The sequence below is a fragment of the Miscanthus floridulus genome, chromosome 10, assembly GCF_019320115.1.
Source record: "Miscanthus floridulus cultivar M001 chromosome 10, ASM1932011v1, whole genome shotgun sequence".
In the NCBI taxonomy this organism is placed as follows: Eukaryota; Viridiplantae; Streptophyta; class Magnoliopsida; order Poales; family Poaceae; genus Miscanthus; species Miscanthus floridulus.
This window is the reverse complement of record NC_089589.1, coordinates 14,127,186-14,199,274: the sequence shown is the minus strand read 5'-3', so window position 1 is coordinate 14,199,274 and position 72,089 is coordinate 14,127,186. Positions and strand designations below refer to the sequence as shown.

General features: G+C 44.3%; 2 protein-coding genes and 2 long non-coding RNA genes across 9 annotated transcripts; 3 read left to right on the top strand and 1 right to left on the bottom strand.

The window, feature by feature from the left end:
- Positions 1-2,780: 2,780 nt before the first annotated feature.
- Positions 2,781-8,853, top strand: LOC136487704 (uncharacterized). Of its 5 annotated transcripts, XR_010767330.1 has the most exons (8): positions 2,781-3,135; positions 3,216-3,351; positions 3,888-3,981; positions 4,146-4,185; positions 4,787-4,892; positions 4,970-5,128; positions 6,213-6,274; positions 6,349-7,189. It is a non-coding gene; the product is annotated as an uncharacterized lncRNA (long non-coding RNA). The 5 variants fall into 5 exon arrangements; XR_010767326.1 differs by having other exon boundaries at positions 2,781-3,351; XR_010767329.1 differs by lacking the exons at positions 6,213-6,274; positions 6,349-7,189 and adding an exon at positions 8,350-8,853 and having other exon boundaries at positions 2,781-3,351.
- Positions 8,854-31,092: 22,239 nt separating this feature from the next.
- Positions 31,093-33,999, bottom strand: LOC136487844 (AT-hook motif nuclear-localized protein 7-like). The gene is made up of 5 exons (XM_066484955.1): positions 33,569-33,999; positions 32,993-33,060; positions 32,727-32,858; positions 31,967-32,122; positions 31,093-31,815 (listed from the first exon to the last, which is right to left on the bottom strand). The coding sequence occupies exons 1-5, from the start codon at positions 33,939-33,941 to the stop codon at positions 31,489-31,491; spliced, it is 1,056 nt and encodes a 351-aa protein (XP_066341052.1). The 5' UTR covers positions 33,942-33,999; the 3' UTR covers positions 31,093-31,488.
- Positions 34,000-38,847: 4,848 nt separating this feature from the next.
- Positions 38,848-43,946, top strand: LOC136488042 (uncharacterized). Its single transcript, XM_066485095.1, has 7 exons — positions 38,848-40,728; positions 40,990-41,127; positions 41,236-41,298; positions 41,566-41,800; positions 42,299-42,592; positions 42,692-43,801; positions 43,918-43,946. Exons 1-7 carry the CDS (start codon positions 38,848-38,850, stop codon positions 43,944-43,946), a joined length of 3,750 nt encoding a protein of 1,249 aa, XP_066341192.1.
- A 2,077-nt stretch (positions 43,947-46,023) lies between these two features.
- LOC136485607 (uncharacterized) lies at positions 46,024-71,222 on the top strand. 2 transcript variants are annotated; one of them, XR_010766498.1, is made up of 3 exons: positions 46,024-46,173; positions 69,874-70,014; positions 71,088-71,222. It is a non-coding gene; the product is annotated as an uncharacterized lncRNA (long non-coding RNA). The 2 variants fall into 2 exon arrangements; XR_010766497.1 differs by lacking the exon at positions 46,024-46,173 and adding an exon at positions 69,412-69,743.
- The last annotated feature ends 867 nt before the right edge of the window (positions 71,223-72,089 follow it).

Below are 72,089 nucleotides of genomic sequence, written 5' to 3'. Positions count from 1 at the left end.
GCTCAATGAGCACCTTCTGGTCATCAGGCAGGTCTTCAAGGTCGACCTCGAGGATCATCTGATTATCCATGTCGACTATTGTGGTCCCACCGGACGTGCCAAGATCGTGTGGACGGTGAAAAGTGACGGATCGTTCTCCACCGTCGGCACACAAAACAAGCCGAGAGAAACCACGTGGAGCAGATCCCGAGCTCTCTCCGGGCTTAAGGTGGACACTGGACCAGATGGTCATGACCGAGGGCATGCCAATCAATTTGACCCTGCAATTAACAAGGAGAGAAAATTGATCAGTAATTTAAGGTGGAACATGCCGGTGCGTTTGTCCAGACAATTCCAAATATGCGGCTAAGTAGCCGATGAGATAAGGCTATCGACTAGAGAGTCGATATCCGGCATGTTCATGATGTAATGTAAGCAAAACAAGCATATCGGCAATAGTCAGTTATTCAAATATATAGATCTTAACTAGCCGATGATCATGAAAACATACGAAAGATGTAAGGATAGGCCTGTAGGCATACATATGAGAAACATACTAGCTTTATCTGAGATGAAAACAGATAAAAGTTTGTAAGTAGCCAGTGCATCCTCAACAAAATAGGCCATCGGCTAAAATAGTCAATTCTAGTGATCTTGTCGTATAGCATACAATCACTCATCTGTTGGATATAAATAAATTAACAAACAACTAGGCTCAATCTATTGTACCATCAACAGGTCGAGTCGTCTCATGCAGCATTGACAGTAGGACCCTAGATTAGAGACCAGCAGTCGATAGATCTACTTACATCGCAAAGAAATCTTGAAAGCATGTTATACGCGTGAAAGCTCAAGCCATCAGCAATTTAGCCAATGGAGACATAGCGGGTGGTTGATGCCATGTTCTTCTTAATAGATAGATCTATTAACCGACAATGTCCAATCTGGCACGCTGTCAACAGGTCAAGTCGGCTGATGAAGCATTGATAGCGGAGTCATACAGGATACTGGCGATCGATGAATCTATCTCTTAATAGAACACGACTTTAAACACCCGCCATGTACGATCAAGATCGAGATAGATTAGTCATCAAACAAGATCTAACGTCAAGAATTGAATTCAACTGTGATAATAACAAGCAGACGATGGTTTAGAATAATAAGACCAATAAATCTCAAACTAGATCGGGCAATTGGTGATATTATATTAAACAGTAAACTATTTAACACAATATCGATAACTTTGATTAATACCAACGTTTATAAGAGATCAGCCATCTGTTGCAGCCTTGTAAAGGTTGATATGAATCGATAACTAATCTATACCGTGATTTATAAGAGATCAGTCGTCTGTTGCAGCCTTACAAAAAACAATATAGATCCATAACTAACTTATACCGCGACTTGCAAGAGATCAGTCGTCTGTTGCAGCCTTGCAAGTAACAATACAAGTCATGACGGATACTGACAAACAAGCCGGAGGTCTGGTCGTACGATGCAGCCCTGCTTGCCCAAAGAACTCGTCGAAATCTACTCTACTCCTATTCCTAAGGGGTAGCGTAAGCCAAAAAGTAAAGGTACTTGTTTGGTTGATCGATGAGAGATATCTACTACAATAGCCGGGGTTTAATATTTATACCCGAGGCTTGACTACGAGTAATGGTCGAATAAGGCTGGTTACAAACTTGGAAAAGAAAATAAAAACTTCCTAATTTAAGATAACTTGGACTCGAATCTTTCCCTTCTATGGAGCCTGACACATCTTCTTGCTTTATGCCATGCTGATTCTGCCGATAGGGCCCATTCTCTCGAGGTGATGATGTCACCTTGTTAGTTGATTCCGTTGATAACTCGGTTAGCCGATTTGGTTGAATATTTCGGCTTTCCTCGACGAATCTTGACTTCAGGGAACTTCCATCCTGAACCAAATTTCGATGTCAACAATTTCACGCATAGTCAAATTAAATAATTCTTACGTCCTTTTCACTGAGTTCGTTTTCGTCATGGCTCGGCTTGGGGCACGTATGATACTCCTTCTAGGGTTCCACCTTTCTCAACTTCACAATAGATGCATGCAGTAGCCATCTTCTTGCGTTCAGTCAACCTCTAGTCAATTTCTTCATACAGGACTGCACCTTTGTTGCTCCTAACATTTATCATGGCATGGGATTTATTTCGATTTAATTGAATAAATAATGGGCCAAGTATTATTAAATCTAACGGTCTTCATTGAATTCTAAGGCAGAGAAGAAACACTCACAATTCTACTGTGGTTTTATATATCAGTATTTCTATCGAGACAATTAAATTGAACATCTAACAAGAACAGAGATTTACACTCGTCTGCAATTGAACAATGAGTTATGATTGAATTGACAATTCGGTATTTAATACCGTGTTTTTAAGTGGCGACTTCCATGACCTTTGATTTAATAAAACTTACCTTACACTTGAGTACTGTTTACTTTAATCATGACCAATATGACTAAACAATTTGGTCGCACAGCTTAGTGATATGTTTAAATTCTTATTAGTGTGCCAGTCTTCCTTTGTTTTAATCTACTACCCCTATAATACACCAGTTAGAATAAATCTACAGCCACACAATAAATGTCTGCTCCACAGTCATGACCTATGCTACATCCACACCAATGAATACACCTAGAAAATATAACACCATCAAAATAAATACACCAAATTATCTCTTAGCCATTCTCTCTCATTACTAATCCAAATCCGACAGCTCATGTTTAGTGTGTCTGCCCTCCATCGCCTACTCATCACGCAGAACCTCCACCCCGCGTGCGACTCCCTCCCTGTCCCCCGACGCCTCCTCTCCCACTCACGGACTCCTCTCCTCTCCCCCACGGGACGAACCTCAGGGCAGGGCACCGCCGGCCGGCCGGCCGACCGGCAGTCTAGGCTCGACTTCTCTCCCCCACGGGCGACTCCCACTCCTCCTCTCACCTCCCTTCCCACGCACGCCTCCCCAGGCTCAAAACCCTAGCTCCGGCCGTCGGCAGTGCGGCGGCGATGCCTGCTGCTATGGCGCTCTGGAGGGCTCGGGCTCCAGGCCACGGGAGCAAGCAGCGGCGGCGGCACGCGCGACTCTGACTCCGACTCCGACTCTCCCCTCCCTGATCCATCGCGTCGCACGTGCCGCTCCTGCCCCTCGCGCCTCCCCAGGCTGCTGCTGCGGCGCTCTGGTCGAGGACTGATGTGCGGTTCTGTTACAGGCTCTGAACCCCTCCGGTCTGGTGCGCAGCGGATTTGGCTCCAATGGGGAAGTCTTCGGTGAAGTGGATCAAGTCCGTGCTCTTCGGGAAGAAGTCATCTTCGCGGTCCGGCTCCACCAATGCCAAGGATTTATCGGTGCGTTCTACTTCTTCGGTAGTATCAGAATGCTGTTACGATTTCGATTTTCTGAGTGTGCCTCAAGTCCAGCTAAGGAGTAGGGATCTGGTCTAGCAATTGATGTGAGTAACAAAGGGTATGGTGCTGCCGGGAAGGAGCCCGCGTTCTCCAGGAGCTCTCCGGTGAAATAGTGGGCTGTGTATCGAAGACATTTGCAACCAGCTTACATGCCATACAACTTCTCCACTTTCTGACTGAATTCTATGACAATAGATATGAACTGGAACCTGAAACCATTGTTTCTGGTTTTTCTATTTGTGATAAAATATATAGAAGGAAAACAAATTTCTAATTTAAATGCAGATGCATACTAATGAAAATGACAACGCAAGCTATTTTTCTTACTAACAACTTACTTGTACATTGAATTCGGAAATGAGCATACAGGAAGAACCAAAAATCTAAATTATATTCACTCACCAAAAACTTATTTCGACCTATCATGTTTCTGCATTTGTATAAAAAATTCTGACTAATTTTGGATGTCTAATCAGGTGGATAATGCAGGTGGATATCAGGCATGAGCAACATACAAATGGAGGACATACTTGAAACTTTAGATCCTGATGAAGAGCTGTTTGGGAACAGGTATATCTGTACAGGTTGACCCTGCAATAGATTATTATTTCCTTTTGTATTCATGCTAAAAAGATCAATGCTCTAATATACAGTGAAAATAAACCCTGCTTATGTTTTTAGTTTTATTGTGGCAAGGATTAAATCCTGATTTAGTTCAGTTTCTTTTATCTTAGGATTCTTGTGGAGCTATAACGATCTGATGGAGATTAATCGGTACGTATGACCATAGCAGCTCATATAATTCCTGAGACTGACCAAAACATTATTAAATCTTATTGCAGTTAGACAAAACCGACTTCTGCTGAAAAAAGCTATGTGCTGATTAAAATAAGCAATCATTCTATTTCTTTATTGAACTCTACTGTGAAGATTCCAAAAAAACTAAGCTTTACAGTGACAAAAAATACTTAAAGTATAAATCAAGTGAGGTATTTCTTCCTCATTATGTTTCAATAAGACATTATCTCCTGCTGTCTTGCTTAATTGCACTACATCTTAAGCAACCTCAATTTTTTTTTAATTTTTAATTTTCATTATTTTGACTCCTCTTATGGTTGATTAACTTGTAGTGCAGTGGCATTACTGTTCCAATATCACTACTTGTCACAAGTTGTCCTTAAACATTCGTGATATGTCATCTTGTCAGGCTCTTTTAAATCTACAAAAGAGGCAATTGACAAGATCTTGGCTTCGGAAGGAACTATTATATTGGCTCTTTTAAACATTGTGTTTTCATTTTGTTTGCAGACATATCTTGTTCATGTCAATACTTTTTCTGAAGAAAGTCTTTATGCTCACACATTTTCTTGTGCAGTTAACCATAGCTTCCATACTGCAAGTACAAGCTCCACGTGATACCCCTTGAAACAGGAAAGGAACAGTCCTTTGTATTTCTTGTTAACAAGAGGAAGATCTATCAGGTAGTTATATCGAGCTTGTGTTTGATTTCAATTTGTTTTTCTTGTTTTTTTTCATCTGGACTCACTTGCCTATTCAGGTTAAGCAAATTAGGCATGGCACAGAGGTAAAGATCGACTTGACAGTGATGGAAAGTCTTCTCTTTGGCCACAATATTTCACGAGTTTATGACCTCAAAGGCACTTGTTTTTTCACGATGCGTCACTGCCCTGGTCCAGTGATTAAGAAGCAAATCATGGTGAGTTGGCCTCTTTTCTTTGTTGAGTTGAGTGCATATATGAAAATTTTCTTTGTTGAATTATATTTGTGACAATTATGTTTGTCTGTGTGAAGTGTCGCATGAGTTTCAGGTTGCCTGTTAATAGACTTTTGGTTGTTTGATTTGCATTGCCTAATTAAACCGTAGCGTTAGCACGGGCATTATACTAGTATTTTATAATGTCTCACATTTTTGTAGAATGTACCATGTGAATAGTTCTAGTATGCCAATGCTATTTCTTCAACTATATATGTGTAGCGAGATCCACGAAGGATATATGAATACAATACAATCACAAGGCTAAAGGATTCTATAAAAACAACAGTAGCTCTATAGGTAAATCTCCCGATCATGATGTTCTCACTGTTTCTTACACACCAAAAGGAGAAAAAAGAGAGAGAGAATTGCATATCCAGAGCGTTGTAAGCAAAGAAGAAACTATAGGACAAATCTTAGTACCACTAAATTTCTTCAACGCTGTTTCATTTACAAAAGTTCATATAATGATCACATCAATATACATGAATTTTATTTATTTTCCAATGTAGTTACGGTTACACAATGCATGAATTTTGTTTTCTTTTCCACCTGAAAATCTTTGTGTCCTCAAATCACGTACAAATAGTCATGTAAGGAATATTGGTTCTTATACAATGTTCCCAAGTTTCATATATATACTACACGTTAATGTTATTTCCTATTCAAGGAAATCATCCATACATTTATCTTTATTTTTCCTACCATGTATTCATCTAATGAAAATTTGTTCTTGTAAGACTTGAGCAAGTTTCAATTATAAACTGTTATACATACTTTCTAAATTTGCATTTTTTTTAAATAATATTCTAAAGATTCCAAAGCAACGCACGGGTACCACCTTGTTATATAAAGTCTCTTGGATAATCCATGTTCAATTACTGGAAAAAGGTTGGAAAAACTTTTTTAAAAAAAGAAAAAGATTGGAAAATAATAAAATGTGTAGGCACATCTTGTAGTGTGTATGAATTTGATCTCAATAATTTGTTGAGATTGCTAACCACACATTCAACGTGGTCTTTTGCAGTAACCACACATTGGTATATGAACGCTGTTAATCTGATTTTACCAGCCGATGTGGTAAAAATGGTAAAGAAAAAACTACCTGTAGTTCTAGAGTACTATTTGTAGGCTTTTTCACCAACTCAAACTACTGGGCCTAGGTTATTTTTCTTCGGCTCCAAGCCCACTACGGAGTCCTTATACAAAAAGTTCACGAGCCGTGCAATCGTGCTTTTGGACGCTGCTGCTGCGTCAGACGGAAATTCAGAGCTCAAGAAAGTACAAAACCATATCGCAAGATTCAAGATTTTTATGGAACAGAGCGTTTTCTGGAGAATTGGCATCACAGTGATCAAACTGGTGACCGAAAACAATTGAAATAGCAGGAGATGCAAAGTTAATCGGTAATGCTCAGGGGCGAGCGTCCGATCGGGCGCCGCCTCACAACAGGCCCAACAAGCCTACCTCCTTCTCTCTATGTCTCCCCTATCTCCAGCACACTCTCATCCTGCGCTGCTCGCTCCTCACTCCTGCCCGTCGTGCGCCCCACCCACACCTCTCACTCTTTGCTCCCACGGTCCCACCCGCCGCGTGCCCACCCACGCCATCGGGCCCGCCGCCCGCCTCTGCTGGTGCTTGTGGTGCCGTTGCGCGCCACAGGTTCGTCTCCGCCGAGCCAATGGCACCCACAAGCGCGGCCCGTGCTGGTGGTGCTCGCACACTGCCACTCGGCGCCGGCTCCCACCCCGAGGCCGGAATCAACCGGCCTTGGCCTCTCCCTCCCTTATGTTACAAATGTATGTTTTAAGTGTTTCGTATGTATGTTGTAAAAGTAGATTGAGATGTTGCATATGTTGCAAGTGCTTCAGAGGCATGTTGTAAGCGTTTGTTCAAAATGTTTTTGATTTGTTTTCAAACGTATGTTTCAAGCGTTTTTATCTGGATGTTGCATATATTTCACACATATAAGTTGCAAGAGTATGGTTCAAAATGTTTCAGTTGTTTCAGTCTTATGTTGTAATAAGTGTTTTCATGTTGCAAGTAGTTATTTGGATATTGCATATGTTTCACATATATATTGCAAATGTATGTTTCAAATGTTTCATCAACTTCAGACCTATGTTGGATCCAAGTGTTTCATGTTTTACAGGTAAGAGTCGGGGGGGGGGGGGGGGGGGGGCGGGGCCCGTGGCGTCGGGGGATGGGGTGCGCTGGGGGCTGGTGGTCGGGACGCGTAGCGCACCTAGGGTGTTGCGGACGGGGCGTGCTCGTCCTCATGCTAGTCCGGGCCCCGCCAGTGTGGAGAGAGAGGAGGGGGTTAGGGGAGTGCGCAGGAGCGGTGGGCGCCGCATTTCCTGCAAGCGCGAGCATCCAGACTCGTGGAGAGAAAGGAGGGGCTAGGGAGAAGGAGCGGCAGGAGCAGTGTTTTTCTGCGAACACACATAACGGAGGTGGCGCGGGCGTGCGGACACACGTTTCTGTCCAGACGTTCGTGCGCTAGTATCTCCCAAAGTTAATTAGACTTTCTTTCACACTGCATTACTGGTTTATAGAGCAAAACGGAGTCCAGCATTCACGCTTCACTGATGCAACCGTCACAAAGATGCAATCAGAACAAACAAAGTGAACTCTTTGAATGATTGAGTGCTCCTGTTTTTTTCTAAAAAAAAGAACAGAAGATTAAGAAAACTGGCTCCTGTCTTGCTGCAGCAGCGGCAGCGATGTCCTCGGCGAGACATCAGTACAGCTTCGTTTCCTTAGGCAAAAAAAAAAGAACTTTGGGAGTTACGGTTACACAATGCATGAATTTTGTTTTCTTTTCTACCTGAAAATCTATGTATCTTCAAACCATGTAGATATAGTCATGTAAAGAATATTGGTTCTTATACAATGTGCCCAAGTTTCACATATACTACCCGTTTATGTTATTTCCTACTCAAGATAACCATCCATACATTTGTCTTTATTTTTCCTACCATGTATTCATCTAATGAAAATTTGTTCTTATATGACTTGAGCAAGTTTCAATTATATTGTTACTAGCAAAGATGCCCGTACGTTACAACGGGAGAAAAAACAATAGTATACATCTAAGCCAATAGACTTTCAACTGAGATGATCACCTCACCTTGTTCCGCACCTTACCTTCCACCGTTGATTAGCGAAGCAACCTGAGAGGAGACGAGAGAGAAGGCATGGCGGGCTCGGGAAACTTGCTCACCTCCGTGCGGGCTTGCCCATGCAGTCTGCTTGGATAGCGAAGTGCGGCGGTCGACGAGCTCACCTCGGCAGCGACGGTGAAATCGGGTCTTTGGCGCACGGGGATGCGATGCGATTCCGTACGGGAAGAAGGATGATGCCGACTTGCGGTCAGAGGGTGCACTGTGGACGATGTTGGATTCGAGGCCCTTGGTTCGCATGGTTGAAGTTCCAGTCGGAGACGGCAACGACGTGGATTGAGCTAAGCGGCGTCATTGGGTCGGGGAGGACTCACCGATGGTGTGTGGCAGGAAGATCGTGTGCCACTGGGCGAGCTCTTTGCCCTGCTCCTAGCCGCCGCCGTGGGCACGAGCAACTCTGCTCCTCGCTGCACCGTCCCGAGATCCATGCGCTGCGCCGCCGCTGCCCCGAGCCGCTCCTAGCTGCGTCGCGCCGCCGCTGCCGTTCCTCCCAAACTGGAACGCGGCCGAGGAGAACGTGTTCCTCGAATCCGTTTTTTTTTTTTTTTTTTGCCGTGGTGATTTGGTTTGTAGATTGTTTTCTTCCTCGAATTCATGAATACAAGGGTGATGGTTTGATTTGTACATGTCGAACATAAGTTCTGAGACTCCGTGTCGGTCTCCAACTTGTTCTCCGACTCTGTTTTAACTTTAACTCCAACACATCGACCTGTAAGAAATCTCGAGGACGCGCTTTCAGATCGTAAAAGAGTAGGAAAGTGAGGGCTGCACAAAAAAAAATTAGTGCTAGAAATTTTGCTTCTTTGGTATCAGGGTGGGATAGATAGATAGATACTTTCTAAATTTACTTTTTTGAAATAATATTCTAAAGATTCTACAGCAACGCACGGGGTAGTACCACCTCGTTATATAAGTATATTGGATTAATCGAAGTTCGATTACTGGAAAAAGGTTGGAAAAAACTTTCCTTTTTTAAAAAAAAGAAAAAGGTTGGAAAAATAATAGAATGCGCAGGTACATCATGTAGTGTGCATGAAATTGATTTCTCAATAATTTATTTGAGATTGCTAACCACACATTCCACGTGGTTATGAACGCTGTTAATCTGGTTTTAGCAGCCGATGTGGTAAAAGGGCTAAAGAAAAAACTACCTGTAGTTCTAGAGTACGATTTGTAGGCTTTCACCAACTCAAACCGCAGTAGCTCTCAAAACAGGGTTCCTACTTTTTATTTAGGTGCTCCTCTTTATTTTTTGGTGTTTAAAATTTTGCTTACACTCCAACAGCACCACCCAAATTTGAGCCCTCAAATTCATTCAACAGACACTGACAAACAGGACCCGCTCGTCATTCGCTCCATCTTCTTCCTCCTGCTGGACAACGCTAGGCAGATCCTGTCGGTGCTGGGAGGGGATCCGGCCACGGCGCGCGAGGTCCTAGCAGCCGCACGCCGTCGCGACCACCGAGAGAAGAAGAGGAGCGCTCGCATCTCGGCGAAGGGAGGGGAGGAGCCGCCGGAGGGAGGGGAGGAGTTCGTCGCTCGCAACATGGCTCCCGTCTCTGCCGGGCGTGCGCGTGCTCAACTCCGCCCGTGCCTCCTCTCCCGGGTTGGCGAGCGTGTGCTTGGCCGTGTGCGGGACCTTGAGCCATGGCAGAGGCAGCGACCCACGGCGGAGCAGGAGCATAGGCCACTGGAGAGGGAGCGGATTCGGCGACGCAGTGGAGGCCAGAGCGGAGGCGGGCTCGTGCTCATGTGGTGGAGGCGCTCACGCAGTGGAGGCGGGCGGCTCGCCGGAGCGCAGGCGTTCCCGCACTCGCGCGGTGGAGGGAGGCGGAGGCGCTCCTAGCGGTTTCGAACGGCGGCGAGTCACGGACGGGCAGACGAGCGCGCAGGAAAGAAACGGCCAGATGGGCCCAGGAGTGAGCCCCCATTTTCCGAATAGGGTCTGGAGTGTGGATTTGGGTGTCCATCTTAAATTGTAGGTTTTAGTAGGACTATCGTTGGAGTTGTGTTTTTATCTAAACATCTATATTTAGTTATGAGGTTCAAGTAAGACCTCTGACGGAGTTGCTCAGCCCTGGCCCACTATGGAGGCCTTATATAAAAAAAAAAATCACAAGCCCGTGCAATCGTGCTTTTGGACGCTGCTGCCTGATCAAACGGAAATTCATTCAGAGCTCAAGAAAGTATACAAAACCGTATCACAACATTCAACATTTTTATGTGACAGCCTGTTACATAAAAACAGAGTCCAGCATGTTACACCAGAATCTAAATGTTGAATCTAACAGCGTTTTCTGGAGAGTTGGCGTCACAGTGATCAAACTGGTGACAGAAAAACGATTGAAATAGCAGGAGATGCAAAGTTAACTAGACTTTCTTTCACACTGCATTACTGGTTTGTACACCAAAACAGAGTCCAGCATTCACGCTTCACTGATCCAACCGTCACGAAGATGCAATCAGAACAACAAAGTTCTTTTGTCAAAAAAAAAAAATGAACAGAAGATTAAGAAAACTGGCTCCTGGTTCTCTTGCTGCAGCAATGGCAACGCGATGTCTTGGAAACAAAAAGCTATACACATCACGTAGTGTGCTTGGATTCAAGAATTGCTTTGATTGAGTTTGAGATTGCTAACCACGCTTCCCATGAAGTCTGATAATGGCAACAGGACATAGGCATATGAACATTGGCAAACTGATTTTAGGTGCCGAGGTGGTACAAAGGGTAAAGAATAAAATAGAATACGTATATTTCCAGGCAACGTGCTTGGAGCCCAACAAGTTTAGGAATTAGGAGCCTGCTAAGTGCTGAGTTTAATTTATTCCGCTCCATGGGCATCTACTGACTTTATTCCAACCAAAATACTTCTGGCCCGATGAGTTTTGCAGGGCCCGAAGTCCAATATCAAACTTCTGTTGTCCATCAGAGGTTTTTTCTATATTCTGTTGTCCAATTTTAAACACCGTTACAGCCTCAAACTAATGAACAAGAAAACAAACGAATTTCGTTTAGGGCTAAATAGGGAAGTTCAAAAAAAAAGGACCAAGAAAAAAAACACAACTTTTTTTTAGGATCAAGGAAATAATTTTCTTACACCGATTCTATATCCTACTATGCGTCCGTGCGCAACAAATTCGAATATCCGCATCCGTATGAATATCAAAAAAACTCTTCTTCTTATCCTCTGCATTGCTGTGCAAACGAATTTGAATTATCCGCAGCTGCATAGATATCAAAATCTCTTCTTCATATCCTCCAAATCTCGAATAAGTTGGGATTGGAGAATTATCCCTGCCACTTAGCAGGGTGTGCATAACAAAGTGGTGTGGTGGGTATTTAAGAACAACGATAATGATTTGGCCGAGCGTCCGAAATACGCGTGTTGTCTGAGCGTCGCTATCGCCACCCCACCTGTCCTCTGCGTCGCCACGCCCCACCCCGCCCTTTGCACGCCTCCGCCCCGATCTGTCCTCTGCGTCGTCGCACCCACCCCACCCTGCCATCTGCACGCGGTCGTTCATCTCTGTGCGGCTCATGTGGCGTCGCCTTTTGCGCGCCCCCGAGCTCCGCGTTGCCGATGAGCACCACGCTGCCAAGATCCGTGCCACCGACATCCATGCCAGCCCACCAGCAAGCTCCACGTACCGTCGTTGAGCTCTACGTGCTGATGAGACTCCATTCTCCCAAGCAGAAGGAGATGTTGCTCTGAAAAGCGTATGTTTTGAATGTTTCAGGTGTTTCGAGCGCATGTTGTAGGTGCCTCAGGCGCATGTTGCAAGTGTTGTGTTGCAAGGAGATGTTGCTCTAAAAACCTATGTTCTGCCTATGTTTCAAGTGTTTCGAGAGCATGTTGTAGGTGCTTCAAGCACAAGTTGAAGGTGTTGTGTTTACGGATGCTGCAACAACGATATTATACATGTTTCGACAGTAATCTGGGCATGTTTCAGTAGTATATCACCGATGTTGCAGCAATGATATTGTACATGTTTCAATAGTAATCCATGCATGTATCATTAGTATATCGCCGATGTTGCAGCGATGGGCCCCAAGGGCATCCGTGCGGAAGCCAACATCTACGCGCCGCCACCGCCGACCCCACCCGTCCTCTGCGTCGTCGCCGCGCACCCACCGTACCTCACCATCTGTGTGTCGCTGCCACCCTCCCCCTCCCCCTCTCGTTCTCTACGCCGTCGCCGTGTCCCAATGCATCATCACCCAGCTCCAGGCGGCGGCGGCCCTTTTGCGCATTGCAGAACTCCACGGCACCGGCGAGCTCCACTTTGCCACCGAGATCCGCGCCCGGACGCTCCATCTCGAAACGTCCGTGCTCCTGTCCGCTGCACACTTCTGCCGCGTCCCCACCCATCCTCTGCGTCGTTGCCGGCTCCAATGGGAAACAGAACAGCCGCGGGGCGTCCGGATGCGGGCATCCGTCCGGACGTCCGGGCGCTATTCATTCCATAAGAATAAAAAGCAAAAAGGTTAAAAAATAATAAAATGCTAATGTATGCACATCATGTAGTGCATGATGATGATGACGATGAAGATGATGAATTTGTTCTTAATGATTCGTTGAGTTTGAGATTGCTAACCACATGTTCCACGAGGGTACATGTTCCACGTTGTTAATTTGATTTTAGCAGGCGATGTGGTAAAAAGGGTAAACAAAAAACTACCCTATAGTTCTGGAGTACGATTTGTAGGCTTTCCACCAATTCGAACTACTGGGCCTAGGTTATTTCTCTACGGCCCTTCACAAAAACTTAATAAGCGTGTGCAATCGTGCTCTCCGAACGTTGCTGGAACAAACAGAAATTCAGACCTCAAGAAAGTACAGTAATAAGAAAACCATACCACAAGATTCGACATTTTATGAACAGTGTTTTCTAAAGAATTGACGTAACAGTGATCACACTGGCAACAAAAAATGATTTAAATAGCAAAAGATGCAAAATTAATTTAGGTGGGCGGTGGCATTTGGTTTAGAAGATGAGATGGGATGGGATAGGGTGATCTCACTTTTAGTGATGTTTCGCCTAGACTTTGGGGAAGACTCATCCCTCGAATTCAAGGGACAAGCTCGTCCCTCTCTCACACTACTGTCATCTCTGTTTCCGCACCCACTCACGCTACCCACCACAACGCAGTCTCGCTCGCTACACGTCACCGTACAGTCTCGCTTGCAGTCTCCGCCTTGCGCCTCCTCGCCGCTTCCTTCTCCCCGCTACGTAAAAAATAATTTTTTAAGTAACAGTTCAAAAAAAATTTAGAGGCGGTGGGTGATGGAGCCACCCCTACAGTGACGTGTTCGGGTGCCCAGACATCAGCCGCTCCTACAAATGGAACAGCAGGGGCGACAGGTGATATGAGCCGCCCCAACAAATGGGGTCTGATTTGTAGGGGCGGCTCAATCACCAGCCGCCCCTGGAGTTGCTATTTGTAGAGGCGGCTGGTGATTGAGTCACTCCTACAAATGCCCCCGTATATATAGCTCCGATTTGTAGGGGCGGCTTAATCACCAGCCGCCTCTACAAATGACTCACATATAAACAGCACATTATTTATCCTCGGGTCACTCACACCAACTCATAAAAGAAAGGTGGGGAGGCCTTGGGCACCTCCTAAAAATTGCTCTACTAAGGGGGAAAGGTTTTGGTCTCAAATCCTTTGGTGGAGAGGTTCTAGAAGGTAAAAAATGATATTCCACACTTTTTTTTAAAGTTTTAATGGTTGGTTAGTGAGTAATTAGAGTTTTGTTTTTCTCTCTCTTCTATGGTGCTTGAGCTACTTATGAAGCAAATTAGACCCAAGTTTTAAATGTACTAGGGTAAATTAGGGAGGGAAACAAGATCATATCCTTATTTGGTCCATGTTTTTTTATTTTAGTGAACAATTAGTTAGTTTTATGGATGTTTCATGTGCATGTGGATCTAGATCTAGGGTTTGGTTTTTTTATTAATTTCGTTTTTGTAAATTTATGTTTGATGAAATTGGACTAGGGTTTGTATGAAAGATATTGGGTAAAGTATAATTGTTGCTAATTATTGTCTTTGAAATTGTTTATTGTAATTAATAAATATGTATTTAATTATTTATGGATAAATGAGCCATTAATTAATTTTCCTCTACCATGGTGTGTTTGTATGCTTCATGTAATTATATTAGATTTATATTCATATATATCTGAAGTATATACAATTATTCTTAAGTAATTATTAATTTATTTCATTTTATATATATTTGAATAAGTAGTCTTTTAATATTTGTTTTGTTGTTGTTGTAAAAGATGGAGTACAGGAACTCTTGGATGTATGGTTCGTTAAGGTTCAAGGCAGGTTTCCGTGAAGAGGTGGATAAATTTATTGAAGCCGCAAAGAAGCATGCAACGACATTGAAAGAGAATAAGGATACAATTATTTGCTCATGTAAAAATTGCAAGAACCGTATGGCATGGACAGATGTGACTATCATCAGATCATATTTGATTATGCGAGGATTTGTTGAGGACACAGTGTGGATTCATCATGGTGAAACGGTTATTGTTAACGACGAGGATGAGGACGACTACGACGACGAAACCATAGAATCCATGTCCCAATATTCAGCAGAGCTTGATGCACGAATAGATTTCGAGTTTGGCAATGAACAAGGTGGTGATGCTGGTGGTTGGGATGGTAACGACGAAGTTGGTGCCAATAATGATGGTGGAGCACATGTTAGGGATAAAGATGATTTGAAGGACATGATTCGAGCCCTTGGACCAGAGATTTTACTAAATAGCCCGAAAGGTCTAGAAAATTTGAAAAGGATGACAAAAGCATCGAAGGAGACTGTGTATGGTGTTGAAAAGGGCTGTCCGACACATTGGACATTGCTACGTTTTGTGCTTGAGCTGCTCATCCTGAAGGCTAAGTACGGCTGGTCAGACTGTAGTTTCAATGATCTATTGCATCTCCTGTCATGGGTGCTGCCACAACTAAACTCAGTTCCCGCCAACACATACCAAGCGAAGAAGGTCATAAGTCCATTGACAATGGGGGTTAAAAAAATCCATGCTTGCTCTAACCACTGTATACTTTTTCGTGGCCAAACGTTCAAGTCACTGGATAAATGTCCCCGATGTGGGGCCAGTCGATACAAAAACAATAAACTTTACGGTGGGAACGAAGCCTCCACGGAGAAAAAGAGGAATAAGAAGGGTACAAAAAAGGTGATACAAGAATCTCAGCCCCCAGAGGACACTCCATTAGGCAACGATGCAAAGCAGAGAAGAATTTCTATCTTGGTAATGTGGTACCTGCCAGTGACCGACCGTTTGAGACGTATCTTCATAAACCCTAAAGAAGCCGCACTCATGACATGGTGGGATGATGAGCACAAGGTGGATGATGATAAGATTGTACACCCTGCTGATTGTAGTCAGTGGCAAAGGTTTGATGAGAAGCACAAAGAATTCAGCGATGACCCAAGGAATGTACGGTTTGGCTTGATCACCGATGGAATGAATCCCTTCAATGAGAGGATGAGCGACCACAGCACATGACTAGTGATCTTGACCATGTACAACATCCCAACATGGTTGTATCAGAAGAGAAAGTACCTTCTCCTCACTATTCTTATTTCTGGCCCTAAACAACCAGGCATTGATATAGACGTGTTCCTCGAGCCTTTGATGCAAGAAATAGAGATGCTATGGAGGCATGGGGAGCAGATGTATGATGCGTTCCGAAAGGAGGACTTTATATGTAGAGCAATAATATTTGTTACTACCAATGATTACCCCACGCTATTTGTGTTGTCTGGACAGATCAAAGGAAAGACGGGATGCTTGGTTTGCTTGGATGGTACTACATGGGTGTACCTAGATGCATCCAAGAAGATAGTTTACCTAAGAAACTGATGCTTCTTAAAGACAAGTCACAAGTACTGTAGCAAATTGTTCTTTAGATTTTATGACAACGCCCCGGAGATTGAACCCCCTCCAGAGAGACGTCATAATGGAGAACACGTGTACAGAATGGTGAAAAACATACGCGTTGTCTATGGAAAGAAGAATCCAGATGGAACGAACAGAGATAGAAGCACACCTCCTGTCGAAGATGTACCTTTCAAGAAACAATCGATCTTCTTTCAGTATCTATTTTATTGGCCAGACTTGGAGGTCCCCCATGTCATTGATGTTATGCATGTGCAGAAGAATGTCTTTGAGAGTCTCATTGCTACCTGGATGGACGCAGGCACGTCAAAGGATGGTCTGAAAGCACGGAAAGACATGGTGCAGCTAAACGTGATGTCACAGCTTCACCCGGTACCTGAGGCTAATGGAAAATACACTCTGCCCGCGGCGTGCTTCAACCTAACACCAGATGAGAAGAGAGCTATATGCACTTTCCTTAGGGGGATCAAAGTCCCGACTGGGTTTTTAGCAAATGTGAAGAAGCTAGTGTCTATGAAGGACTTGTCAATAACACACTGCAAGGCTCATGATTGCCATGTGATGCTGGCAGTGTTTCTACCTATTGCAATCAGGGCTATAAAGCCACAGTTCTTGAAAATGGCCATCACTCGCATGTGCTACTTCTTTTCGAAGATCTCACAGAAGACGATTGGCAAGCAAGAGCTGAGTGACCTACATGAATTTGTGGTGGAGACACAACCTCCTGCTTTTTTGATATAATGCCACATCTCATGATTCACATGGTTCATCAGATACAGACGCTGGGCCCTTGCTACTTACATGAAATGTGGCCCTATGAGCGGTTTATGTCAGTTCTAAGTCGATACATGCATAATCGAGCATACTCAGAGGGCTCCATGATAGAGGGTTACAGTACTGAAGAAGTCGTCGAGTGCTGTCAAGAGTACCTAAAAGTATAGAAAGGGATTGGTAAACCCGATTCTCGTCATAAGGGTAGTGAAAGCTCTAGTTTGGTTTTGGTGAATTGATGAAACCCTAAGTGCTAACCTAGTTCATCAAGTGATCATGAGATAGGTAGCACACTTCAAGTAGAGAAGCAAATGAAGATCATAACATGACAATGGTGATAGCATGGAGATGATCAAGGGCTTACACTTGAAGAGAAGAAAGAGAAAAATAAAAAGCTCAAGGCAAAGGTATAACTTGTAGGAGCTATTTTGTTTTGGTGATCAAGACACTTAGAGAGTGTGATCACATTTAGGTTTGATAGCCGTACTATTAAGAGGGGTGAAACTCGTATCGGAATGTGGTTATCAAAGTGCCACTAGATGCTCTAACTCATTGCATATGCATTTAGGATCTAGTGGAGTGCTAACACCCTTGATAATATTTGTGAAGATATGCTAACACATGTGCACAAGGTGTTTGCAGGGTTGAGATGGGTTTGGGTCCCTCTCACCCTCCCGCCGAGCTTGCGAGGCGGGATTCGGCGTTTTTGGGAAAATGAAATGTCTATTTTCTATTGCGCCGGATGCAAAATTCTTGGTGGTTGGCACACTTGAGCAAGGGTGAAGAAGTAAGAGTTGAAATGGAGTTGGTCGAAATGATGCTGGCGTCGGTCTACTGACCGGACGCTAGGTCACTCAGCGACCGGACGCTGAAAGGCTGCGTCCGGTCGAGCTGTCAGACGGCACAGTGGATAGGGTTGAGCACCGGACGCTGGCTGCGTCCGGTCAAGGTGGACCGGACGCGTCCGGTCGAAAAAACATGCCTCGGGGAGCTTACTGGAAACGACCGGACGCTGAGGGTCCAGCGTCCGGTCAGTTTTATCGGACGTGTCCGGTCATGCTCGGGAGCTTACTGTAAACGACCGGACGCAGGGGCTTCAGCGTCCGGTCAGTTCGAAGGAGCAGTGTCCGGTCGAGGCTGATGACCGTTGAGTCTGGACACGTGGCTGACATCGAGCGACCGAACGCTGAGAGCCAGCGTCCGGTCAGTCTGACCGGAGCGTCCGGTCAGAACGCGTTTTGCCCAGTGAAGGGGTATAACGGCTCTATTTGATTGGGGCTCTATATATAGCCCCATGGCCGGCTCAAGCTGAGACTCTTGGCCATTTCTATTGACATAGCATACTTGTGAGCTTAGCCAAAGCCCTCCCACTCATCTACATCATTGATTCATCATCATAGTGAGATTGGGAGTGAATCCAAGTGCATTGCTTGAGTGATTGCATCTAGAGGCACTTGGTGATTGTGTTTCGCTGCGGATTTCTCTTGTTACTCTTGGTGGTTGCCGCCACCTAGACGGCTTGGAGCAGCAAGGATCGTTGAGTGGAGGAGGTGATTGTCTCCGACTCCGATCGTGGTGATTGTGAGGGGTTCTTGACCTTTCCCCGGTGGAGCGCCAAAAGGTACTCTAGTAAATTGCTTGTGGCTTGTGTGATCCTCATCTTGTGTTGGTTGTGCGGCACCCTATTGAGGGTTTGGCGAGTGATGCCAATCAGCGCGTGAACCTCCAAGTGAGTGAATCGCCACAACGAGGACTAGCTTGCCGGCAAGCAAGTGAACCTCGGTAAAAATCATTGTGTTCATCATTTGATTCCGAGGTGATTGGTCATCATTGTTATTCATCTTCGTGATTGATTGGTTCTTCATCTACACGGCGGTATAACTATCCTAACCACTCTCTTTACTTTACCGCAAACTAGTTGACAAGCTCTTTAGTGTAGCTAGTTGTGAGAGCTTGCTTGCTTGGTTGGTGTGGCTCTTTAGTTAGTCTTTGAGAGCACACTAACATAGGATAGTGTCTTTGCTATTGTGTGAATAGACACTATCTAAACTAGAATTGTGGTAGGTGGCTTGCATTTTAAGTAGGCTAGTGCAACACTCGCTTCGCCTCATAATTGTCTAACCATTTGGTTAAGTGTTGTTGTAGAAATTTTTATTAGGCTATTCACCCCCCTCTAGCCATTAGGACCTTTCAGGTAGGCTGGCTGGGAAGGGCACCAGTGGTAGAAAAGTGTTCATCGACCATGATTACAAATAGGTAAGTCAGGCGCATTACAGTGTCTTGTAGAGTACACAACTGATGCAACCGTACATTGATGAACACTTGGCTATCATTATGGCGGAGAGAAATGGCCGTTCGGATGATTGGGTCATGAAACAACACAAGCAATGACTAACTACATGGTTGAAGGACCAAAATATACCACCTAGAGAAACCACAGACTCTATTACCATCAGTAGGTTGGTAGAGAGGCCATTGAGACAGGTGACATCTTGGAATGCTTATGACATCAATGGGTATACATACTATACCCACGCAAAGGATAGTAAATATGTGAACCAAAACAACGACGTTTGAATAGAGGCTCTCGATGGATTGGGGCGAAAGATCCAATACTTTGGCATCATTGAAGATATATGAGAATTTGACTATGGAAGGGATATAACGGTGGCCCTGTTTCGATGCCGCTGGATCAAACAACACCAACTGAACGAGATCGGATTGAGAGTTCTGGACCTCGAGAATCTAGGCTACCAAGATGACCCTTGGGTGCTCGCTTCACATGTCGCACAAGTTTCTATATGTCTAACCCACAAAGTAACCTCCCCCCGAAGAAGAAGACAAAGCACGTGGTTGCCTCCGGGAAACAGCACATTATTGGAGTTGATGGCGTGGACGATGTTGAAGCTTACAATAACTACGATGAGATGCCGCTATTCACAAACTTTTCTAAGAAGATCAGTGTTGTGGAAAAAAACCTCCCCAAAGACATATTGCCATGGGAACGAAAAGGTGTCAAGGGAAAAGTCGTTACATCGGGCTAGCTAGTTGTTGAACGTGGAGTGTTTGTGTAAGTGTGTGTTTGTAAGACTTCATTTATGCATATGTGTGAGACTATATATTTATGTACGTGTGTAAGACTACATGTTTTTGTATGTGTGTGAGACTACATTTATGTATGTGTGTGAGACTACCCTTTGCAACATCCAGATGACTCTATTTGAACATCAACTCTATTACTACTAAAACTTTATAAAATCACTTAACACTTTATGAAATAAAGAAATTTTCAAATTTAAAAAAATAACAAGTTCGAACGAGATTTTCAACCATTAAATGATTTCAGCTGAAAAAGTGATGAATACCAAAGTTGTCATTTATTGAAAGTTGCCATTTATTGAAATTCAAAATTTTAACTGTTCAAATTTGGTCAAATGAAAATATGATCAAAATAAAAGTTGTATATATTGATGAGTTCTACAACTTTGGTATTCATGAGTTTTTCATCTGAAATCATTTACTCTTTAAAAATATTGTTTTAAGTTGAAATTGTTTGAATTTCAAAATTTGAATCGTTCAAACAAAGTCACATGACAAGATGACCAAAATAAAAGTTGTACATGTTGATGAGTTATACAACTTTTATGTTTACAACATTTTCATTTTATTTCATTTAATGTCATAAAATTACAGTCGAAGTTTTAAAATTCAAATTTTTATTTTTTATTTTTTTTTTGTTTTCTATATTGTTTTGACTACAATTGTTTATATATATATTTCTTCATATATAGAATAATACAAAATATTATATTTGTGCATATACACAATTGTTTTTATATTACTTTTATTTTGGTCACAATTGTTTTATATATACACAATTGTTTTTATAATACAGAATTAATAATTTAAAAAAATAAAAAATATTTGTAGGGGCGGTTGGATCAGGAACCGCCCCTAAAAATGCATTTGTAGGGGCGGCTGGATCAGGAACCTCCCCTAAAAATGCATTTGTAGGGGCGGCTGCATCAGGAACCGCCCCTACAAATAATCCCGACTATAAAACCGAGGGCGCACAGGTGTTGTCTGCTATTGGGCGCTCTCTTCTCCTCCGACGCCGTCAGGCTGCCCCGCCGATGCCGGCCCGTGCCCCTTCCCCGCCGATGCCGGCCCGCGCCCCTTCCCCGCACCCGCGCGCCCCATCCCCGCACCCGCACCCCCTCCCCGCACCCGCGCGCCTGCTCCTCCCCACCCTAGGGTTTCCGACCGGCTGGCGGCGCGCCTCCCTAGGGTTTCCACCGGCATATATAAAAGTTCATCCGCTGCTCATCGAGGTACCCATCGCTGCTGTCCCTGTCGCAAGCTCGTCCGGGTTGCCGTCCGCACTTTAGTCGCCGCCGCCGTCCCTGCGGCGCGGTCGTCTGGATCACCATCCTCGATGTGCGCTCGTCGGAGTTAGGGTTCCAAGGACGAGGACTTCGTGAAGACCATCGACTGTGCCGAGTGCTCGAGATCAGGTTAGGGTTCTTTTCCCCAGTTCTCTTGTGAAGTGCGTCGTTCATTCGCGGTCGATCTGCGACCGACGACTCGAGTTCTGTCTATTTATTTTGGTATCTTAAGAAATTAACTAGCGAGGAAGAAATTAACTAGATTTGTTGCTTTTAGAGGTTGAAAGAAAAAAAAAATGTGTTGCTCGATAGGTCACAGAATACATGTTCTTTATCGATTGTTATCTTTTTCTTATTTCTAAAAGCCAATTCTCCCAACAGTCCATCATATTCTTGAATAGACAAGCATCTCTTGAAATCTGGATGTGTTCTTAGTTGGTATGTACTCTAGATTATTAGTTTCAGTGGTGACAAATTCGTGTTTGGGACCAACCGATACAGTTGCTTCACAAGCACACAAATTGTGTACACCAGGGACATCTGGATGTGTTCTTGTTGCCATGCATATTATGCAAAAAGTGTGAGGTAGTTACAGAGCAGTGACCAATATCATAGAATCTGTAGTGTCAAAGTCTTGATCTGGCAGTCCGATCATGATCCTACCAACTACCATCAGTTTTGTGTTAACTTGAAATTAGTCTTTATTCATTCAAGAATTTTTTTTATTATCCAGAAAACTGTCACAAGGATTGTAGCCAGGATGCTGATGCTGATAACCCTGCCCAATATGTCATCTGTACCATCTGCTAGTCACCGTACTAACATACTAGCAATCACACACAGTGCTCCAGGACCTATTCTCCACCTACCTTTCTGGCTGGGGTAGCCTGCCACGGATACTTGTTGCCACCCTGCCCTAGTTCACCTTTCACTCTTTTCATTCATGTTCCATGGCCATTGGATCCACCATGTGCTGGATCCTTAGCCAGCACCGGTCCTTGCAACTCCTATCTGCTGCCATCCTTGCTATCTATGGGATTGTGGCCATGTTGGTCGCCTTCTCCTCTTTGCAGTCCAGCAGTCCTTCCTCCGCCTCCCTGCCACTAGCTCCACATCTGTGGAGATCAAGCTCATGATCCCTTGTGCCTCTTTGCTGTCTCTCCATCACTTCCTTCTCCATGCTCTACCCCTGGTGGTGGTGGTGATGGAGGAAGAGGAGCCTGTGATGATGGTTAACAGGCAATGCAGACAGTGGATAAAAGGAGGTAACATAGCGAAGATTGTTGTATAATTCTTGGCTTCACCTGTAGACTAAGCGCTCTAATCAATGCCCAAGGTAGATCATCATCCTATCATCAGGCATCTCCTGTTTAGAAGAAGCTCTGATCAAACCATCGCACAAAAACGTTTGGTTGAATTCATCTTAATTGGTTCCCTTCTAACTAGATAACTTGTAAACTTGGAAATAGACAACTGACTAGTACTCTCTAACCTTACCTAATAATAACCGACTAGATAACTCACACAGATTAACTTGTATCTTTCCATAACATGGCTGAGTCAGGTATTAACTTGAAAATATTTCGGTACCTATATAATAAGTCATATATAAATGTAGTGAAAACTAGTTCCTGTTGCACACTGTAGTTCTAGTGTTTTTCCTAAGCTTTTCAAAATGGTAAAGTACATAATTTTCCATTGCCTAGAACTCCAGCTATGATTTATTTCTTTGACTGAATTGCTGTTGTTTCTAAGTTTCAGTTTAGCTCTGCCATCTGTATACTAAACCTGCTTAGTTTTGTTATGCTTCTTGATATTCTTCCACACCTAGCTGTCTACTTGAGCAATGGTTCTTATCCTTCCACACTTAGTTTGGGACTTGTATTGTCATGTCTTGCTGTTAGAAGTTACTAGCATTAGAAAGGTTGAGTTATCAGTCATTTTTTCAGTTAAGTTATCATGTCTTACTGTTTTTCTACTGCTTAAGTGCTTGAACTCATTTCCTGTCATTTGCAACAGCTGCTGCTTCTACTACTCTCCTATATGGCAATAGCTACGCTGCTACTTTTTTTGGCAGCAGCTGCTGCTCCTTTGCTAAGTTAAATGATATGCAGACCTCTCTTCTCTCTTCTCCTCTCTTCTATTTTCTCCTCTCTTCTCTCATGTTTGGCAGCAGCAGTTGCTCCTATTCTGATTTAAATAATGTGCAGACCTCTATTCTCTCTTCTCTCACCTCTCTTCTCCTCTCTTCTCTCTTGTTTGGTAGTAGCAGCTGCTCCTTTGCTGATTTAAACTGTCAACAAATTGGCTTTATTTCCTATCACATTGTCAACATGGTACTACTGATGCTTGTATTCTATCACATGTGGCAGCAGTCATGTGGCAGCAGTCAACTGTTTTTTGGCTATTTTTCCTATCCTCTATGTTTGGGAAGCAGCAGCTGCTTGTTTTTAGACCTTTTTATCTCTATGTTTGTTAAGCAGTTGTTGCTTTTTTTTGCCAAATCTCCCCTCTCCTCTCCTCTCCTTTGTTTTGCCGATGATGAAATTGTCTAAGTCCATACATTATATGGAATATGAGCTGATGATCAAGAACTTGTGAGGAACTTGGCATCATTAGCAGCCGCCCCTACATTACCTTCTCCTCTCTTCTCTGTTATGATGCCTTGATGCTTCAAGTTCAAGATCAGATGATGATTGACATGTTTCTGAGGCCTCTACTACTGCTACTTCTCGTTTTTTTGACATATTATTGTTTTATAGGACTACTTTGTTTTATAGACCTTTTTTATTTCTTATACCTTCTCGCGTACCTAAAGCACACTTTCTTGCATCTATTAGAACAAAGCGCGAAATAATATCGCGGACACCAGACAGTGCAGCCCGATGCCCCGAGCATGATGAGCAGCCAACCCTTGAGGAGCAAGCACTAGAGGACTAGCTTACTTAGGAACAGTTCGATAACGAGGTAGAAAATGATCTAGAAGTGATGCTTACTCAGGAGCAGTGTGACGAGGAGGAAGGCCCCGAAGGAGAGGCTGTTGAAGGCGAAGAAGAAGAGGATGATGATGACTCAGAAGAGGGATATGAAAGTCCCGAGGATCCTTTCCCACGTGAAGCCAGAAGGAGGCCAACGGAGGAAGATTTGGATAAGGATTTTGACCCGAACGAGGAGGTAGGGAAAAAGCCTTAGCTTGTAAATTTTGCTAAAGCTTTGGCTGTGTTACCTCTGCTAACACTTTGACCTGTCGTATATACAGGTCCCTCCTAAAACTCGGAAAATACGACGTCGACGTCCGCAACATCTCGCTGGACAAGACGGAGTAGAGGAAAGGAGAGCAGAGGCAACAGCCACAGAGACGGATCACGATGCCTCTGCTCTACAGCCTCAAGACACAACCACGACTACCAAGCCTAAGAGAAAACGAGGGGATAGAAAAGGAAATCTATATCCAGATAAGGCATGCTATGTGATAACGGAGGTCGGGCCAGCAGGGGAGATCCTTGAGCCAAAGGAATTAAGAGGACGATTCCGTAATGCGATCGGGGCCCTAGTAAGAAATAAATTGAACCCAGCAATCCCTAACTGGAAAGAGGTACCAGAGAACACAAAGAATGCACTATGGGATAGGCAACTGAAGCTCAATTTTAGATTTTCGAAGGGTAAGCACGAACTGGTAAAAAATGCTTTCGGGATGATGGGAGAGTCATTCCGACGTTGGAGGTCGGAGCTCAACACGAAGTATATCTAAAAGGGGTTAACTCCCTTCAATGAGTTCGGCAAAATAACTCCTAGTCAATGGGAGGAGCTCGTGGCTCAGAAGACTTCACCGGAGGCATTGGAGCTCAGTGCCCGTAACACCGAGCTGGCGAAGAGGAACAAACAGCACCATCATCTAGGCCCCGGTGGCTACTATGCCAAGGAAGAGCAGTTTAGAAAGATGGACGAAGAGGCCGCAACTGCTAGGAATATCGATGTGACGAATTTGAAGGTACGCTCAAGGAATTGGATATATGCGAGGAGTACAGAATCATCCGGCAGTAATCTTAAGTTTGATAAGCCGAAGACCCAAGAGGCAGTATCAAGGATACTAAAATATGCTGAAGACAAGGAGAAGGGCTCATTCAATCTTTCTAGAGAGAGGGACGAGTTTAGCCTTGGCTTAGGAAACAAGGAGCACACAAGCCGCACCAGGGGGCTAGGGAAAAGGACGACCTAGAAGCAAGGATTCGAAGAGGACATGCACATGTACAAGAAACATGGTAGAGACCGGGAGACTAGTCTTGAGCTCCAAGTGAAGGCTCTAGTTGCGAAGGCGCTGGAGGAGCAAGAACTGTCTACGGAGCCACGGATATTAATGACGCCGCTGGGAGAACTGGCATTAGTTGACAGCCCTTCAAAAGTTCCTAGCAGCCAAGGTTCCACTGCAGCCACAACCCCCGTCGATCGCATACGGGAACCAACTAGTTGCACCTTGGTGTTTCTCAGCGGCCGGCAGAACACTGTGATGGAGGTGGCAACGGGTGTGGCACATCCTCCCGGTGGCTTACACCACAATAATAAGATACCGCCGGACTACACTAAGGTCAAGGTGCATACAGTGAAGCCCGAGTTCATGCAGTGGAGGATAGACTATGCAACTCCTGAGGGGCTGGTGTTACTCGGAGACATTATGGGGCAGTTCATCCTCTGGCACAAACGGGACATTATATTGACTGCTTCTTCGCCACCTCCCCCTCTCCCAAATTTGAAGCGAGTTATTGAGGTCGGGGAGATATTTTCACCGTCTCGTGACCACCACATTCCTGAGATGTCATATTCTTCCCCGCCTCCTAGCGAGCATGTGCCTGATGAGATGCCACAACCTTCTCCAGCTCGTACCGAGCAAGTGCATGATGAGATGCCACAATCTTCTCAACAAGCACAGCCAATACATGAACGAGTGCCTCTTGAAGAAGGTGATGCACAAGAAGATGAGGACGTGCCTGAATGGGAACTTTGAAAAAAGATTCCAATCAACATAAGGCCAGTTTATGTTCCGATCAAAGACGTCTCGTCGGTGTCCAAGTGGTATTCCCATGACCAGTTCAAGCCTGAGAACCAAGTTAAAAAAGTCCCATCACGGGGTTCTGAGGAGGCCGTCACTAGCAAACTCCACCAAATTGCAAAGCAGTATCCAAATGTTGATGCCGTCGAATGGTCAAAGGATTGCCCAAAAACATATGAAAGAGGAAAGCCCTTCCTACCAAACTGGGACATCCAGCGCCTACCACTTGGAATGAGAAGGTTCCATGATTGGTACTTGTGTGTTCTCCCAACGAGCATAGATCTCATACAAGCATGCTTCCCCACCAGCACATTTGGAAGCCCAGCCGGAAAAATTATCTTTGACTTCGATGACATGCACACATGCTTTCACCTGGGAGAAATGGAGATGAATCTAATTCGCACATGGTGCTTGTAAGTCCTTGTCCTCCCAATATGATATGAATGTAATCTTTGAATTTTGTTGTAACTAACCCACGCCATGATTTGTAGAATGCAAGTGCACATTGTCAAACAAATGCTAAGTGTGAAAGCCGGGTATCTAGACCCTCAAGCTATAGCCCAAACAAATTTTAATTACCCTAAATGGTGGACATTGGATGCCAAAAAGCTAGCTGCTGCAAAGACTCTTCGGGAGAAAGAACGCATCCATACGGCGAAACTAAGGGAAGAGTCCCTTAAGGTTGCGGCATACATTGCCCTGGCTTTCAAAAATCTCCAACAACACTCTACTATATGGCTACCATACAACTTCAAGTAAGTTCAACTCTATACTTAAAGCTTTGTTCGATATATTTTATTCGATGCAAAAGAACTTATCTAGTTCTATGATTAAATCCATGCAGCAACCACTGGATTTGTATAGTCGTCGATGTCGGGAGGAGCATGACATGGGTCTTTGATTCATTAGATAGGGACACGGTGACATACAAAGGCTTCATATCGATTCTCAAGATGTATACATATCAACAATTCTCATTAGCTTATATGTTTGTATACATACTTGTAACGTTCACTTTTGGATACTAACAAGTTGTATTTGCTAAAATAATTCGAACAAGGCAATTATGTTCTATGTCACTAATCATCATGGAAGGCATGATCCAGCAAGGAAGGAAAAGCTGGCTATAAAAACACTATGTGCGGTAAGTGTAACTTACTTCTTCAGTACTCTGTTACATGGCTGTCAAAAGCATTACTTAACATTTTCATATGCAAAACACACAGTGCCCCAAGCAGAAGCCTGGGAGTGTACATTGTGGATACTATATATGTTCTATGATGAGTAACACCGGTGCCTACAGGAGACACCCCTTAAGGGTAAGTTTGAACCTCTTCACCCGTAGTATAAAAACTTTGTACATGGTATGAAATACTAAATCAAAACTTGTTCTCTTGTAGTGGAGAGAAGAGAAATGAATGAAAAGAGACCCATACAAGGATGACCAACTCTTAGAGCTCGTCGGCGACCTTTGCAACTTCATATTGGACCAGATTGTACATGTCAGAGGCGCCTACCATGACCGAGAGTCTGAGTTAGGTACAAATCCTCAGTACCAACACCTTCGTGAGACTGAAAGTAGCTCTAGGACGTTGATAACAATGTGTATGGAATTTGTATATTTAATGATGAATTGTATATATTCTTGTTAATTGAACTTGTAATTGTAGTTTATAGAATACTCTTGTGCTTGTAGGCGCGGTCGCGGGGCGTTTGGTAACGCGAACGCGGTTTGGAACGTTGGTTGCGGGGCGTTCGGCAACGCAAACGCTGGTCGCGGGGCGTTCGGCAACGCGAACGCGGTTCGGAACGTTGGTCGCGGGGCGTTAGGCAACGCGAACGCGGTTCAAAACGTTGGTCGCGGGACGTTCGGCAACGCGATTTTGAATTGTAAATTTGAATTTTTTTTTGTTGAAAAACGTACTGTAAGGGCGATTGTAGATTGAACCGCCCCTACAAATACCTGTTTGTAGGAGCGGCTGGTACTACAGCCGCCCCTACAAATCGATTTGTAGGGGCGGCCTGGGAACCGCCCCTACAAATGCATGATTTGTAGAGACGGTTTGGTAGGAGCGGCTAGCCAAACCGCCCCTACAAATGGTTATGAGCCGTACCTAAAAATCGATTCTGTAGTAGTGCCTCTAGCGGTGGCCAATGCGGCCGGCATTTGAGCTCCGGCGATGACGACATCCATCAAAATTGTACCACTGTTTCGCTCGTGCTAGCTCGCTGCTCTGAGTCGAGGGATGCGGCGGCCATATGGTGGGTGCTGACGCCTCCAAGCACAGAGACGTCGTGGCAGCCATGGCGGGACGGGGGCTCCCAAGCAAAAGGATGTGGTGGCCACGGCGGAGGTGCTCCATGCATTGGGCGTCTACTGACTTTATTCGAACCAAAATACTTCTGTTGTCCATCAACCTCCCTTCAACAGGGTCAACACAAGCGCGCATCCGTCAGTCAAAGCTTTGTTTTCTTGTTTTGACCATCGACCAAAATAAACCGACAATGGCTTTTGTCAGGAAACTGACCGGTCCGAATTGAAATTTTAGAATTCGTATAGAATTTGAGTTGTAAACAATTCTAGGGCCCCCTTTGGAACAACATAAGAAATCCAAAACACAGGGCCCTCTTTGAAACACAGGATATCCAAAACATAGGATTAGAGTTGTATGTAACTTGCAATCCTAAACACAGGCATTAAAAGAGAGAGACACACAAAGGAAAGTTTCCAAGAGGTTGGGCTACATGTTAGATTTTCTCCAAAATTTCTATGGATTAGCCATTCCATATAAATTTTGTAGGATTCCAAAGTTTTCAAGAGGTTGGACCTCATGTTAGATTTCCTCTAAAATTCCTGTGGATTGAGCCATTCCATAGAAATTTTGTAGGATTTCAAGATGGTCGATCCTTTGTTACAAAGGGCCACATAGAAAAAATTCCTATCGGTTTAGGATCATACAAAATTCCTCCATAAATCCTTTGTCCCAAAGAGGCTTAAATGAAATAAAGACCACTCCACTGATGAGGACATTATTTTAGTGGATACACATAATACTCCTCAAGTTACTGTCAAGTTGCGATGTACTCTCTCCGTCTCTAAACGTCTGTCGTTTTCGTTTCCCCGAGAAACAACTGTTCATCCATATATATGTGCACAAACAAGTACATTGCCTAAAAAGCAAAAAGTGTTAAAAATGCTAATGGCACAACATATAGTGTGCTCGGATTCATGATTTTCATATATATAGGGGTTTGATATTGCTAACCGCGCGGTTCACGCAATCTAAAATCGGTACCTGGACAGGAGATATGAACGCAGGAAAAGTGATTATAGCGGCCGATGTGGAGTAAAAATAAGGCTACTTAGGTGGTGTTTAAATCCAGGGAGTAAAGTTTAGGGATGTCATATTGGGTGTCACATATGGATATCACATAGGGTGTTCGGATACTAATAAAAAATAAATTACAGAATCCGTCTGTAATCCGCGGGACGAATTTATCAAGCCTAATTAATCCGTCATTAGCACATGTTTACTGTAGCACCACATTGGCTTAAATTTTTTTTTGGGGGGGGGGGGGGGGGGAGGAGGGCGGAAGAATTGACCACACAAGAAAAGAAAAACATTACATCGGTTAAAAATTTGATAAAAACCGAGATGAAGAAAAAGCATAGCTAAAACCATTTTTTCCATAATTGTTTGCACTTAAAACAAAATCATAGAAAAGACAACATATCGGTCAAGACTTAGGGCCTGTTTGGATGCACCAGCTAAACTTTAGTTGGCTAAATTTAGCTGCTAGATATCTAAATAGCCTGAACATCCAAACACCCTAGCTAAAGTTTAGCTGGATTTACTTTAAAATTTTATTAGCTAGCTAAACTTTAGTCGAGTGCATCCAAGAAGGCCCTTACTATATTATAGTAAAACAAAGATTCAAGCAAAAGTGACCAGAAATGACAAAACACCATTCAGTATTATAACCAGAAACAAACAAAATGCTTAGCACATCATGTAGTGTGCCTCGATTCAAATTTCGTCATGTATAAGATTTTGATATTGCTAACCACGTTTTCCACGCAGTCTGCTAATGGTAGCACGACATGGGCACATGAACGCGGTAAAACTGATTATAGCGGCCAATGTGGTACAAAAGTTAAACATAAAACCGATCAAAAAAAAAGTTAAACATAAAAGAATAAGGATACCTAGGCTAGCCTGCAGTAAGGACCCACAGTATCCAGCCCAAACAAAAGCCACGCACTAGCCCAACAACTTGTAAAGCTGCGTCGACGCGAGGCTGGGCTTTGTACCATAAACCTGGGCTGAACTTGTTCCGATCCGTGGCCCTCTTATGAGCTGTACCAGGCCCAAGATTTGTCCCATCTTGTGGGAGACAAAAAGAAAAAAAAATACTTTGGCCTATGTGAGCCGTGAGCGTGTGCTATCGTAGCTTCCGCAGACGCCGCTGCATTAATCGAAAATTCAGATTCAGTCTCAAGAAAGTAAGAAACCATAGCATAAGTTTAACAGAATTCAACATTTTCACGAAGCACGTTTTTTCAGTGTTCACAAAACCCCTGGCTAATGATCCAACTGAACGCACACCGAGTACAACTGGCTACTTGATCATCATCAGTAGATTCCTCTATCATCAGCAGATTCACCAATAACAGAACAGCCTATATAGCACGACGCCACAACCCAACAAGCACAGTTGCAGGGCAGAAAGACAAACTGAAAAGGACTAGAACTAAATCAACCAGAGTCATGGCCAAAAGCAACAGCAATAACCCAACAAGTTGGCACCTCCTACCTAAAGTAACACAGATTAGTTCATTCTAGAGCATCTGCCACATTCTTGCCTATTTCAACATGAGTTCATCATTCTAGCTTACTTCCTCCCTCCCTCCCAAAATGTGTCAGAACTGAGGGTGAACAAAAGAAAAAACGAAGAGGAGCTGTCGCGACCAGTGATCCTACTCCTGGGGAGTCAAGCTGACGTTGATGTCAGGTGAAGCCCTGTACGCCAAGGGCTGCGGCGAGCTTGCAGGCCAGCCAACCATGGTGAAGCCCGTGTTCAGGTTCATGGTGTTGGCATGGGGCTGGGGAGGTGCGGCCGAGGGCGGCGGTGCATGGAACCCGTTCCCGGGACCTGCCTGAGAGATCGGTGTGGCTGCGGTGAGCACTGGTGGGGGCGCCACAGGTGCTGGTAATGCTGGTGGAACGGGGGAGGGTTGCTGCTGCATGCTCATCCTCCTCTGATGCTGCTTCAGGCTGTTGGGCAGGAAGCTTCCAACGATCACCTGCCATGCCAAAGGTTTATGTTAGAGTGTCACCAATGCTGCTTCAGGTTGTTGGCACTGAATCAACAGGGAAAGAATGGTTCCTGTTCTGGTGTGTTCAGTTTGGCTGTGGCTGCATTTGAAAATCAGTTCTGGTTTCCCTTAGTTTTACCTGTATAGGACTTGCAGCACGCAGCATCCCAGCCACTACGCCGCCAACAACACGGCCATCAGGGCCAGCAAGAGAAACACTGAGACCACCGGTTCTCCTCCGACCTTCCTCAGCCATTGTGAAGGAGCCCATCAGCTGCAGAATCTCGAAACGGCCCTGAAGACCACAAACACACCAGCGCCGTTTGAACATGAGGAGCATAAAACTCAATTGTATACGTGGACTGTCGCGTACGACATCTTTGTGATACTACCACAACAGAACAAATGGGTGATTTCAGAAGTTCCATGGCCATTTATACCTTAGGTGATTTTCTGTGTAGTGTTATGGAGTCTAATTTACAGTTAGAAGTGTTTCTGGTGCCTGAAGTAAATCAAACCTATACTGAACATAAATGAAGGTGCAAGATGCACATAGAAGAAAGTGCAACATTTTCCTACACAATAGCTGTTGAATCTAAGATAGTGTTTGTCTGTTTGATGACTTCTCAATCTCAATCAAGTCAAAGAATGTGACTTCAACTGGTGAATCTCCATGGAATGGGTGTTCAATATTTCTATGTCACTGCAACATGATAGATCAAATTAAGGCTGCCTGTCTTTGTACAAGAACTCATTGACAAGGAAACTGCTATGCTTCATGTGCCCATAGACAATACATATACACCGAATTTGTCCAGAGCAGCGAGGATTCCCTAAGTCTTAATGAACATTAGTAGTAGAGTGACATAAGATACAAATAGTAACACGACAGTCCGTACCTCATAGGTGAAGGTGCTACCAGATGCACCCGGCTGCCTCAGTGTTACATTAGAGATTGTCCCGTTGGCAGAGAGGATGCAAACCGAGCGTGGACCTTTCTGAGAAAACGACATAATGCGCGCCGCCACATCCTACCAACGAATTGGACAAGAGAGCTCAGCGACACCCTTAAGATAAGCAGAACTGCACACTAGCCAAGCAATGCCAAACTAGCTCTAGCTGCAGACAAACATGATTCTGTAATGAGATGGAGTACATGTCTTACCTCCCCAGTACCCACGATGATGACATGAGGGGTGAAGCTCCCACCAGCTGATAGCGCGTACCATTCACCTTTTGCATTTGAAGAACACCAATCAGACAGAGAAATGGACATTCTTTTTATGTAATTTAACTACTACTAGGTGATGAGGAAAACAAACCTTAATCATAGCCAACATATATAACAAATTTAACTAAACCATGCCAAAGGATTAGGTCAATTAGGTAATCTGACGAGGAAAAATCTCCCAACCACAAATATTGGTATTTGGTAGGAAGAAAGGGGATAAAACATTTGAATCGCTTCAATAGTTGTAGTACAAAGCACACAGTGATGAATGCGACAATCATGAACAGAAGAGGTAACGGATATTTGACTTGTCTTCAGTGTGAAAGAAAGGCACATCACATGCACTGCACACATCACCCTTACTGGACCCCATCCAAGCAATGCAACAGAAATCGACAAGGAGAGCAAGCATAGCAAGAAATTCTAATAAGGCAAAAAAAATTTTTTGGAAATTTCTGGTTGCTGAACAAGAAAGAGGGAAGCTTTGCATTTCGGAGGGCGAATACCAACCTAGAGTGGCTAGGATCTGGCGCCTCCCGGAGCCGCGCGGCCGGCCGCGGCGGCGCCCGGAGCTGAGGCTGGCGGGGTGCTCGCTCTGCCCGGCCGTCTGCATGCCGTTGTCCCCCGCGGCCCCACTCGACTTGTCGCCGCCCAAGCTCCAGGCAAGTGGAGTCGCGGCGGTGTCCTCGGCGTGGCCAGCAGCCGCAGCCGGTGGCGGCGGCGACGGCGTGGGGGACGTCGACGGAGAGGACTGGTACCCCTTCGCTGCCTCTTCTTGCGCCTCTGCCATGGCGATGTCTGCTGCTGCTCTGAACATGCCATGGCCCCCGGATTCATGGCCACCTCCGGCCACTGCAATACCCTCCCTTCCCTCCATCTGCATGTCAAGGGCTCTCTTCTTGGTTGCAGCTTGGAACTTGTTTGCTGGGCAAATTTCTTGCTTTGCTTGCTTGGAGTTGAACAGAGAACGGCAGACAAGAATAGACACCTATTCTAGTTCTTGTCTGTGTCCGGTTACTACCAGGCACCAGCAAGCAGCAGCTGGGTCATGCCAGTATTATACCCAAGTCGTCAGGGATAGGATTTTGAATATGGGCAAATGGCAGAACTAATAAATAAAATAAATGAGAAATTTTGGCTGTTATAAAAAAAAATATAATGCCAGCTTATAATACACGATGATATGCAGCCAGAAGAACGGTGGGTTTCCAGCTGCCAGACTGCGATCCCCTCTCACCTCTCTCTCCTTTGACCAACCATCTGATTGGTTGGACTGCAAAAGTGTCCTACACTGCAGCCCAACATAACTTCCCATTTTTTATTGAACAGTAAAGCAGCGAATGGGACAAACATTTTTTTCGAGAAATTTATAGGATAGTTATAAAAAACGCTTTAAAGAATAGCATCGTCTAAATTGAGTGTTCAGTATAGTAAAATGGAAATTGTATTTTTTAAAAATCACCAGCATGGTAAGTTGGTAACTCAGATTTGAATACTCTCTGCTTTTTTCCTTTAAGTCTTTTCTTGCATGTTGATATATATTTAAGAGATGATCCAGCTGGTGAGAGAATTGTACCATGCAGTTTCCAACTGAAATTTTTTACAATAATATTTTTTAACATAGTGATAAATACCGAGGTGCGCGAAATGATGAAAAATGTAACTATTCGTTTAAAGCAATAATTGATTTTCTTAACAACTGATATTATGATTTAAAAGATAGCATATATTCTAAATGGTCATTTATTGAGATATACAAGGAGCATTTGCTTATTTATTTTCATGCGGTTGATATGTGATAATTCTACAATTAGTATTGTTATTAGTACTACTAATACCCATTGGTAGACCTAATAAAGCATTTCGTTTCCCATCTTTCTATGAAGCTTTCCCAATGTTTCTCTTCTTTTTGAACCTTCAAACTCACTTAAAAAGCCAGATTCTTTGCTCTATTCGCTGGAGCTACTTTTCAGCCATAAAATAGCGTTTTTCTTTCACAATATTTCAGCATAAATATCAACATAACCTAAATTTCAGCATAAGGATTTCCCAAGAAAAGCTCTAGGAGATGGGGAACTACTGCAGAAAATTTATAACAAGCACGCGTACCCAAATTTGCAGAACCTGAACCTGTGCCTGTTTTGCTTGGACACTACAGCCTGCCATGCACACCGCCGTCCAACTGACTGAGGGGATAAGAACGAAGCTTGGGCCTTTTGGGAAATCAGTAGTAGCTGGGGAGTAAATTCAAAAGGCAAATAAAAAAGACAGTCAAACTAATGATGTGTGCTGGATGGAACTGTAAAAGCTTGAAATTCCTCGTTATCATAAAACAATGGGTGCATGAATAGACAAGGCGATAGTTTTATGCAGACCCATTTTAATCCGAGTATCCTCATTCAGAAAACAAAAGTAACGCTTCTCCTAACAATATGACTCCAACCATAAAAGAGGGAAATCCAGACAAAAGAGGTGGGCCCTTAAGAAAATAGCAGAGTGTGGTAGTATGAAACTGTTAACTATGAAGAGAAAATGTTTTCAACAAAAAACATTGAGAAGAATATGCACTATAAACGTTCAGGGAAGTTTACAAAATACAGCAAGTGGACATGATGCTACAGTAAACAACAGGAGCAGGAAAGAAAGAGAGCCCAATTCAACTGTCCCTTGCCTTGGAAAAATAAAAGCTTACAGTGTCCACAGCTGTAGGCAGCTGTAGGGAGGCCTGTATCTGTATGCAGGAGTTGCACGGCAGCTGGAGCAAATTTCCGCAACATCCGCTGCAAAAGATGGAAATGTGTGAGCAGCAGATCAAAAGCTGGATACACAACGTACTCCTAGGCCTTGTTTAGATGGCAAGAGTTAGAAAAATTTAGCACTGTAGCACTTTCGTTTGTATTTGACAATTATTGTCTAATCGTGGACTAACTAGGCTCAAAATATTTGTCTCGTAATTTACAATCAAACTATTTAATTAGTTATTTTTTTTATCTACATTTACTGCTGCATGCATGTGTCCCTAGATTCGATGTGATGGAGAGAGAGTGAAAAAACTTGGAACTTTGAAGCAATCTAAACAAGGCCCTAGAAGCTATTGCATTTATTGCATTTTTAAAAAAACTGATATGGAGAACAGGCGGTTCGAAAACGTACAGCTTGGTAGATACAGTAGAACTGTAGAAGAAAGAAAACTTGGGTCTTGGGAGACCTCACAAAAAAGAAAGTAAAAAACTGGTCACCAGCTTATTCGTTTTCTTCTGGGGCTTAGCATTTTGAAATGGTCTGCTCAACAAAAAAAAAATGTTGATTCACCGGTTGTGATGCAGACCACAGCATATTTGAGTTTTAATATAACCTGACAACCTATTTCTGGCCCTTATTATCGCTGAAAAGATAAGTTGAAAAGTATTGTTCGTTGATTTGTCGTGAGAGAAAAACACTGTTACTTCACTGAAAAAGTTCGGCTCATAAGATGAGCGAACAGGACAGTTGACAGCAACAAAATGGCAGGAGAATATTAAAAAAAAAGAGCAGGAAAGTAACATATATGATGGCTTACAAATAGTCTAATTACAGCCAGCTTAAGATGATCACAGTTTCAGAGTAAACTAGAACACTCATAAGGAAACAAACATAAAAAGATCATATATATAGCCATTAAGAAAAATGTGTTGCCAAATTAAAGGTGTCATTTTATTGCCAAGGTGAGATAGTGGGATGTCTTTATTAGAACAAGGGGACATTTTTCGTTAGAAAGACCAAGTCTTGTTCAATCGATATCATCGTGCAGAAATGCATGGTCAGATAAAATGAAAGATAAGGCATGTCATAGTACTTTATTAACCATTAGCATGATCATGTTGATGATCATCATTATTTGAAAGTAGTTTCTCTTTTCTTTTGAGTCAGAGAGAAAATAGTTCAAATCCTTCGGTTATGGTTGTGGAACAGATACCGAACAAACCATGCATGATAAAGTATTTCAAGGCTTACAAGTGAGAATATCTAATTACACACTCTGAACGATCTTGTGTTCAAAATTCAAACAGGTAACCCGTAACCATAAAACGACAACACAAATATCTTGAAGAATCCATTTTTTGTACTCTGTAGTCACCAAGGAGAAAACAAAGTTGTGGTGACTTTCATTAGTGAGATGCCGGTGTGCTAGCACCTTGGTGATGAGCGATTGACAACACGGTGTGCGTGTGACGTATCTCTCGGCAGGTTGTGGTTGTAGGTGACAGGTGGAGACAAGGTACATGCGGCGACGAGTGAAGAACGAGGATAGGATGCCGTGCCGAAGAACCGTGGGGGTGGAGAAGGGCGGATCGAGGCTTGCGTTCGAGGGACAGGCGATCGTGTGGTGTACGTCTACTGTACCTGGCTACACGGTGGGAGGACGTCGAGGGAGGTTTTCAGATTACGCCACAAAATCCGGGGTTCGCTGGTTGAGCCACAAAGCCATGCATCGTACCGGGACGCTCGTGCGGCGTGCGTTGGCCGAAGATGGAAATTCTGGCGATCGCGATACGATTTCGGATGGTCGTGCGGCGACATCGCGAGGATCACATCGCGGAGATGGAGGGATCGCGGACATCGCGGAATTTGCCATGCAGGACGTAATTGGAATTTACGCCCCTACGTTGGATTTATTTAGCGTAGGGGGTATGTGAAAATAGGTCGTGCCACCCTTTGGAGATATAAATATGTGGCACCTAAGGTTGAGAAGGAGGGACGTTTTGGGCTCCTGGCGAGTTACTATTCACGCGTAAACAGTACCCGTGAACAGTACTCGTGCCCCGGGGTTCCACGGTTCAGTTTTCCTCTCTCCGGTCTAGCCTAGGGTTTGAATTCTAGTGAGAGGTTTTTGTTGATCTCTCCGATTAAGAGAGGGAGGATGTTCGGGCGGAGGCTAGATGCACTTTTGTAAGTTCAATTAATCAATTTAATCTTTCATCTATAATGATTGATCTTGTGCATCTCGATTGGTTCTTTACAATTCTCGTCAGCATCTGACATAGTCTGCTTGTTTTATTTTTATCTCAAGATCCGTAAGTCCGATTGACGTGATTCCAGTTGGGTTAGTTTCGTAATTTCATCTAGTTTAATCTGACAAATTTTTAGGTCGATCGGAGTTACGGATTTTCGTCCACATCAGGTTTACTAGGTACATAGAGTTCTGTCCAGATTTGAAAAACGTGATTTATTCAGGTTTTGTGTTTAGGGGAAGGGTTAGAAATTTTTGGCTTCCGCGACCATTCACCCCCCCTCTGGTCGCCCGTTACGATCCTTCAATTGGTATCAGAGCCGGTTTAGGTTTTCTATACCTTAATCGGTGCTGAAAGCTATAGCGACCAATGAAAAGTTTGATGTTCGCGCTCCGTTTTTTGATGGGACTGATTATGATTACTGGAAGGCACGTATGACCAACTATCTCAAAGGCAAGTCGCTGAAGCTATGGAAAATCATACAAAATGCCACATATGTGATTCCAGCTGAGGAACCGACTGACGCCGCTGAGATCGGGCTTCTTGAAACAAATCATCGCGCTGTTGCTATTTTACAGGCTTCTATTTGTAAAACTGAATATGATCGGGTTTCTAGTGAAGATCTCGCTTATTAGATCTGGGAGAAACTTAGAAAATATCATGAAGGCTCAAACACTGTGAAAAAACCGAAAATTTGAGATTCACCGAAAAGAGTTTGATGCTTTTTGCCAATTGCCTAGTGAGTCTATTGATGACATGTTTGCACGTTTTCAAGTGATTGTTAATAAGATGAAGGCCATGAATAGCAATATGCCTTATGATGATCATGCTAGGGCTCTCAGATTATTACATTCACTTAATGATGAATGGGATATGAAAGTTGAGGCGATCGTTGAATCTGTAGGTTATGAGACTCTCACCACTGATGAGCTTTACAGTAAGCTCAAATCAAAAGAGATCAAAATTATTTCTAAGCGTAAATTGAAAAATCCCACAGCTGCTTCTTCTTCTGACGTTCCAATGGCTTTGGTTTCTGGAAATAAGACTAACACTAATGCTAATCCAAATGTTTCTAGTTTTGCTTTGTCTTCTTTGTGTCATGTTGCAGATGAGGAGTTGGAGGTGCTAGATGATGATCAGCTTGTACTGCTCTCCAATAAGTTTAAGCGTGTGTATGACAACAGGCGTAATAGAAGACGTTCAGATGGCTGCTTCAACTGTGGTGAGCGAGGACACTTTGCTGCTGATTGCCCAAACAAGCAGAGATCTTTTGAGCAGGGCAATAACTCCTCCAGGCGCCAGGAGAAGTTCAGGGACAGGAAGAAGAAGAAGGATAAGCAATGGAAGAAAGGCGGACAAAAATACTCTGACAAGCAAGTCGCTAAGGCTGCAAATGTTTTGTTATGTTCTCTTGGACAGTATGTTTCAGGTGGCTCGTCAGACTCCAGCGATTCAGATTCCGAGGATGAGACACCCAAGAAGAAGACAGACGGACTTTGCTTCATCACTGACGCCGGCATCAATGGTGGGATATGTACTATGGCCTTGGAGGGTGATGCATCAACCGACAGCAATGATGAAACTTCTGATGATGAGGTAGATACTTCTGCAGAACAAAGAATAGCTAATTTAACTAAAATTGTTCATAAGCAAAATAAAGTGTTGGCTAAATTTAAAACTGATTATGATAAAACTTGTGCTGAACTAGCTACTCTCAAAAATGCTGCATCTAATCCTGCTGAACCTGATGAATGTGAAGAATGCTCAATTCATATGATTTCGCTTTCTAAATTGCAAACCAAGTATTCTTCCATTGTTGATGATCGAGATAAACTTTATGCTGAACTAAATGAACTTCGTTCTCGGTCGAATTTGCTTGGTACTTGTGTTTCTTGCCTGCTTCTGAAAGTTGACTTGGATAATGCTTTATGTCGGATAAAAAATTTTGAAGAACACACTTGTCCTGATTTGCCGGATTGTTTGATTTGTCCAACTTTACGATCTGAATTAAATGTTGCTAAATCACATATTGTTGAGTTGGAAAAACACACTTGTCCGGTTCTTCCTTCATGCCTAACTTATCCTAATTTTGTTGTTGAAAATAATGATTTAAGGGCCAAACTTGCTGATTTGGAAGAAGAAAATAAGCATTTGAGAACTATTCTTGGTTGGTGTTCTATTCGTGAGCCTCAAATTGGTATGGCTATTGCTCAAATTAAACGGGGTGAGCGTTTTGGTCCCGGTTATGACTTGAAACATGTTTTTGGTGAAAAAAGTGGACCGCCTGTTGATGAGAAGAATCCACCTTTGGCTAAATATACTGGACCACCTCCTAGGAAGGGTTCAGGTGTCACCTCTGATGGGTTGCTGGTTGAGACATCTAGATCTGCTCCTAAAAAGCAAGTTTGGGTGCCTAAGCCAAAACACTTCAAGGGTGTACAAAATACTAAGCCAAATGGTTCTTCTTGTGATCATTTTGCTAAGCCTGTTTTTGTTGCTTCTAGTTCTAATGCTGAGGCTTCTTTCGCTCCTGCACGCAAGCTTTATCATTGTGATTTTTGCAGTCATGATGGTCATCTTTATGAGTTCTGTTATCGGAGGATGCGTGCTGAACGACGTGAGCAGTACCCCACACGTAGTACTCATGATCGTCGTGTTTTTAGATGTGAGCAGTACCCTGTACGTGGTACTCATGATCGTCCTGTTTTGAGACATGAGCCATTTGTTTGCTCTTCTGGTTTTCGCTCACGTACTCGTGCTCTTGCACAACATCGGGATGACAGACCACGTTTTCCCCCTCGTGGTTCTCATCGTTTTTTTGAGAACTTTGATTTTGCTAACGCTTCTTTTGAGCAAGTGGCTCAGCACTAGTTTTCATTACATTATCCTAACCCCAGTGTTGAGTCATTAGCTCACCCTCGCTCTTGTTGTTGATTGCAGGGTGGAGGCGAGGAGGACATATGGATAATGGACTCCGGTTGTTCGCGCCACATGACCGGAGATGATAAATGGTTCTCCAGCCTCACCCCCACGAGCGTAAAGGAAAACATCACTTTTGGGGATAAAAGTCAAGGTAAGGTAATGACGCATGGCTGCATCAAGGTAACAGATAAATACACGTTAAAGGATGTCGCATTGGTAAAGAATTTGCATTATAATTTGCTATCTGTTTTGCAACTTCTTGAGGATGATTTTGAGGTTCGTTTTAAGAAAGGAAATTCACGTGTTCTAGATTTTGCTGGTAACCTTGTTTGCAAGATTTCTCCTTTTAGACGGATTTTTAAAGCTGATTTTTCTAAATCTTTTGGTGAAACTCGCTGTTTAGTTGCTCATGGTTCCCCCCTGATTTGGAAGTGGCATCATCGGTTGGCCCACTTGAGCTTTGATTTGCTTTGTCGTTTGAGTTCATTGGATTTAATTGATGGTTTACCGAAACTCAAGTTTGAAAAGGATTTGATTTGTGCTCCCTACAAACATGGAAAAATGGTTGCTGCTTCTCATGCACCTGTGACTCAGGTGATGACGAGACGACCGGGTGAACTGTTACATATGGACACTGTTGGTCCAGCCCATGTTCGGTCTGCTGGTGGGAAGTGGTATGTGCTCGTCGTTGTGGACGATTTTTCTCGATATTCATGGGTGTTCTTTTTGGAATCTAAGGATGAGGCTTTCTCATATGTTCATGATCTTGTTCTGAAGCTGAAAAATGAGTTGTCAAATAATGCCGTTAGAGCAATTCGCAGTGACAACGGTACGGAATTCAAGAATTCTCGCATGAAAGCTTTTTGTTCAGAACAAGGTTTAGATCATCAGTTTTCCTCACCTTACGTTCCTCCCCAGAACGGTGTTGTTGAGCGTAAAAATCGTACGCTTGTTGAGATGGCTAGGACAATGCTTGATGAACATAAAACTCCTAGATGTTTTTGGGCTGAGGCTATCAACACCGCTTGCTATGTTGCTAATCACATTTTTCTAAGAGCTTTTCTAGGAAAAACATCTTATGAGTTGAGATTTGGTCGACCTCCCAAAGTTTTCCACTTTCGAGTTTTTGGCTGCAAGTGTTTTATATTGAAAAAGGGAAATTTGGATAAATTTGAATCACGTTCTTCCGATGGGTTATTTTTGGGGTATGCCTTGCAAGGGCGAGCGTACCGTGTGCTTAATCTTGATACTAACCGCATCGATGAGACATGTGAGGTCACCTTCGACGAGACAATGCCTTGTTTTTCTTCTGCTTTTGAGTGTGCAGGTGATGACGAGATCGGGCAGGATATTTTTGAGGATGAGAAAGAGGAAGATGGATGTGACGACGACGATGACGATGATGCCCAGCCTGCGATGCAGGGGGAGCCTAGCGCCCAGCCTGAGCAGGCGCCCTCCACCACTTTGGAGGATGGACCATCGCCGACACGCACATCTACAGCAAAGCCTGTAGCTTCATCGACTGTTGATCATGTACCGGCTGCAGTTGAGGGGGAGGCGATTTCAGAACGTACAGCACCACGACACATTCAGAATCGTCATCCTACCAAGAACATAATAGGTAATTTGGATGAACGCACGACAAGGAACAGAGGTATGAAAAATAAAAATTATTGTGTCTTTGCGCATACTGCCTTTGTTGCCTCTTTTGAACCCTGAGATGTTGGACATGCTTTATCTGATTCTAACTGGGTCAATGCCATGCATGAGGAGTTAGAAAATTTTGCACGGAATCAGGTTTGGGTTTTGGTTGATCCTCCTCCTTCTTATAAACCAATTGGAACTAAATGGGTCTTTAAGAACAAACAAGGGGAAGATGGTCATGTTGTTAGAAATAAAGCTAGGTTGGTTGCTCAGGGCTTTTCTCAAAAAGAGGGTATTGATTATGGTGAAACTTTTGCTCCTGTTGCTCGTTTAGAAGCCATTCATATTTTGCTTGCATTTGCTGCTTCATGTGGATATAAGCTTTATCAAATGGATGTGAAAAGTGCTTTTCTGAATGGTTTTATAGAAGAAGAAGTTTATGTTAAACAACCGCCTGGTTTTGAACATCCCAATTTTCCTGATCGTGTTTTTAAGTTGCAAAAGGCTTTATATGGTTTGAAGCAAGCACCTCGTGCTTGGTATGCTAGATTGAAAACTTTTCTGCTTAAAAACGGGTTCAAAATGGGTTCAATTGATAAAACTCTTTTTCTCCCCAAGCAAGGAAATGACACTTTAATAGTTCAGATTTATGTGGATGATATCATTTTCGGTGGTTCCTCTCATGCTCTTGTGAAAAAGTTTGCAGATGTGATGAGTAAAGAATTTGAGATGTCTATGATGGGCGAGCTGAATTTCTTTCTTGGCTTACAAATAAAACAAACTTCGGAAGGTATATTTGTGCATCAGGGAAAGTACACGAAGGATGTCCTGAAGAAGTTTGCGATGGATGATGCGAAGCCAATTTCTACGCCCATGCCAACTAGCGCTGCTTTGGATGCTGATGAGGACGGAGAGCCCATGGATCAGAAGGAATATCGAAGCATGATTGGGTCGCTGCTGTACTTGACTGCTACGAGGCCAGATATACACTTTGCTGTGTGTATGTGTGCTTGTTTTCAGGCGTCGCCCAGGACTTCTCACCGTCAGGCGGTGAAGCGCATAATGAGGTATCTTCGATTTACTCCTGCATTTGGCCTTTGGTACTCTGCTGCTTCAACTCTCAGTTTGTGTGGTTATTCGGATGCTGATTTTGCTGGGTGCCGTTTAGATAGAAAGTCTACATCGGGTACTTGCCAATTTTTGGGTTCTTCGCTTGTTTCTTGGTCCTCTAGAAAACAATCTAATGTTGCTCAATCTACTACAGAGGCTGAGTATGTTGCTGCTGCTAGTTGTTGTTCTCAGCTTTTATGGATGATAGCTACCCTTCGTGATTTTGGTTTGTCGTTTTTTCGCGTTCCTCTCTTGTGTGACAGCACTAGCGCTATAAGTGTTGCAAAGAATCCTGTGCTTCACTCTAAGACGAAACACATTGAGGTTCGTCATCATTTTCTGAGGGATCATGCTGAGAAGGGTGATATTAAGCTTAAATACATTGATACTAGTCAGCAACTTGCTGATATTCTGACTAAACCACTCGATCAAACCACGTTTGCATGTTTGCGTGGTGAGTTCGGGGTGTGTTACCCATTCTAGTATCATTGTAAGCTGCTTTAGTTACATATGCCTTATACTTGTTTTGGCTAGTTTGCGATCGATGCTTTTGGAGAGGTTTGAATGTTTTGCTTGACCAATTTTTATTTTGAAAACAGCATAGATATATACTTAAAAATTTATGTTGGGCTATGCTTGCTTTTCTGGATCTAGTGACTTGTTGAATACTTGACATATGTCTTGCTCATGGTTCGGTTGTCAGCTTCTTTTAATGGGTTTTCACTGCAAATGTAACTCACAATGCAAGTTTTAACTTAGGAGTGCATAGTATGGTTGCAAATGATCTGCTTGCTTTCTTGAGAATTTAAATATGGGTACAACTCTGATTTTTCCCATGTCTCTGTTGGTTCTCGCTCATAATCAAAATTAAACAAACTAGCTGGGCACAACTCTTGCTTCCCATGTCCCTGCTGGTTCTCGCTCATAATCAAAATTAAACAAACTGGCTGGGCACAACTCTTGCTTCCCATATCCCTGCTTGTCAAGCTCACAAAAGCCAGAATTAAATATGACAAGTGCATGCGTTTGTGGGCGTTGCAGTGAACTTTGACTGAAGCTGTGTATCCATCGTGTCAGCTTGCTATATGTTTTGTCTTCAGCTTGGCACTAATTTTGGAATATGCATGTTTTTGCCTGGCTAATTGGTTTTTCAAAGAGATTTCAGTTCTAAAATTCTATTGGTCATGGCATTGTGTTGCTCCTTCTCTGAGTAGCTCGTGTTGCTGGTTAGCTTTTATAAGTATTTTGTATATGTCTCAGAAGCTTCGACTTGTGCTTTCTCACATGCTTTTCTCTAAATTGGTTCCTTGCATTTTATCTTGATGGAGTGCTTTGTCAACAAGGGGGAGAGTGAGTCACAAATTCATTTTTGCAGGGGGAGTTTGATTTCGTTTTTGCTGAGACTTGGCATGCTTGTTTTGAGGGGTTGAGGGGGAGTGTTGCTGAAATTGTTGAGTTTTGCTGCTGAGATTGCTTTTAGGAAATTGATATGGCTTTTGATTCATTTTGGGGAGAGTGATTTTTTTTTGTCTTGATTGTGTCGAGCCTAGCTTTTTCGCTAGCCCATGTCTTTGGGGATCAAGATTGTTTCTTTTTCTTTCTTTTTATTTTTTTAGTTCTAATAAATTTGTGCGGTGTGGTGTTGTCAATGCACTCATCAAGGGGGAGATTGAGATGCCGGTGTGCTAGCACCTTGGTGATGAGCGATTGACAACACGGTGTGCGTGTGACGTATCTCTCGACAGGTTGTGGTTGTAGGTGACAGGTGGAGACAAGGTACATGCGGCGACGAGTGAAGAACGAGGATAGGATGCCGTGCCGAAGAACCGTGGGGGCGGAGAAGAGCGGATCGAGGCTTGCGTTCGAGGGATAGGCGATCGCGTGGTGTACGTCTACTGTACCTGGCTACACGGTGGGAGGACGTCGAGGGAGGTTTCCAGATTACGCCACAAAATCCGGGGTTCGCTGGTTGAGCCACAAAGCCATGCATCGTACCGGGACGCTCGTGCGGCGTGCGTTGGCCGAAGATGGAAATTCTAGCGATCGCGATACGATTTCGGATGGTCGTGCGGCGACATCGCGAGGATCACATCGCGGAGATGGAGGGATCGCGGACATCGCGGAATTTGCCATGCAGGACGTAATTGGAATTTACGCCCCTACGTTGGATTTATTTAGCATAGGGGGTTATGTGAAAATAGGTCGTGCCACCCTTTGGAGATATAAATATGTGGCACCTAGGGTTGAGAAGGAGGGACGTTTTGGGCTCCTGGCGAGTTACTATTCACGCGTGAACAGTACCCGTGAACAGTACTCGTGCCCCGGGGTTCCACGGTTCAGTTTTCCTCTCTCCGGTCTAGCCTAGGGTTTGAATTCTAGTGAGAGGTTTTTGTTGATCTCTCCGATTAAGAGAGGGAGGATGTTCGGGCGGAGGCTAGATGCACTTTTGTAAGTTCAATTAATCAATTTAATCTTTCATCTATAATGATTGATCTTGTGCATCTCGATTGGTTCTTTACAATTCTCGTCAGCATCTGACATAGTCTGCTTGTTTTATTTTTATCTCAAGATCCGTAAGTCCGATTGACGTGATTCCAGTTGGGTTAGTTTCGTAATTTCATCTAGTTTAATCTGACAAATTTTTAGGTCGATCGGAGTTACGGATTTTCGTCCACATCAGGTTTACTAGGTACATAGAGTTCTGTCCAGATTTGAAAAACGCGATTTATTCAGGTTTTGTGTTTAGGGGAAGGGTTAGAAATTTTTGGCTTCCGCGACCATTCACCCCCCTCTGGTCGCCCGTTACGATCCTTCAATTAGAGATATATATTGTCAGATAATGAGTTTGGCCGGGTTAATGAATAGCTGTACTTGCTTCAAGAGCACCCCACGAGGAACCAAAACTCGCCTCCCAAGGCTTTAGTATAACAGAGCTGATTATCGATGAGGCTTTGATTAAAGAGTCACCATGGTGGTGCCATGTGATTAAGCCAAAAAAAAAGGGTATTCTTGTATCAAACGTTTTTGCAGGCTTCTTGTAAGAATAAAACAAATGGGAGAAAGGGAAAGCAGGTCACGCGCCCTTTCCTGTGTCACAACTTTCAATATGATAAACAGGTAAAAGCAAAACAGGAGCCAAAATTTAAAGCTGCCAAATTTATAATTAAAGTAAACCAGCAGAGAACTCAGACCTAGAGGACCTTTTCTATTCTTAGACTGTGAAATAATATGTCACCTAATGTACCCATGCACATGGCCTTGAGCACCCTTTCAAGGACACAGGAGTGAGGACAGCTCCAATGCGCGTGCTATGGTGCCAGGATACAAGAATGAGGAAGAAGAGTAACAGGGACTAGGTTTGAATAAACTTGTACATGTTTATTTTTGCATCTGGTATCAAGAACAAATAAATAATATTCAGCACTACTTATTCCCTCTCCATCTACCATCCATGTTAGGAAAAGTTTTAAGATAGTCTATATTTTATTACATAGGAGTATATTTTATTACATACCAAGCCCACTTTAATGTGAAGTAACAACTTTATATGTTGAAATTTATTTAACTAGTAGAACACCCTCTGCCGTGACCAGCCTTGCACATTGCCAAGAAATTATACACTGTAGCTAACCTAACTCACTAACCTACGCGAGCTAGTACCCTGGACAAGCAGCAGCACAATTTATTAGAGCAGGGGGGACAATACCGAAAAACTGTAGTACTATTGAGTTAAATCTTGAAAAAAAGAATGATTTTATAAAAAGAATGCACCATGTTAACAGATAAATATTGATGCTTATAGACATGATAAGATGCATAATTTCTTTAATAATGTCGTAGTCTAGAAACAAAATTAGAAAGGGAGTTGGTTGCATCATAACAATGGCATTAGGCACAAGTAATTAAGTCCATAGCTCCAAGTAAAATATAAAAATGTGGTACAACTTTCAGATTTGTTTCCAAACATTTGCATGGCAAACCAAGGTCTTGTCCCATTTTTTCCCCCACAGAACTACACATAATAGTCAAAATGTTGGGGCTTGATTGAACATTTCACTAAATTGCTCAAATGCATTCAAGCGCTATGTGTACTTACAGAGTGGCTTCAATGGAGCAAGAGCCCCTACATTAACACTGACATCATATTAATATTGCAATTATATAGGCTGAGGGCCATGATGCAGCTTTTTATTGATCATGAATTCATGAATCATGACAGCTGACTAAAATTAGTTTGAAATTTCTTTCTACTGGTAACTTCAGAAAGGTTATATTGTAGCGGACCAAAACTTTACTAATAACGACTAAAGAAAAATGAAGAAGGAGAATTACATATGACCGCACGATATTGATTATTGGAAATACTGAGCAAAGATTTTCCTGCCTTAGCTGAAGGACAAATTTTATAGAAACTCTTATCAGACATACAGATCAAGACTAAGGATCTCTTAGAACCGAAGCAAAATCTGAAGCTGAACTATGTGCAGCTGAGGTCTGAGGCATAAGGGTGAGCACTGAAGGTGATAGATACCGTAATGCAGGATACAAGCAACATGTGAGAAAACATAAACAAACTGAAGGCATGTGCTTATCTCATCTCATCTCTGGGTTAATTAGTACTACAAGAGGGGGGGAAAAGGAGATACATGATGTCATCATGGATTCAGCATTGGTCCATTCCCTGTGTTATGATCCTGCAAGCAATAACTACAGGCTAAGCCGAACATCTCAGCTAAAAAAATCAAAGCAGAACATAATGACGTTCAGTACGGCACCAGGAATCTGAACTCTGCGAGAAAATCTAGAATGAAATGCTTACAACGAACTGCATTTGCTAGGACAAGATTCAGATGGGGAACGTACGGACGACAGGGCAAGTCCTGCTGCGTGTCCCAATCAACCTCTGATAAATTACTAGTATAATCAAGGGTTGCATACACTGAAGCACGCACCAAAAGGAAATGAGAAAAAAGAAAGCACTGTATTAAAATCAAACATGACATGGTGCCTCGAGATATAGAGGCATAAGTGCAGGGAGAGTAGTAGGCGGGCAGGCAAAACAGGCCTGCCAATTTGATCTGTTTTTTTTTCTCAATTGGAACCTCCCCTCTTCATAAACCTCTTGTGTTCTTGCTTAAATCACAAGGCAGAGAACCTACCATTTTGCCCTAGAAAAATGAGAACATGGGTAGAGGGAAGTGTTACCTGAGGGGCTGAGCCACATGAGAATGGGTAGGGTGTTACTGACCGACGAAGCGAGGCGTGCCTAAGGAGATCGGCCAACGTCACTGCCAGTGCCGGGGTCGTCGTCAGTCGACTCCACATCTCCATGCGAATGCGATGTCGCTAGCTATCCGCAATTGCGGTTGCGGTCTTGCTAGTGGCCCAGTGGGCCTCAGGACTAAGCCTTATTGAGATGGGCCATGGCAGTGGTAGTGGGCCTCAACTCCATCGGCCTAATTGATTGATGTTTGGTACCCAACTCTTTCTTTCCTCCTTCCTCCCATCCGATTTTTTTTAATTTAGACCTTTTTAATCAAAAATTCATGTTTACACCCCAGAGCAACCGACGTAAACTCATTTTTAGACTCAGAGGTCGGTGCACGAGCCACGACGCCAAGCTAACATGCCTCGGCGCCATAGCCCATGGCGCCGAGGTAGTACGCCAATGTTGGCATGGATGCCACAGTGGCGTTAACATGGCAGAGGCTCGGCGCCATGGGCCACAACGCCGAGCTCGACGCCACAAATCTTCACACTGAGCTCGGAGCCATAGCCCACTGTGCCGAGATTCAAACCATAAGCCCGCGACCAGTTTTCTGGCATAGGCACAATTCATTGTTGCCTCCCTTCTCTCTCTCCAATCCTTTCTACCTTCTCCAATTTCTTGATTCGGCCTTTAAAACTTGGATTTGATCCGTAGGTCTTCTAGAGCAACTCTCGTCGGTTCATCACCTTCTTTCTTGGCGACGGTGACAACTACGGCGACCGTTGGGCGAGCGGCCAGGTCGTCGTGGGTTCCTTGGCCGGCCATGACCAGGTACGCCCCTTCATTTCTCGCTGTGTGAAACCGATGGGTACCGCAAGCAAAGCAGAGCACAATAATGTCTAGTACGGCGCAAGGAATCTAAACTCTACCAGAAAATATTAGAATGAAATGCTTAGAGCAAACTGCATTGCTACGACAAAGTTCAGATGAGAACGTACGGACAAGGGGCAACTCCTACCAGATGTCCTAATCAAACCCTGATAAATTACTAATCAAGGGTTGCATACATTGAATTGAAGCACCCCACGAAAAGGAAATGCAAGAAAACAATGCCCTGTATTAAAATCAACATGACATGGTGCCTAGAGATAGAGGCAGAAGTCAACGCCATTGTCGTGTTTGGCCTGAGGTGTCTTCGTCACCTTCACCGTCATCAAAAATAGCCTCACCAGTCCATCATCAAACCATCGCCTCACCAACACATTTGGCTCGAGGGGCTTGCAATCAACAACGAAATTGACTTCAGCCTAACCTCGCTACCTTCAGCTTAGGGACTCGCCATCAGTATTGGCATCAACTTTACCTTCGACTAGGGGACTTGACGACAACATTGACATCGACTTTACCTTCGCCACTATTTCAGCAAGGGGCCTTGACACCGACTTCTGCGATAACACCAACTTCACCATCACCAACATTTCAGTGAGGGGCATCACCATTGACTTCGGTGACACCAATTTCACCTTTTCCAGCACCATCGACTTCGGTGACACCGACTTCACCTTTGCCAATATTGGTATTTATTAACGCAAATAGAATATTAAGGATTACGCAAGCGCACAGAATACCATTGTAGCATTTTACCGGGAGTATTCTAGGTGTCGTTATTTATATTTTATCATAGGGAAACAATAGAGTAAAGATTTATTGGATAACAAAGGAATGTATACTAATCAACATACCAGCATAGCTAAAGCAAGAGGTAAAGGTAATGATAATAATTAATTATAATAACACTCAGGGGATAGGTCACTAAGATAATGTAAACTAGTCAACTTGGGAGAATAACGGGTGAGGTAGATTCCTATGATATTCTTATTATAGGATCAAAGTATATATATACCCAACTATAGCTAAAACTAACTCTACTCTTGTGCACTTCAGGACGCTGCTTAGACGGTAGAGCACCTACAATAGATAACTCTACTGACGTGACTACGGTCCTATAATTTAAAAACTTGCTCAATTCGGAGTGGACTACAAAGGATAGACGGGGCTATCACCTCCCGCTGCTACCACCCAACTAGAGAATAGGGTGTACTCACAGGCAGAGCATCATATAAGCAACATGCTTACACGAGACTCGGCTACTTAGCCCAATCGATAAACTATAGTAAGCTAAGCGCTCTATGAACCCGCACACAAAAGCAATGATAATCTTAACTAAGCAAGATATATATTCAAAGTAAGTATAGCCATGTAGATAAGAATATGATGAATTAATAATAAGTCTTACAAGATGTAGAAGTGAAGATACAAGGCTTCGCCAAGCCTCCAAGACTAGATCCAGAACTTGAGCATGAGCCCAACTCGACCCTCACTCCTGAGCTACTAATCTACTACATTGGAGAGCTCTAGACCTAATCCCTCTGGTGTATGCTGATCTAAAGGAGAGATATGAATTAGGGTTTTAGGATCTGCTGAGGGAGGGGGGCAAGGGCTGGTATATATAGCCCTGAGGGTCCAACATGAACCCTTGGATTAAACCGACTTAAGCAATGACTTAGATGCAATCCTTAAGGCGGTGGGAAACCGGCATTCGAAGGAGGCTAACAGGTGGGGCCCCACTTCGGTGATTCGCCTTCTGGACCCTTCTAGAGTCTTCCCACGTTGATACCACGGTAGAATTTCATGATTTCCTTTGACGATTAGGTCCTCCTTTGCGATTTTTTGATTAAACCCTGCTGAAAATACAGATTCACCAAAACTCATGGAATTTATTAGTTTAAACCCATATACCTATGTTTGGTGATGGAATTAAGTATAAATGTAGGTTATGTTGATGGTTTATAATTGATGTTAGTGACCGTCAACAGCCAACATCACCGACTTTGGTGACACCGACTTCACCTTCACCAACGTTTCAGAGAGGGGCTTCGCCACCGACTTCAGCGACATCGACTCCACCTTCGCCAACATTTCGACGAGGGGCTTTGCTAAACTTCGCCTTCACCAATATTTTAGCTTCTTATCACCGTCCTTGTCATGAAAAATAATAGTAGAGCTAAGCATGCGTATGCTTTGATAAGGGCTTTGCCACTGACTTTGGCACCATCGACTTGCCTACACCAATGTTTTGGTGAGGGTCTTTGCCATTAGCATCAGCGTCAGCCCCAACTTCACCCACTACCTTTGATCTAAGTGACTCGCCCTCAACTTCAACAACCTCTACAAGATGAAAGAATCTTCTAAGCCCCATCACTGACATGTTTGTCGACTAGGCACCAGACCTGTGCCTACTCATAAGCACCAACCAAGAGGGCCTAAGGAGGGTGTAATTGAACAACCACTGCAACCTGGAGGCATGTCTTGCTCATTGCTCATGAGCGAGAGGAGGTAAGCCCCCATCGACTATGACAACTACTCCATCTATGTCCACCTCGACAAAAAACGTCATCGTCAACCTTCGACAACATTGACTTCACTATGGCAGAACCGCCTAATCTAATGCCTCACAGGAGTGCTTGTCTTCCATTAGACACTAAGCACTCGAGGGAGAACGCTAAATTACTCGATTCCGTCGGGCACACCCCAGGGGAGAACCCGAAAATCCACATTTTTGCCATCAGGATCACAAATGAGAGAATAAAGCTTACATCATTCATAACCATTTCTTATATCACTTTTAATACAACATCAGAGTATAATATTTATTAATATAACAGCGGAATGAAATCATATTATCAGAGTTATAAACAATTTAGTTGAACAGCGGAATATAAACATGTGATCAGAGTTATAGCGGAAATAAACATCTATTAATGATATGGTGAAGTTTTGATATATAAACTACGACAACAGATTATTAAACTTTCCTTTATAAAAACATTTGATAAGGGTTATAAATAACAACTACGATCGCAGCGTAAAGGAAATCCTCGCTGAGCCCACTAGGAGGAATCCACACACAAAGGTCGGCTCTAGCATCCACCTGTCACCTGCAACAGGGGAAATAAAACCCTGAGTACTCAATTGTACTCAGCAAGACTTACCCGACAGGAGGAAAGAAAAGACTCCAAGGATATGCAAGGCTATCTGGTTTGTGGGTTGCATTTGCAGAAAGCATTACTAAGCGTGCGTCCTTATGTTTGATTTTTATTAATAGCCGCATTGGTTCATTAACTAACCATTCTATGTGAGCACCTGTGCTACTTTCAAGCAAGTGGTAAGCAATCAGATTTCCTTTGTCCATCTTCCATCTTTCATCTTTTAGTTCTTACTACGATGCTAAACCGTAGACAAGCCGTACCGGATAGCCCGGCGATTCGCGAATCAATGCCCCCAGCTGGGTACCCCGAAAACACACGCCCCGCTTGTACCCCAGGCACAAGCGGGACCAACCCATCACTCTCCTATCCCGGGTGTCCAGGTCCCCATCCAAACTGGGACTCCAAGCCCCCGCCCCTGAGTCCCAGACTCAGTGCGGTGCAAGGACCTCCTCCACCAAAACAAACCCTAACAGTCGGTCCGGAAAGAGCCGGATCCGCGACAAGAGAGCAACAAGTCTTCCAAGCGCCCATACACAAGTATGTGCTCGAGATAATAAGTCTGTGACCTGCCTAGAGTCATATGCAACGATCGGTCCTTAACCGACCAGACAGGGAAAAACGGTGTAACCAAGCTATGACCCGCCTCCGCGGCGACACAACTTCTTACACCCACCAATACCCAAACCATATCCCTGCCCGGTCACCATTTTCCTTTCCACCATTTTCATATTTTCCAAGTGATAGTAATCCAATAATATATTTCCTATCTCTCGCGAGTGACAGGCAATCACTCGACTTTTACCGGAGTCCTGTAGCATAGCAATCTACACGATCCTGTCATACTAGTAAGACTCATAGGAATAAAGATGTGTATGCAAGTGGGTTCCATTCAACTCCTTAAAACTTAATGCACAAATATAATTTAAACTGCAGAAAGTAGGGGTTATGCACCGGGGCTTGCCTGGGTAAGATATATATTAAAAAGTTAGTATCTGCATCTTCAGATCATCCACAATCATCTAGATAGAAAGCCCATTGCATCATCTTCTGGAGAGAATACCATTACATCATCTTTGGATTTCCAATCATCCTTTGATCGACCCATTGATCCATCATCGTACCTATATGATATGCATACGATGCAATGCAAAGATGTAATTAATCAGCTGCAATTGTGACTCGTAAAATACGACGTATGCCTCTCGAGTTAACGGCTAGTTCTGACGACGACCGTACTTATGCTACATACATACGTTGTCGGATAAGATGCTATTTCCCAACAATTATTTTCGTTACATAAACCCAAGTCGTTTCTTTATCCCATTCTATCGATTTAATCCTTATTCGAAATAGAGCATCATTAGCTACCTAGTAACTGATTATTCTGGAGCTACAAAAATTACCACGAGTATCTAATATTGCTAAGAGCCTACTGTATAAATTTTAGATTCCACAGCATTATCAATTTACCATGGAAACTCGTACAAGTTTATATTTTCATAATATTAAGTATCTTAGATTAATTATATAGCTTCCACGAATATTATCCAACTATATGAACAAATTATACTAGCAGGTAGATCATGATTTTAGAAGCCTAACAAAACTAGTTTAACATTTTTACGATTTTTTTCTAGGATTCACTACGGATTTTACAAGTTTATCTCCAACTAAATTAACAAAGGCTTTTAGAAACGAACAGAGCTAGCGGCCAGGCAGCCTGGGCGAGTGAGCAGCCAGCCCACGCGGGCGCGAACGGCCCAGGCGGCAAGCAGTTGCACGTGGCCCAACGTGGCGCGCAGGCGGCCCAGGCGCGGAGTGCAGCCAGCGGCCCAAGTGGCACGCGGCCAGAGGCCCAGCGACCGGGAGCGGGGCAGCGGCCCAATCAGCCGGCCGTGGCCCAGTCACGCGGCACGGTGAGCAGGCCGGCCCACAAGGCCAGGGCCAGACAGCGACGGCGCCAATTTGCAACGACGCCCTCGTATTGTCCTCAATTTAACCCGCGGTACGAAAGTACTATTCACTTGAGTCTTGTAGTTAGCAAATAAGACCCTGTATAAAACGGCGTCTTGGATTTATACCCCTTTCCTCACCTCATCATCTCCTTCGGTACAGAGTAGAGGCGGAGAAGCTCTGGCCGGCGACCAAAACCGGCCGGGGAGGCACGGCAGCGACGGGGGTTGCACGGGAACCCACCGGCGACCTCGGGCTGAGGAGGCCAGGAGCCGACGATGGCCACAGCAGCCAGTTGCGTGCGCCAGCGGCGATGCGGGACGTGGCGCTACGGCACGGCGTGGACCAAGGGCGTGCGCGCGTGGAGAAACCGAGCGACGGGGCAGCTGCGGTGAGACGCGCGGCTGCAACCGGCCAAGCCACGGCAGCCACGGACACGGAAAGAGCCGCGGCGGCTCAGGCGCGCCGCGAGCGCCGAGGCAGCGAGGGCGCGACTCGCGGGAGGGCAGCGCCGGTGCGAGGCGCAACGAGTTGTGGCGGCATGGCACGTGGTAGCCGAGCCAGGCGCGCTCGAGGGGAGACAGGGCGACGATGGCGCGGCCGCCGGCGAGACTGCGGCTGCGAGGAGGCAGGGGCGTGGGCGGCTGTGCCTCGGCGGCACCCGGTGGGCGCGGGGGCGCGGGGGCGCGGCACGTCGGCCCGGCGCGCAGCCGCGGGCAGGCGCGGGACCGAGGGGCGTGGGCAACGTGGCCAGGCATGCGCTCGCGCAAGAGAGAGGGGAGGAGCCGGTGCCGAGCAAGCAGAGGGAGGCGAGGGAAATGGAGAAGCGCGGTCCTCTGCTTAAGACGCCCGAGGCAGCGCACAAGGCAAGGCGTGGGCTGCCCAGCTTCCCTGTGCGGTGCAGCGAAATGAGAGAGAAGAAAATGCACAGACCGACGCAGCATGCAGTGGCAGACAGACAAGACATGGTAGACAGAGGTAAAACAGGGAGTAGACTTGTGTGAGAGAGAGAGATCGGACAAACAGCAACAGCTCAGCATTCACGCCATCCATTACTCCTCTGTACTAGTTCCTGTGTACGTACATGATTGGTTGGCCATGAGACAACGGACAAGCAGAGCCCAGGATACGACTGAGGCCGCAGAGACAAGACTGAACGGGCAGAGGAGTAGGTCAACTGGCACAGTTACACGTTGTTGATTTAAGTTACTGCCGTAACGTGTATATATATATATATATATATATATATATATATATATATATATATATATATATATATATAACGGTTTACTACTTTAGTCAATTTGCAACGTCTAGGCATATGAAAATCTCAGTAAACCTCAAATTTAAATTTGATTCAAAAGCTATATATGTGTATATCGTTCTATTTATTAACGGATTTATTTTATTTATAAAAGTTGTTTTTCATACTTAATCTAATAGAACAAACTGTTCGCTAGAATCGTCGTCAGACATTCACAAATATTCCTACGCACGGTGTAGTTTAACTTTGAGTGTTTAATTTGAGCCCGCGAAACTAAGACACACGAGATTCGCTTATCACTTCACGTATGTTTTTTTTTAATCAAAAATTCGAGAAACTTGTTTCGAAAGTTTTACTTAGGCCTAAATCGCGGCGATAAAAAGAATCGTAACACCAGGATGTTACAACCAACCCCCCTTAAAAAGAATCTCGTCCCGAGATTCAAAGCTAGAACCAGAAAAGGGGAAACGCGATTACATTCGTAGATCAGGGATTACACGAAAGGTTACCCGACTTCGAATACTAAACCACACGGGGATCTAGGGATACATGGTTAAGAGCAACTTGATACAACCAAGACCTACTCCCAAAGTCGGGATAGACGAGGGCAATGGAGAAACAACAGTAAGATGATTATCCAAAACATGGCGTAGCACCAACAGATCCAGAAACAGTCGACTGAGAAGTAAAACATCGTGAATCCTAAGGCATACTAACCAAGGAAACTTGAACTTCTTCGACGAACTGGATCCCTTCTTCTTCTCAGATCACACCATCACCTCAGACAGACGAACTTAGCTTCAAAGTGACGGCCAGATCTCGTAGCTATGCGTCGGAACGCGAGGGGAATGAGGATGAAGAAGAAGAGCAAGGACCAAGGGTATTTATAGAGGCGAACGAAGAGGGGAAAAGCAACACATCGACGGCGGATGCGGCGGGGCTGGAATACACAGACGGTGTATGCTGCGGAGATAAGATCGAAAAAAAAATGATGCGCTTCCTGTGCGAGCGGCGGAGAGGAAAATAAAGGAGAGTAGAGGGGGTCCGCTCGACGAGGCAGGCGTGTGGGCGGTCGTGTCACCAAAAGAAGAAGAAAAGAAAGGGAAATGGGGGGGGGGGTCCGGTACGGGGACGAGGCGCGAGAGTCGGGAGCCGACCGGATGCTGGAAAAGGAGCAACGCACAGTGCACAAGGACGGCGAGCACGGCACGATGTCGCGGTCACGTGAAAACGGGACGATAATGGACCCGACATCGACGGCATTCACAGGGCACGCAGCAAAATAACCCGGCATGCGTAGCACGGTCAACTAAGCACAGGGCTTGGGACAAAACGTCCACTCTGACTTTTGCATCTACTCCCGACTATCCACTGCTGACCTTCCTCGACCACATCCATCTTTTCTGTAAACCCAGATCATGTCATACTTCCTTTCTCCAAACCATCTCCTTTTTTACCTTGAAAGACACTTTTGCATCACCCTGTTGTGGACTTCCCATTTGAACACTTAAACATTTCCAAGGAATTTTTTTTTAAAAAACAAAACGGTTCGGCGGTGTAACTTGGTAAAGGTACTTGGTTAACAACCTCGATACCAGCGCGTGCCGAGCAGCATCACATGTGGCAGCTGTTCCACACGGAGCCCTCGGTTTCGTCGCGGCACCATAAGCTTTTAACCAGGAAACTATTACCAACTTACACGCCCAGAAGGCAGTGGGGTCATAGACCATAGAGTAAGGGGTATCGCAAGGGAAAAATTCAACAACAAAGGTTTCCCTCCACAACAAGGGACAAGGAATTTAAATCCAACGACGGATTTGGTTTAAAAAGATTCAAGTGTTCTATTGGGACATCCATAATTAGTCGCTACAGTGTCCAATAACATCCAATCACGGCTGATCTGCTTGGCATCTGAATGTCAACTTCTCTTGTAACTCACTTATCATCGCCCTTGAAAACTTAGAGCAAGCCTAACAAGACTTTAAAGTAAATGAACGCAATAAACACAGCGAAATAATTAAAATGCATGTTCCAACGATCTTACACGGGTACAACGTACAGGCATTCAGGCTCCTGTTCCCGACACAGCATTCACCTACGATCGAACGATCTCAACAACTCCGAAGGACGAACAGCAGACAAAAGTACAATACTGGGGGATAGTGATGAAAAACACTACTACTGCGGGTACAACATCCAAAGGCACTAATCTACATCTTCACGGGGCAACGGCTGAGTGAGAGGAACCAAGGACTCTTCTTCTGACACTTCCGAGGGTGGAGGTGCTGGCGGTGCTGCAACACCTGTTCTTCTTTCTGGCGGGTGGAGAGGGATCCCTTCCAAGATCGGGGCATCCTGCCTTCCATCAACCAGCGACCTCCGCCTGGCCCTAGTGAACAAATAGGCCTCACCCAGCTGATGGACATGCCGATCTTCAGCCTCCTTCAGAGATTCCTCCATGGTAGCCTCTCGGCTCTCAGCAGCTGCAGCGCTGGCATGCGCTTCGGCGAGCTGCACCTGGAGCATCCGGTTGAAGACCTCGGCTTCCTCGGCGCGCCGAAGGCACGCCCTCAGCTCCAAGGCTTGACGGTCATACTGCTCATCCAGAGCGAGCAGGTACGTGGTCAAGTGCACCATAGTGGGACTGTCCTCTTGCACATCCCGCCCTTGCAAAACCTCCATGCGAGCCCTCCATGCCCGCCGGTTCCTATCCAAAGGTGGAAAGAACCGCATGGGGGTACGGGCAATGGGCTCCTCATAGATCTGGCAGAGGTACCGTAAGGCTTTGCGGGCCACAACCTGGTAGGTGTCGATGAAGCTAAACCCGGTTGCGGTCACACTCCAGGCTTCGGTGAGGTTAGGGAACTCTTCACTCTTCCCGATGTAGACTGTAACCTCACACCGCTCGGTGCCATGCTCCTCATACTCACGGCCCTCATACTCGGGGCGATCATTGACTCCGAGCTTTTGCAGGGTGGCATGCAGGATTTTGGGAAACCCCTCAACATTCAGGCAGTAGGTGCTAACCCAGGCTCCTGCCATCTCTGGCGGTGGTTGCAAGGAAGGCTGAGTGAAAAGCTGGCTCAAAGGAGAAGCTAAGCGAGCTAAAGTGCGCTGAGTGGTGGTACCAATGGCTAAGCCAGGCTCTACTTATAAAGGCGGAGCGTTCAGTGGTCCTGGTGCGGTTCACCAGGGTTCCCGCGCGATATCACTACGGCGGATCGACCAAATTCCACGAGTTCGAGGCGAGCGACGTGCGATGTCATTACTGACTAGTACGGCTGCAGGGTAAGGGTCCGACAAGAGCGCGGAAAGGGGTATGGGGAGACGTGGGTCACGACCGGCGTGAACCACGGGCGAACGCGAAACACGAAGCCACAGTTCAGACCTAACTCTAGAACAGGACGAGTCAGTCGTGCACAATACGACACGCGGGACACCTAAGGTGGCGTATCTGCAAGTAATACGAGTACTACAATGCATAGGCAGGATATGCATGAATGCACGTCCTATACGTCCTTTCACTGTTGCCACATATAGGGCAACCGTTCTCAGAGTTTTGGCACATCGTTCTCTCCCTGTAACTAGCCGATACTATCGGACTATGCTCGAGTCAGTGTACCTGCAGAAACTTGATTAAGTCTACCTAAGTCAGCAAAGTGCCATCTATCCTGGATACATAACCATAGTAATAGGGCTACTTATATAACTTCGCATATAAACGTCCTAACTTTTTGCAACAATGGGTTGTCAATTTTTAGTTTAGAAAAGATTTTCGAAGCTTTATTTCCTCATTTATTCTCTGATACCACCTGTGGCAGAACCGCCTAATCTAATGCCTCACAGGAGTGCTTGTCTTCCATTAGACACTAAGCACTCGAGGGAGAACGCTAAATTACTCGATTCCATCGGGCACACCCCAGGGGAGAACCCGAAAATCCACATTTTTGCCATCAGGATCACAAATGAGAGAATAAAGCTTACATCATTCGTAACCATTTCTTATATCACTTTTAATACAACATCAGAGTATAATATTTATTAATATAACAGCGGAATGAAATCATATTATCAGAGTTATAAACAATTTAGTTGAACAGCGGAATATAAACATGTGATCAGAGTTATAGCGGAAATAAACATCTATTAATGATATGGTGAAGTTTTGATATATAAACTACGACAACAGATTATTAAACTTTCCTTTATAAAAACATTTGATAAGGGTTATAAATAACAACTACGATCGCAGCGTAAAGGAAATCCTCGCTGAGCCCACTAGGAGGAATCCACACACAAAGGTCGGCTCTAGCATCCACCTGTCACCTGCAACAGGGGAAATAAAACCCTGAGTACTCAATTGTACTCAGCAAGACTTACCCGATAGGAGGAAAGAAAAGACTCCAAGGATATGCAAGGCTATCTGGTTTGTGGGTTGCATTTGCAGAAAGCATTACTAAGCGAGCGTCCTTATGTTTGATTTTTATTAATAGCCGCATTGGTTCATTAACTAACCATTCTATGTGAGCACCTGTGCTACTTTCAAGCAAGTGGTAAGCAATCAGATTTCCTTTGTCCATCTTCCATCTTTCATCTTTTAGTTCTTACTACGATGCTAAACCGTAGACAAGCCGTACCGGATAGCCCGGCGATTCGCGAATCAATGCCCCCAGCTGGGTACCCCGAAAACACACGCCCCGCTTGTACCCCAGGCACAAGCGGGACCAACCCATCACTCTCCTATCCCGGGTGTCCAGGTCCCCGTCCAAACTGGGACTCCAAGCCCCCGCCCCTGAGTCCCAGACTCAGTGCGGTGCAAGGACCTCCTCCACCAAAACAAACCCTAACAGTTGGTCCGGAAAGAGCCGGATCCGCGACAAGAGAGCAACAAGTCTTCCAAGCGCCCATACACAAGTATGTGCTCGAGATAATAAGTCTGTGACCTGCCTAGAGTCATATGCAACGATCGGTCCTTAACCGACCAGACAGGGAAAAACGGTGTAACCAAGCTATGACCCGCCTCTGCGGCGACACAACTTCTTACACCCACCAATACCCAAACCATATCCCTGCCCGGTCACCATTTTCCTTTCCACCATTTTCATATTTTCCAAGTGATAGTAATCCAATAATATATTTCCTATCTCTCGCGAGTGACAGGCAATCACTCGACTTTTACCGGAGTCCTGTAGCATAGCAATCTACACGATCCTGTCATACTAGTAAGACTCATAGGAATAAAGATGTGTATGCAAGTGGGTTCCATTCAACTCCTTAAAACTTAATGCACAAATATAATTTAAACTGCAGAAAGTAGGGGTTATGCACCGGGGCTTGCCTGGGTAAGATATATATTAAAAAGTTAGTATCTGCATCTTCAGATCATCCACAATCATCTAGATAGAAAGCCCATTGCATCATCTTCTGGAGAGAATACCATTACATCATCTTTGGATTTCCAATCATCCTTTGATCGACCCATTGATCCATCATCGTACCTATATGATATGCATACGATGCAATGCAAAGATGTAATTAATCAGCTGCAATTGTGACTCATAAAATACGACGTATGCCTCTCGAGTTAACGGCTAGTTCTGACGACGACCGTACTTATGCTACATACATACGTTGTCGGATAAGATGCTATTTCCCAACAATTATTTTCGTTACATAAACCCAAGTCGTTTCTTTATCCCATTCTATCGATTTAATCCTTATTCGAAATAGAGCATCATTAGCTACCTAGTAACTGATTATTCTGGAGCTACAAAAATTACCACGAGTATCTAATATTGCTAAGAGCCTACTGTATAAATTTTAGATTCCACAGCATTATCAATTTACCATGGAAACTCGTACAAGTTTATATTTTCATAATATTAAGTATCTTAGATTAATTATATAGCTTCCACGAATATTATCCAACTATATGAACAAATTATACTAGCAGGTAGATCATGATTTTAGAAGCCTAACAAAACTAGTTTAACATTTTTACGATTTTTTTCTAGGATTCACTACGGATTTTACAAGTTTATCTCCAACTAAATTAACAAAGGCTTTTAGAAACGAACAGAGCTAGCGGCCAGGCAGCCTGGGCGAGTGAGCAGCCAGCCCACGCGGGCGCGAACGGCCCAGGCGGCAAGCAGTTGCACGTGGCCCAACGTGGCGCGCAGGCGGCCCAGGCGCGGAGTGCAGCCAGCGGCCCAAGTGGCACGCGGCCAGAGGCCCAGCGACCGGGAGCGGGGCAGCGGCCCAATCAGCCGGCCGTGGCCCAGTCACGCGGCACGGTGAGCAGGCCGGCCCACAAGGCCAGGGCCAGACAGCGACGGCGCCAATTTGCAACGACGCCCTCGTATTGTCCTCAATTTAACCCGCGGTACGAAAGTACTATTCACTTGAGTCTTGTAGTTAGCAAATAAGACCCTGTATAAAACGGCGTCTTGGATTTATACCCCTTTCCTCACCTCATCATCTCCTTCGGTACAGAGTAGAGGCGGAGAAGCTCCGGCCGGCGACCAAAACCGGCCGGGGAGGCACGGCAGCGACGGGGGTTGCACGGGAACCCACCGGCGACCTCGGGCTGAGGAGGCCAGGAGCCGACGATGGCCACAGCAGCCAGTTGCGTGCGCCAGCGGCGATGCGGGACGTGGCGCTACGGCACGGCGTGGACCGAGGGCGTGCGCGCGTGGAGAAACCGAGCGACGGGGCAGCTGCGGTGAGACGCGCGGCTGCAACCGGCCAAGCCACGGCAGCCACGGACACGGAAAGAGCCGCGGCGGCTCAGGCGCGCCGCGAGCGCCGAGGCAGCGAGGGCGCGACTCGCGGGAGGGCAGCGCCGGTGCGAGGCGCAACGAGTTGTGGCGGCATGGCACGTGGTAGCCGAGCCAGGCGCGCTCGAGGGGAGACAGGGCGACGATGGCGCGGCCGCCGGCGAGACTGCGGCTGCGAGGAGGCAGGGGCGTGGGCGGCTGTGCCTCGGCGGCACCCGGTGGGCGCGGGGGCGCGGGGGCGCGGCACGTCGGCCCGGCGCGCAGCCGCGGGCAGGCGCGGGACCGAGGGGCGCGGGCAACGTGGCCAGGCATGCGCTCGCGCAAGAGAGAGGGGAGGAGCCGGTGCCGAGCAAGCAGAGGGAGGCGAGGGAAATGGAGAAGCGCGGTCCTCTGCTTAAGACGCCCGAGGCAGCGCACAAGGCAAGGCGTGGGCTGCCCAGCTTCCCTGTGCGGTGCAGCGAAATGAGAGAGAAGAAAATGCACAGACCGACGCAGCATGCAGTGGCAGACAGACAAGACATGGTAGACAGAGGTAAAACAGGGAGTAGACTTGTGTGAGAGAGAGAGATCGGACAAACAGCAACAGCTCAGCATTCACGCCATCCATTACTCCTCTGTACTAGTTCCTGTGTACGTACATGATTGGTTGGCCATGAGACAACGGACAAGCAGAGCCCAGGATACGACTGAGGCCGCAGAGACAAGACTGAACGGGCAGAGGAGTAGGTCAACTGGCACAGTTACACGTTGTTGATTTAAGTTACTGCCGTAACGTGTATATATATATATATATATATATATATATATATATATATATATATATATATATATATATATATATATATATATATATATATATATATATATATAACGGTTTACTACTTTAGTCAATTTGCAACGTCTAGGCATATGAAAATCTCAGTAAACCTCAAATTTAAATTTGATTCAAAAGCTATATATGTGTATATCGTTCTATTTATTAACGGATTTATTTTATTTATAAAAGTTGTTTTTCATACTTAATCTAATAGAACAAACTGTTCGCTAGAATCGTCGTCAGACATTCACAAATATTCCTACGCACGGTGTAGTTTAACTTTGAGTGTTTAATTTGAGCCCGCGAAACTAAGACACACGAGATTCGCTTATCACTTCACATATGTTTTTTTTAATCAAAAATTCGAGAAACTTGTTTCGAAAGTTTTACTTAGGCCTAAATCGCGGCGATAAAAAGAATCGTAACACCAGGATGTTACATTCACCTTCGCCAATCTACCTTCGATGACTATGACAACCTATATGACTACTTTGGCTACAGAGAGCTACACCTGGAGAGGTAAAGACCCACCCAGTGGATAGAAATAAGAGGGGAGTGAGATCATCGACATATGCAAACAAAATGTCATCATCATTAGATCATGGCCTACTAGCCTCTGAGCTTCGCCACTGAAGCATTTCCCTCTTCGAGTATGCATAGCGAAGCCCAAGAGAGACAAAGAATCTAAGTTTAGGTTTTGTGTGGTTATCTTTGTGTCGTGCATGTGCTCTTTTCGCGATGCCCTTTTTGTCCCACTGAGTTTTTAGGACGGAGTCTTCAATGAGGCGCACATGGAGCACACGATCGCAAGGGGGTCCACCATGGCTAGAGAATTGTATTCTTGGGCCATTTTCTTATGTTGTAGCCACCAGGTCTTATTATACCTGCCGAGACCTAGTGGCTAAGGGGCTACTATTGGGGGTGTGGGTGGCTGTGCCTACCCTTCCTTTGTAATAAAAAATCCCAAGTGGGTTATGGACCTCCATGTAATTTGTAACCTAAAGGGGTTAAGGAGAAAGTTTGCCTTCTCTCCCACCTCTCCCATAAACATAGCCCAAGGGGCAAGAGCGGGTGGTTTCCCCACTCACAACAAAATTATTTCTCTTTCCCCACACTCTCTCTTGTTCGGGTATGTCCCAACAGGTACATACCTACCTGCTCTCTCAAAGGTTCTTCCATACCTCATCATGAATTGGTACTTCAACACCATTTGCACACTACAATAGTCATTTACATATTCAAATGCTAAAGACATAATTCTATAGGTTATAATATCAGAGTTGATAGTTAATTAGCATACCTTAATGATTCACAACTTGCTTAGTAAAAAATTGTACTTGTGCACAATTTATAGGTTAGTGTCAAAATTTCGGCCTATGCCTTGAGCAACTGCAATGAAGTCCACCATGATGGGATAACCCTTCTCTTGTCATTATCAGTGTTCCTAAGTGTTCTCGAGCATTCCTCATTATGTGCCAAAAAGGGGTTCCTATGCATAGTCCCTAAAATAAATTCTTGAATGGTTTTCCTCATCGCAGTGTCTTGGTCTATCATTATCACATCTGGCTCTTTCCCTACCATAAATTCAAAGAAAGTGCTCAGCAACCATTTGAATGTTTCTGTCTTTTGATCTTCAAGCAACACCTAGCCGAAGACTATAGTGTGCCATGTCTGTTTACTCCCACTATAGGTGCAAACAACATATTGTAATTGTTGGTGTTATATGTTGTATCAAATGACACATATTCACCATATAGTTAATAGTTCAATCGTGCCTTGCATCTGTCCACAGTAGACTTTTCACTATATTATCCTCATCTGCCCTCATTGTGTAAAAGAATCTAGGCTATTCCATTTGTATACTCTTCACATATTCAAATTGTTCATATCCTTCTTTGAGAAATGCATAGAACGGAAGTTGCCACTCATCTTTCAGAATATTGCCATAATTTTCCTTGCCATGATTCTACTCTCTTATAAAATTCTAGAGAACTCTTTTTCTATTTCACTCATATAATTATGTTTCAAAAAGAACTTTGTCAACGAAGGGGAACTAACCATCTCATGATTATGGGTAAAGTCAACATTAGTGATTATCCATCTATCTTTCTCCAGTTTAATTGAAACTCTCATTGGGCATTCAGTTCGATCTATGACCAGACGCTTCCTCTTCTTCTGAACATCGTCATCCTTCTATACATTTTGGCTTTCTAGCTGCAATAGTATTTTCTTGTTCATGTAATTCTTCCCGTTGAATAACTAAAAACCAACTAGCAGACCATATATATTAACGAACTTCTGATCTTCTTTTGTTGTTCCAAAAGACATTCCAACAACCGATGCTTTTGATTGCTTTACATCTTCAGGGGTTGGAAATAAACATTATTCATCTTCTGGAATAGTCACTTCATCATCATTTGATTGTTCCCCTTCTTCTATTTCATTATCTAGAAGTGCTTCTTTAAGCCTTTCAATAATTGTCTATAACAAAAACAATATAACAGTCAAATATTTTATAATTACGTTATTTTAGGTTATAATGTTGTACATGTGTTATGTTTCACATGAATGTTTGATGTTCACAGTGAATCATTTTATGTTCTCAGTCAAACTTTTGATGTTCCCATTGAATGTTTCTGTTGGTATTTGTAACACCCCTGGTGTTTAGCTTCCACATTTGCACTGCATTTCATAAACATGAGCATCATGCATCCATTCGTGAACTTATAGCACATGAAACATAATTTCGAAACACTGCAACGTTTTGTATATTTCATGTGTGTTGTTCTTTTATGAAATGTAAAGTGTGCAACACTTAAGTGCAACATGTGCCACTCACTTAGTGAAACAAGGTTAGTTAGTGCTATGCAACCCAATCATGAAACAAGTGAAACATGACTATGAAACAGTTGTAACATTTCATGTGTTTTTCATTGTTTCAGTACACACCTTGCTTGATTCTTGTGTGACCAATGTGTGGTGTGGCTAATAATCATCCTAAGTAACTTAGTTACACATAGAATGTCATTAGGAACAATGCTTATGTTGATCATTTTGACTAATTAGGTTTCCAAGTCATGGTTGACCAATTTGGACCCCTAGAGCTCCTGTGTTTGACTGTTTTAAAAGTGTAGCTTAGGATGTTTGCATGTCTGAGCAACCTAAAGCAAAGTTGTAGAGAATTATATAAGGAACAAAAGTTATTTTATGGCCACCTCATGAAAATGTGCACAACATGTTCAAAAATGGTCCACAAGTCAGTTTTGAGATCTAAATTGAAACTCTGAAAATTTTCTAAGTGTTGTAACTGAGTTTCAGTTTCATGACCTCAACTTTGGCTTGATTTAACTCGTGATCTGTCGAGAGTTAGCTGTTGATTTCTAAATAAGATTTGTAGCCCTACTATAGATCTACAACTTTTATCTTTACGAATTTCACTTTTGAGCAACGAGTTAGCCGTGCCAACACGACGAAGTTTCGCTGTCAGTCGGTTCAATGGAAACTGAAACGAAAAGTTCAGACCGGCACAGTGCCGACCGGCAACAGATGATGGCCACCGCGTGTCCGCCACGTGCTCAGCTCACCCTGACCGCGCCGCGCGCTGGCCGTCTTGAAGTGGCGAACGCCCTGCTACCCTCCGCACGCGTTCTGCCATTCCACTTCTCCTCCGCTCGCCTGCTCTCGCGAAGCCGCTGTTCTCCATTGCCGAGCACACCACCGCTAGCGCCACCGCGAGCTCTGCCTCCGTCCAGCTCCCTAGCCTCACCGCCTTTGTCCGATTGATCACGGCCATAGCTCCACCACCATCGCCGCTACGATCTCCACTTCTTCACGCTCGTGTTGCCCCGTTAGGTGAGCCACATTTTGCGATGCGCTCGAGCGGGAGGCCGGCTAGAGCGCCGCCGCTCGCACGGCCGTCGTGGCCCCTTCTCCCTGTTCCCTCTCTCGCCAAGCTCTCTACCATCCTAGTACCCTCCTAGCTTGCTGGTGCTCGGGTAGGAGTAACGTTAGACGTTACCGCGTGGGCATGCCGGAACGGCCGGTCGCTCTCGCCATGGCTGCCATGGCCGCATACATGAGCTCACCGTCGCTGGCCATGCCTGGCTCGTCTCCGTTCTAGCTAGCGCAAGCATGAGCTTCCCTGTTAGCTGTAGTTTCTACCCTATAGATGTAGTTCGGTGGTTCGATGTATTCACGCCGGGCCGCTGACCTCATCGGCGTGCCCAGAGCGCCGCCGCTGGCCGGCGCACATGGCCAGGCACCTGCACTGCACCTCGGAACCGTAGTTCGCCTAGGAAGCTTCGCCATGGTTTTGCGAAGCTCGTACCGAGCTCGAGCGGGACAATGGTGGGTCGCCGTCGTCGGAGCGCCGCCGTACCTTGCGCACCGCCGCTGCTCTCGCCGCCGGCAAGGCTAGGGTGAGGAATAGGTCCTGTTCTTGGTACCAATCAGTGCGGGTTGCTTAGGGGAGCGCGTTGGTACACTTGATTTGGCCGGAGACCTCACCGCCGGTGAGCTCCGTCGTTCCCATGCCGGTCCGCGTCGGCTCCCCTGTTTTGTGTCACTGGCGCGCGGGCCCAGCTGACAAGTGGACCCCGCCTGTCAGTCACTTTGTTATAAGAAGCTAGTTCATTTATTCCAGTTTTGAGGCTATTTTGTAAAATCCATATCTGGAGTTTGGTAGATCCTAATGGGGTGGTTCGAATTTTGTTAGGACCATAGTGAAGTTTAGTATTTAGGAAAAATATAAAATGAACATTTGTAGTGGAAGTTTTGGGTGAATTAAATAGGAACTTGAAAAGTGTTTTTGAGTGCATGCAAACTTGTTGAAATCATATCTTGAGTTTCTGTGATCCAAAAATTATGAAATTTTGTGGGTAAGCTAGTCTTGTATAGTAGAAGCTCTAGTTAAAATTTGAGAGTCATTGCATGTGTAGTTTTTGAGTTATAGATTTTCCTTTTATCATTGGTAGATACTTGTGTGAATTTTAGTAAATTAATTATGAGTCCTATGGCCATGAAACTTGGTAGGTAGTATCTTGATACCTTATAGATGCTAGGAAAAATATGAAATCTGTTGCTTGACACTTTTCACTAGGGTTTCCTAATTATGCCATTTGAAGCCATTCTGCCTTACCATTTTTGTGTAGGTTGTAATACTTACTCAAATGGTGTGAAAATTTTATGGTAGTCTATTTAGAGCATGTAGTGTCTACTGTAATTTTTGTAGAATTAATGGGGCAGTTTTCATATATGTTTACTATTTCCCCTAATTAATTAAATAAATTAAGAAAGGTATTAAAAGAAATGTTTTGGTGATGGACACCCTACTTTCTGGTGTTCTTGTGATATGTGTGATATATCAGTAAAGTTAGTTTTGTCCAATTAAGTGTTTATATCATAAGTTAATAATTAATTGTTTGCATCATGTCCCTCTGGACAGATCTGGGGACTTTAGAAAGCTCCCCATGATAATTTGGTTTTCTGTGAATGAGTTGAATACAAGAGTTGTAGATAAATTAGGTAGCTAGCTCCTGTCAAAATTTGAGGGCATTTGGCCCAGTAGTTTAGAAACTACAGCTGTTTAAAGTTAGGTTGCAGTTTTTGCTGATTCTCTGCCTTGTGAGGATAGACTTCTGTTGATTGATGAATTCGACCTGGTAAAGGTTTGAATCATGCTTTGAGGTCTGAAAATGTTTTGTAGACAATTTTATAAGCTTTCCAGATTGTCTTGTTGCATATCAATTGGATTTATAAATCTCCAGTTATAGCTAGTTTACTGCACCGCTACATAGTATTCATTTTGCTGAAATACAATTGCTTGAGTGTATGTGGTTGCAATGTTCTCGTTGATTGTTTAGGGGTTAGCCTAACTTGAGAATATGCTTAGGTGCAGGTGCTAGGTCGTTAACTGAAGATGAGCAATTATACATTAGGTTGTATAAACTTGGTAAGTAAAGTGATTTGAATAGGGCTTAAGTTGGAATATGCAAACTACAGCGAACATGTGCATTCCCCGAGCATCCCCGACATTCGTACATGTGCATCCATGATATTTATCTTGCGCATTCATGCAATAGGTGTGCCGGAGGGAGTGACGTTGCTGGAGTTCGAGGGAGCCAACCAGGAGGAGGAACCCGAGGTGCAGGAAGCCGACGAAGCAGTCGCCGCGGAGGAATTGCCCGAGTGCCCTGACCACCAGCCTTCCTCATTCCTGAAAGGCAAGCCCCGGAGCATATTAAGCCTCCTATGTTTTCACAAATACATTGAGTATCTTTTATTGTTGATGATGCATTAAGTATAGGAATTGGTTGGAACCAATTGCTGCATTATATATCCTTCCTTGTCCAGATATCGCACTGGAATCCTATTTAAGTTCAGGAACGGGTTAAAATGCTTAGCCATGCTTAGTGCGGTAGAAGTCAGGTGATTTCCTGTCACCTGCGAGCTTTAGGATGAGGTGGATCACGGTTGGCTATATTTGCTATCGTGGAAAAGAACCATGTGAATAATGAATTAAGACCGGGCGGGGTCTTGTGTAGGTTTGAACATAGTGACTCCGTCTGAGTCGTTTAAGGACCGATACGCTGTACGTCCTCATGTCATGTTGAACGCAGCCTAACACTTAGCTGGCCGGATAAGTCGTTCCGACCGCGAAGCCTAGTAGCTCGACTCAGGCCGGGGACGCGAGCAGTGGCGACATTCTGGAGGTAGTAAGGATGTGCGGAGAGCCATTGGCATAAGTCCAAGGCAGGTTAGAGTCCCGAACAACCTTGGCAGAGTGGGTCTCTGAGAATGTCGATCTGTTCGGACTCGCGACTCCTGAATCGTACCAAAGGTGACTTGTTTGCGACCCTGATGGGGGAAGCAGGGTTTGTGTTTAGGAATACCCCTCCAGCTGGATAGGAATCGATTCGAATCGCCGTCTCTCCCGGATAGTGAGAACTTGACTGAGCAGCGGCAACGTAGATTCAATTAATTTAACGATATGGTTAAATGGATGATGATAAGGTTGCCACAATGAATACCTGATATGGTTATTAATGTTTGCACCCTAATAAAATGATTGCTTAGTACAGGTGCTAATATAGATGACAGGTTAATGGCTAAAAGTCACTGCTAGTTCAGGTTAAGAGTTGATCATTATTACGTATGCTTTTCTGCAAAAAGAATGGGTCAGCCAGCTCCACTACATTAAGCTATGCATAATCCTTGGTGTCATTTGTTTGGTTTTCGACGGGTAAGTCTAGCTGAGTACATTCCCGTACTCAGGGTTTATTCCCTCTTGTTGCAGATGACCTTCTATATCAGGGATTCTGCAAGTACTGTCTCCACCCGGCGGGTGATGAGGACTAGATCATGGGCATGATCTCCTCTCTCTTATCTAAATGCTTTTGCGGTCTGTGATCAACCAACCAGTATGTGTATTTGAACTCGGTGTGTGAGTTAAACTATTTACTTCCGCATGTTTTACAAGACTTGTTTTGTAATAACAATGACTCTGTGATGATGTAATCTATTTTCGAACATCTGCGAAATGTTGTAACGTACGATATGTTATGTTGGATTACTGTGATCTTGGTTGTATGCAAGTTGGTTTGAAATCCTTCGAGATTTCGGTTGACTACCGGGTTTATATGGGCTCAAGTTCGAGAATTTGATCGTTTCGGCGATTGTTTTTGTACTTGTGCTCTTATAAATTGGTCGGTTCCGTGACAGTATTTATTAACACACACAGATAAATCCGCAAGCACACAGATACCGCTATAGTTTTCACTCGGAAGTATTCTAAGTATCGTATCCACAGAGAAACGCGTGAGACTAACTATGGTCTAACTTCACTAAGGGTAGCAACAAGCACTACAAGAAAACCTTCTTTCTATGACAAAAATTCTCATGATGGGGCAAATTTTTGTCTTATAATATATCATAATATGACATAAAAGTTTGTAGCGTCATAAAATCAGAACCGTCAGAACTATATATGATGATTCTTTTTCTTTTGTCACATAAAGGTACCAAGGATTGTCATAAAATGTAATTCTTAGGTAGCCTGCCTGACGGTAGTGAATTTATGATGATATATGGAGTTTTTATGTGACGGTAGTAGACCATCATCGAATGTTTTTTAAATATGACGGCCTCAACATCAATGTACCTAGCCCAACGCGGGAGAGGGATAAGGCGCATGATGTTGGGCTCAGAGCTAGGCCTCGGCCCAGTGAAAAGGAGCTGGGCCACCAATGGAGGGAGATAGGCTAGGCCTAAAAGAGTAGGGTTGAGAGACATTTTTTTC

Bases quoted from the DNA above. Each gene is read 5' to 3' on its own strand.
- LOC136487844 (XM_066484955.1), bottom strand. From the start codon at position 33,941: ATGCAGATGGAGGGAAGGGAGGGTATTGCAGTGGCCGGAGGTGGCCAT. The intron at 33,061-33,568 runs GTTGGTATTCGC...CAAATGCAAAAG, and splicing joins CCAGATCCTAGCCACTCTAG to GTGAATGGTACGCGCTATCA. The intron at 32,123-32,726 runs GTACGGACTGTC...TGTGGTCTTCAG, and splicing joins GTAGCACCTTCACCTATGAG to GGCCGTTTCGAGATTCTGCA.
- LOC136488042 (XM_066485095.1), top strand. From the start codon at position 38,848: ATGAATAGCAATATGCCTTATGATGATCATGCTAGGGCTCTCAGATTA. The intron at 42,593-42,691 runs GTAATTTGGATG...TTGAACCCTGAG, and splicing joins TCCTACCAAGAACATAATAG to ATGTTGGACATGCTTTATCT. The intron at 43,802-43,917 runs GTACTTGCCAAT...TGTTGTTCTCAG, and splicing joins AGATAGAAAGTCTACATCGG to CTTTTATGGATGATAGCTAC.